Source organism: Oncorhynchus mykiss, chromosome 2 (assembly GCF_057628025.1).
Source record: "Oncorhynchus mykiss isolate SJ-2025 chromosome 2, ASM5762802v1, whole genome shotgun sequence".
Taxonomy (NCBI): domain Eukaryota; kingdom Metazoa; phylum Chordata; class Actinopteri; order Salmoniformes; family Salmonidae; genus Oncorhynchus; species Oncorhynchus mykiss.
In genome coordinates, this window is record NC_143023.1 from 18,820,994 (window position 1) to 18,890,707 (window position 69,714).

At 45.2% G+C, this 69,714-nt stretch overlaps 6 protein-coding genes and 1 long non-coding RNA gene across 11 annotated transcripts in view; 3 read left to right on the forward strand and 4 right to left on the reverse strand.

The window, feature by feature from the left end:
- Positions 1-1,066, forward strand: part of LOC110537142 (serine/threonine-protein kinase SBK2) — a 7,933-nt gene extending 6,867 nt beyond the window's left edge. The window contains exon 4 of the mRNA XM_036941014.2: positions 1-1,066. This exon is cut by the window's left edge and continues 148 nt beyond it. Coding sequence (XP_036796909.1) covers positions 1-653 — 653 coding nt within the window. The 3' untranslated portion in view covers positions 654-1,066.
- Positions 1,067-25,205: 24,139 nt separating this feature from the next.
- Positions 25,206-31,558, forward strand: LOC149984891 (uncharacterized). Its single transcript, XR_016484805.1, has 2 exons — positions 25,206-26,103; positions 28,798-31,558. It is a non-coding gene; the product is annotated as an uncharacterized LOC149984891 (long non-coding RNA).
- Positions 31,559-31,950: 392 nt separating this feature from the next.
- LOC110537226 (microfibrillar-associated protein 5) lies at positions 31,951-39,054 on the forward strand. Of its 4 annotated transcripts, XM_036941018.2 has the most exons (8): positions 31,951-32,098; positions 32,251-32,409; positions 34,669-34,737; positions 34,851-34,883; positions 36,586-36,654; positions 37,874-37,961; positions 38,127-38,200; positions 38,350-39,054. In XM_036941018.2, the coding sequence occupies exons 2-8, from the start codon at positions 32,289-32,291 to the stop codon at positions 38,463-38,465; spliced, it is 570 nt and encodes a 189-aa protein (XP_036796913.2). In that variant the 5' UTR covers positions 31,951-32,098; positions 32,251-32,288; the 3' UTR covers positions 38,466-39,054. The 4 variants fall into 4 exon arrangements, with proteins under 4 accessions (XP_036796913.2, XP_036796922.2, XP_036796923.2 ...); XM_036941027.2 differs by lacking the exons at positions 31,951-32,098; positions 34,851-34,883 and having other exon boundaries at positions 32,254-32,409; XM_036941028.2 differs by lacking the exons at positions 31,951-32,098; positions 34,851-34,883; positions 36,586-36,654 and having other exon boundaries at positions 32,254-32,409.
- Position 39,055: 1 nt separating this feature from the next.
- On the reverse strand, positions 39,056-48,536 carry LOC110537155 (adaptin ear-binding coat-associated protein 1). The gene is made up of 8 exons (XM_021622978.3): positions 48,384-48,536; positions 47,313-47,413; positions 46,638-46,742; positions 45,406-45,487; positions 44,215-44,323; positions 43,773-44,031; positions 41,146-41,251; positions 39,056-41,050 (listed from the first exon to the last, which is right to left on the reverse strand). The coding sequence occupies exons 1-8, from the start codon at positions 48,476-48,478 to the stop codon at positions 40,996-40,998; spliced, it is 912 nt and encodes a 303-aa protein (XP_021478653.1). The 5' UTR covers positions 48,479-48,536; the 3' UTR covers positions 39,056-40,995.
- Positions 48,537-49,010: 474 nt separating this feature from the next.
- Positions 49,011-51,593, reverse strand: LOC118944062 (single-stranded DNA cytosine deaminase-like). The gene is made up of 5 exons (XM_036961711.2): positions 51,574-51,593; positions 50,828-50,993; positions 49,414-49,702; positions 49,226-49,341; positions 49,011-49,061 (listed from the first exon to the last, which is right to left on the reverse strand). Exons 1-5 carry the CDS (start codon positions 51,591-51,593, stop codon positions 49,011-49,013), a joined length of 642 nt encoding a protein of 213 aa, XP_036817606.1.
- A 5,986-nt stretch (positions 51,594-57,579) lies between these two features.
- Positions 57,580-61,764, reverse strand: LOC110537161 (putative N-acetyltransferase 14). The gene is made up of 4 exons (XM_036941035.2): positions 61,580-61,764; positions 60,453-60,609; positions 59,666-59,968; positions 57,580-59,514 (listed from the first exon to the last, which is right to left on the reverse strand). The coding sequence occupies exons 2-4, from the start codon at positions 60,531-60,533 to the stop codon at positions 59,056-59,058; spliced, it is 843 nt and encodes a 280-aa protein (XP_036796930.1). The 5' UTR covers positions 60,534-60,609; positions 61,580-61,764; the 3' UTR covers positions 57,580-59,055.
- Positions 61,765-61,992: 228 nt separating this feature from the next.
- Positions 61,993-69,714, reverse strand: part of LOC110534366 (uncharacterized) — an 8,896-nt gene continuing 1,174 nt past the window's right edge. Inside the window, exons 2-9 of one of the 2 annotated variants that reach the window (XM_021619203.3) lie at positions 69,664-69,714; positions 69,269-69,341; positions 68,234-69,112; positions 67,866-68,045; positions 67,101-67,455; positions 66,778-66,932; positions 66,187-66,429; positions 61,993-64,475 (exon numbers count right to left, since the gene is read on the reverse strand). The exon at positions 69,664-69,714 is cut by the window's right edge and continues 558 nt beyond it. In XM_021619203.3, the coding sequence (XP_021474878.2) occupies positions 62,397-64,475; positions 66,187-66,429; positions 66,778-66,932; positions 67,101-67,455; positions 67,866-68,045; positions 68,234-69,112; positions 69,269-69,341; positions 69,664-69,714 (4,015 nt within the window). In that variant the 3' untranslated portion in view covers positions 61,993-62,396. Of the gene's footprint in view, positions 64,476-66,186; positions 66,430-66,777; positions 66,933-67,100; positions 67,456-67,865; positions 68,046-68,233; positions 69,113-69,268; positions 69,342-69,480; positions 69,574-69,663 lie in introns of those variants that run through there. The other variant, XM_090191501.1, reaches the window with a different exon arrangement.

Genomic DNA, 69,714 nt, shown 5'->3' on the forward strand with positions numbered 1-69,714 from the left:
GTGACTTCGGCCTGGCCCGCCCCACTGGCTGCACCGTCCGCGCCGTCTGGTACGACTCACCCTTCTGCACGCCTGAGGTGGAGCAGGCCAAAGAATCCGAGAAAGTGAGGGAGCAGAGAGAGGAGGATGGAGAGGAGGAGGAGAACATTTGGATCACAGTGGAGACCACTATAGACAGCTGGGCCCTGGGCGTGCTGGTCTACTGCCTGCTGACGGGATGCTTTCCCTGGGAAGAGACAACCCACGATGACCCCGCCTACCGGAGGTACAAGGAGTGGTACGACCGCGAGACGGAGAGGGAGGAAAGGAGCGAGAGGCTGAGAGGGGAAAAGGAAGTAATTTGGTGCGAAGGTGAAAGTGAAAAGGACAATATCCTGAGCCTGGAGAAGAATCAGAAGTTGAACCCTATGGCCCCACAGTTTGAAGGCTTCAGCCCACTGGTGATGTCTCTTTTCAGGGAGCTGCTTAACCCACGGCCCAGTCTTCGAGGAGGCCCTGATGAGATCCTCAGCTACCTGGGTGGGCCCTGGTTGATTGAGACAGAGAGAGAGGAGAAGAGGAAAGCTGAGGAGGTAGAGAAGGAGGCCAGGAAAATAAGAGAGGCAGGAACGGTGGAGGAAGGGAGGGAGAGGGAGGGAAGAGGGGAGAGATAAAGTGTTTCATACTAGACAGGTTCGAGAATTTTTAAGATGTACTGTACATTTTGGAAGACAATATTTGCTTTATAGAGGTTGATATTCTGAATATTTTTCTGAACATTTCTTACTCTGTATTGATAGAATTGAGACAACTGTATTTTGATATTGCTGTATGTTTTACCTTGTAATAGTTCTCTACAGTGTAATGCAACTTAATATTATATGTGTGTGTGAGCGTGCATGTGCCATACCTGCCTGTGTATGTGCGTGCTTGAACATGATCGTGAGTGTGCATGTGGGCTTAGGGGCAGCTAGCCTCTTAAGAGAATACATGAATTAGTTCTCCTTCAACACACAGGCAGTATTATAATGATCACTCTATGACACTTTATGTTGTAAAAATATCTGAATAAACCAGTTTGTATTTATATACATGTCTTGCTTCTCTATGTTTGTCTAATACACTTTTCCTTGTATTCTTTTAAAATAAATTTCCAATATACAACCCTAGGGATTTTGTGAAAAATCAGCAAAACTAGGTTATCCACAAGTGTACCTGGGGGCTCTGTCCCCTCAGTTCAAACTTTAGCCCCCTCAGTTTTAGTTTTATGTCACTATATAAAAATAGCAAAATAATTACAATGACTGAGGGACAGGTTGACGTAAAACAATATATATCTCAGCTGCGTTGTGTCAGCACAATAGACAGAATGCGCCGCGGTGTGTGTATAGCGCTATGTTAAGCTGTTGGGGCGGTTAAATCAAATAAAATCCTATTTTATGTGTCTAATACAACAGGTGTAGACCTTACAGTGAAATGCTTACTTACAAGCCCTTAAGAAAATTAAGTTTAAGTAAAAAAATAGATCATGAAAAAATACAAATAACAAATCATTAAAAATCAGCAGTAAAATAGCATTAGAGAGGCTGTATACAGGAGGTACTGGTACAGCAGGAGGTATCGAGAGAGGCTGTATACAGGAGGTACTGGTACAGCAGGAGGTATCGAGAGAGGCTGTATACAGGAGGTACTGGTACAGCAGGAGGTATCGAGAGAGGCTGTATACAGGAGGTACTGGTACAGCAGGAGGTATCGAGAGAGGCTGTATACAGGAGGTACTGGTACAGCAGGAGGTACTGGTACAGCAGGAGGTATCGAGAGAGGCTGTATACAGGAGGTACTGGTACAGCAGGAGGTACTGGTACAGCAGGAGGTATCGAGAGAGGCTGTATACAGGAGGTACTGGTACAGCAGGAGGTACTGGTACAGCAGGAGGTATCGAGAGAGGCTGTATACAGGAGGTACTGGTACAGCAGGAGGTACTGGTACAGCAGGAGGTATCGAGAGAGGCTGTATACAGGAGGTACTGGTACAGCAGGAGGTACTGGTACAGCAGGAGGTACTCGTACAGCAGGAGGTACTGGTACAGCAGGAGGTATCGAGAGAGGCATGACTCCTTTGAGTTGCCATAAAAAAGCGGGGAAAAAAACGTTTCTCATCTCTGTGGTAACGTGATGTAATATTTGATTTTGATGTATAAGGGCGGGGTCAAGTTGATGGTCTAACGGACCTTTCTGGTTCTCTGCTGTTCCTATGGGTGGCGCTCTGAGGGGTGTCTTCCTTATGATGGTGTGAGGTTTTCATCCCGACATTTCCCAGTTCAAAACAACTGGGAATGACGTCAGTGATCTTTAGGTCGGAGCTCCAAAAAGAGGTTCGAGTTCCCGAGTTGACATTCCGACTTGGATGACCGTTCAAAATGATTTTCCCAGTTTGAGTTCCCCCCCCCCCCCCCCCCCAGAGTTCCCAGTTTGAGTCCGTCCGTCCCCCCAGAGTTCCCAGTTTTGAATGCGGCGCTGATCCCACTGATACTTATGAAAGTAGGGTTCGAGACCCCTCGACCTTCGATCCCGAGGTCCGGCGCGCTATCGACTGTGCCGCAAAAGCATGTACACTCGGCAGTAGGCCTACACGTGAATATTCCAAAATGCATTTAGCTGGAAACACCGTTGTAAAATGTGCACCGCACACGCAAGCGGTTTCATTGACAGATATGGAAATATCCATTAGAAAGAGGGGGGGTTGAAACATGCAACAACAATCATGAGTTGCTATTGTGATTAGGATAATGCCTTTGGCTGCTAGAATAATAATACTTGCCTCCACGTTTCTGTGGTGGGATTTTGGCTATAGGCTAATTTGAAGCAAGATAAGACATGCGTCATAATATGAAATGATGACAGCGATGCTAATGATAGGTCGAACCGTCTTCCGGTAGATTAAATGTTAACTAGTACCAAATTGTCATACTTGAGTAAAAGTAAAGATACCTTATTAATAGAAAATGACTCAAGTAAAAGTGAAAGTCACCCAGTAAAATCCTACTTGAGTAAAAGTCTGAAAGTATTTGGTATCAAAAGTAAATGTATTGCTAAAATATACTTAAGTATCAAAAGTAAAAGTATATAAATAATTTTAAATTCCTTATATTAAGCAAACTAGGCGGCAACTTGTTTTAATTTTGTAACATTTATTTATGGATAGCCAGAGGCTTCAACACTCAGACATCATATACAAACGAAACATTTGTGTTCAGTGAATCCGCCAGATCGGAGACAGTAGGCATGACCAGCGATGCTGTCTTGATAACTGTGTGAATTGGACCATTTTCCTGTCCTGCGAAGCATTCAAAAAGTAACGAGTACTTTTTCTTGTTTCTTAGCCTTCTGCACGGTACAGCTTGGGTTGGCCTGGCTGATTTTAGGTCATTCAGAGTGTATGTCACTGTTTCTCATATAATGTTTCACACACGGCGCCTTTCCTTCGCCTGGCGGCCGTTTAGATTTTTGTGTTTCACTATTAGAGAATACCCACTTCTCCAGGCACACCACTGCTCAGACTGGGAAAAATCTATTTGAACAGTCATCCAACTCGGAATTCCACCTTGGGAACTAGGTCCTCTTTCTAGAGCTACGACTTTCCGACCTGAAGATCACTGACGTCATGATTTGAACTAGTATTTTTCAGAGTTCCCAGTTGTAAGTCTGACACTGAATTGATTATGACCACTGAATTGATTATGACCGAGCTCTCTCCAGAGCCTGGAAGGGAGAGGGTGTGCTCTTTCCAAGGCACGTTCCTGGGTGTGGCATGGAAGTTGTGTCACAGTGTCCACTGTGCATCATTCGGGAGAGAATGCTCCCTTACCTGCTTCAACAAAAGCCCACGCGGGGAAGTTTGTGGCCACCGCATTGCCAAAAGATTAGTGGACGGGTGTTTAGGGGGGAAGTGTTCATCTGCCTCAGGGCAACTGCTATGATGTTCCTTTATTTGCTCCGCCAATCTACATTCACCAAATGTACATATCATGTTAATCAATATGTATCATGTACCCAGTGCTCATTTGGAATGAGCCATTCTGCCTTGCTGTCACATGTCCATTAGTTTGGGTAGTGTGTGCGTTTAAGGGGGATGGTTAGAAATACTCAACCCCAATGATTTCAGTTGAAGGGAACGCCCCTACGTCATTGACAATGTTTATGCGGTTACTGCTTATGTGTGAGGAACGTGTCTGGAGCATCATTTAAAATGTGGAGACCAGAATAAGGGGAGGGGTGTGTGGTGAAGATACGCTGTAGGCACGTCTCTCTCCATTATTGACACTGACTCCCACCAATACTTGCACACTATTTATTTAATTGTGTCAATTTGTCAATGTTTATCAATGCCCCGTGAAATATGTATTCATCAGTGAAGTTACTGTTAATCCCAACATATTCCCCCATTCATTTAGAATGTTTGGTTCCCGAAATGTTTATAATTCATTAAATATAATATTCACTAAGTGTACAAAACATTAAGAACACCTGCTGTTTCCATGACATAGACTGACCAGGTGAATCCAGGTGAAAGATGATCCCTTATTGATGTCGCTTGTTAAATCCACTTTAATCAGTGTATATGAAGGGGAGGAGACAGGTTAAATAAGGATTTTTTAAGCCTTGAGACAATTAAGACATGGATTGTGTATGTGTGCCACTCAGAGGGTGAATGGACAATACAAAATATTTAAGTGCGTTTGAACGGGGTATGGTAGTAGGTGCCAGGCGCACCGGGTTGAGTGTGTCAAGAACTGTAATGCTGCTGGGTTTTCAAGATCAATAGTTTCCTGTGTGAATCAAGAATGGTCTACCACCCAAAGGACATCCTGTCATGTATTGTCATGTTGTGTCTTTCTGTCCTTTCCTTTCACCCTGTCTCCCTCTGCTGGTCGTATTAGGTTACCTTTTCTCCCCCGCTTTCCCCCAGCTGTTCCTTGTCTCCTCTTGACTACCTCGTCACCCCTTCTCCCACCTGTTCCCCTTTTCCCTCTGATTAGTCCCCTATATCTCTCTCTGTTTTTGTTCCTGTCCTTGTCGGATTCTTGTTTGTTGTGTTTCATGCCTGAGCCAGACTATCGTCATGTTTGCTGTAACCTTGTCCTGTCCTGTCGGAATCTGCCGGTCTATCTGAGCCTACCTTTGTTTGGTTATTAAAGAAGCTCTGTTTAAGTTAGTTCGCTTTTGGGTCCTCATTCACTCACCGTAACAGAAGAATCCGACCAAGAATGGACCCAGCGACTTCGGATCCTCTCCACTCAGCCGTCGAGATCCAGGGAGCGATGCTAGGCAGACACGAGCAGGAATTGTCTGCTGCTCGACATGCCGTTGAGACCCTGGCCACCCAAGTCTCCAACCTCACAGAACAGGTTCACCATCTCCGCCTCGATCCACCGGCCACTTCCAGGGCTCTCGAATCTCCGGAGCCCAGAATCAATAACCCGCCGTGTTACTCTGGGGAGCCCACTGAATGCCGCTCGTTCCTCACCCAGTGTGATATTGTGTTTTCTCTCCAGCCCAACACTTACTCCAGGAGCACTGCTCGTGTCGCCTACGTCATATCTCTCCTTATTGGACGGGCTCGTGAGTGGGGCACGGCAATCTGGGAGGCAAGGGCTGAGTGTACTAACCAGTATCAGGACTTTAAGGAGGAGATGATACGGGTTTTTGATCGATCTGTTTTTGGGGAGGAGGCTTCCAGGGCCCTGTCTTCCCTATGTCAAGGTAATCGATCCATAACAGACTACTCTATTGAGTTTCGCACTCTTGCTGCCTCCAGTGGCTGGAACGAGCCGGCTTTGCTCGCTCGTTTTCTGGAGGGTCTCCGCGCAGAGGTAAAGGATGAGATTCTCTCCCGGGAGGTCCCTTCCAGCGTGGATTCCCTGATTGAACTCGCTATTCGCATTGAGCGACGGGTTGATCTTCGTCACCGAGCTCGTGGAAAGGAGCTCGCGTTCTCCGTTGCCCCCCTCTCCGCATCACTACCATCTTCCTCTGCCGGCTCGGGAGCTGAACCTATGCAGCTGGGAGGTATCCGCATCTCGACTAAGGAGAGGGAACGGAGAATCACCAACCGCCTCTGTCTCTATTGCGGTTCTGCTGGTCATTTTGTCACTTCATGTCCAGTAAAAGCCAGAGCTCATCAGTAAGCGGAGGGCTACTGGTGAGCGCTACTCCTCCTGTCTCTCCTTCAAGATCCTGCACTACCTTGTCGGTCCATCTACGCTGGACCGGTTCGTCAGCTTCCTGCAGTGCCTTAATAGACTCTGGGGCGGAGGGCTGTTTTATGGACGAGACCTGGGCTCGGGAACATGACATTCCTCTCAGACAGTTAAGGGAGTCCACGGCCTTGTTCGCCCTGGATGGTAGTCCTCTCCCCAGGATTCAGCGTGAGACGCTACCTTTAACCCTCACTGTTTCTGGTAATCATAGCGAAACCATTTCTTTTTTGATTTTTCGTTCACCTTTTACACCTGTTGTTTTGGGCCATCCCTGGCTAGTTTGTCATAATCCTTCCATTAATTGGTCTAGTAATTCTATCCTCTCCTGGAACGTCTCTTGTCATGTGAAATGTTTAATGTCTGCTATCCCTCCTGTTTCCTCTGTCTCTTCTTCACAGGAGGAGCCTGGTGATTTGACAGGGGTGCCGGAGGAATATCACGATCTGCGCACGGTGTTCAGTCGGTCCAGGGCCACCTCTCTTCCTCCACACCGGTCGTATGATTGTAGTATTGATCTCCTTCCGGGAACCACTCCCCCCCGGGGTAGACTATACTCTCTGTCGGCTCCCGAACGTAAGGCTCTCGAGGATTATTTGTCTGTAGCTCTTGACGCCGGTACCATAGTCCCCTCCTCCTCTCCCGCCGGAGCGGGGGTTTTTTTTGTCAAGAAGAAGGACGGGTCTCTGCGCCCCTGCATAGATTATCGAGGGCTGAATGACATAACAGTTAAGAATCGTTATCCGCTTCCTCTTATGTCTTCAGCCTTCGAGATCCTGCAGGGAGCCAGGTTTTTCACTAAGTTGGACCTTCGTAACGCTTACCATCTCGTGCGCATCAGGGAGGGGGACGAGTGGAAGACGGCGTTTAACACTCCGTTAGGGCACTTTGAATACCGGGTTCTTCCTTTCGGCCTTGCTAACGCTCCAGCTGTCTTTCAGGCATTAGTCAATGATGTCCTGAGAGACATGCTGAACATCTTTGTTTTCGTTTACCTTGACGATATCCTGATTTTTTCACCGTCACTCCAGATTCATCTTCAGCACGTTCGACGTGTCCTCCAGCGCCTTTTAGAGAATTGTCTTTTTGTGAAGGCTGAGAAGTGCACTTTTCATGCCTCCTCCGTCACATTTCTCGGTTCTGTTATTTCCGCTGAAGGCATTAAGATGGATCCCGCTAAGGTCCAAGCTGTCATTGATTGGCCCGCCCCTAAGTCACGCGTCGAGCTGCAGCGCTTTCTCGGCTTCGCGAACTTCTATCGTCGTTTCATCCGTAATTTCGGTCAGGTGGCAGCTCCTCTCACAGCCCTTACTTCTGTCAAGACGTGCTTTAAGTGGTCCGTTTCCGCCCAGGGAGCTTTTGATCTCCTCAAGAATCGTTTTACATCCGCTCCTATCCTTGTTACACCTGACGTCTCTAGACAGTTCGTTGTCGAGGTTGACGCGTCAGAGGTGGGCGTGGGAGCCATTCTTTCTCAGCGCTCCCTCTCTGACGACAAGGTCCACCCATGCGCGTATTTTTCTCATCGCCTGTCGCCGTCGGAACGTAACTATGATGTGGGAAACCGCGAACTGCTCGCCATCCGGTTAGCCCTAGGCGAATGGCGACAGTGGTTGGAGGGGGCGACCGTTCCTTTTGTCGTTTGGACTGACCATAGGAACCTTGAGTACATCCGTTCTGCCAAACGACTTAATGCGCGTCAGGCGCGTTGGGCGCTGTTTTTCGCTCGTTTCGAGTTCGTGATTTCTTATCGTCCGGGCGCTAAGAACACCAAGCCTGATGCTTTATCTCGTCTCTTCAGTTCTTCAGTAGCCTCCACTGACCCCGAGGGGATTCTCCCTGAGGGGCGTGTTGTCGGGTTGACTGTCTGGGGAATTGAGAGGCAGGTAAAGCAAGCGCTCACTCACACTCCGTCGCCGCGCGCTTGTCCTAGGAACCTTCTTTTCGTTCCCGTTCCTACTCGTCTGGCCGTTCTTCAGTGGGCTCACTCTGCCAAGTTAGCCGGCCACCCTGGCGTTCGGGGTACGCTTGCTTCCATTCGCCAGCGTTTTTGGTGGCCCACCCGGGAGCATGACACGCGTCGTTTCGTGGCTGCTTGTTCGGTCTGCGCGCAGACTAAGTCCGGTAACTCCCCTCCTGCCGGCCGTCTCAGGCCGCTTCCCATTCCCTCTCGACCGTGGTCTCACATCGCCTTAGATTTTGTCACCGGACTGCCTTCGTCAGCGGGGAAGACTGTTATTCTTACGGTTGTCGATAGGTTCTCTAAGGCGGCTCATTTCATTCCCCTTGCTAAGCTTCCTTCTGCTAAAGAGACGGCACAAATCATCATCGAGAATGTTTTCAGAATTCATGGCCTTCCGTCAGACGTCGTTTCGGACAGAGGTCCGCAATTCACGTCTCAATTTTGGAGGGAGTTTTGCCGTTTGATTGGGGCTTCCGTCAGTCTCTCTTCCGGCTTTCACCCCCAGTCTAACGGTCAAGCAGAACGGGCCAATCAGACTATTGGTCGCATCTTACGCAGTCTTTCTTTTCGCAACCCTGCGTCTTGGTCAGAACAGCTCCCCTGGGCAGAATACGCCCACAACTCGCTTCCTTCGTCTGCGACCGGGCTATCTCCTTTTCAGAGTAGCCTCGGGTACCAGCCTCCGCTGTTCTCTTCTCAGTTCGCCGAGTCCAGCGTCCCCTCCGCTCAGGCTTTTGTCCAACGTTGCGAGCGCACCTGGAAGAGGGTCAGGTCTGCACTTTGCCGTTATAGGACGCAGACTGTGAGGGCTGCTAATAAGCGTAGAACTAAGAGTCCTAGATATTGTCGCGGTCAGAGAGTTTGGCTCTCTACTCAGAACCTTCCCCTTAAGACGGCTTCTCGCAAGTTGACCCCGCGGTTCATTGGTCCGTTCCGTATTTCTCGGGTCATTAATCCTGTCGCAGTTCGACTTCTTCTTCCGCGTTACCTTCGTCGCGTCCACCCGGTCTTCCATGTCTCCTGTATTAAGCCCGTTCTTCGCGCCCCCGCTCGTCTTCCCCCCCCCCCCCCCCCATCCTTGTCGAGGGCGCACCCATCTACAGGGTCCGCAGGATTTTGGACATGCGTCCTCGGGGCCGTGGTCACCAGTACCTCGTTGATTGGGAGGGGTACGGTCCTGAGGAGAGGAGTTGGGTTCCCTCTCGGGACGTGCTGGACCGTGCGCTGATCGAGGATTTCCTCCGTTGCCGCCAGGTTTCCTCCTCGAGTGCGCCAGGAGGCGCTCGGTGAGTGGGGGGGTACTGTCATGTATTGTCATGTTGTGTCTTTCTGTCCTTTCCTTTCACCCTGTCTCCCTCTGCTGGTCGTATTAGGTTACCTTTTCTCCCCCGCTTTCCCCCAGCTGTTCCTTGTCTCCTCTTGACTACCTCGTCACCCCTTCTCCCACCTGTTCCCCTTTTCCCTCTGATTAGTCCCCTATATCTCTCTCTGTTTTTGTTCCTGTCCTTGTCGGATTCTTGTTTGTTGTGTTTCATGCCTGAGCCAGACTATCGTCATGTTTGCTGTAACCTTGTCCTGTCCTGTCGGAATCTGCCGGTCTATCTGAGCCTACCTTTGTTTGGTTATTAAAGAAGCTCTGTTTAAGTTAGTTCGCTTTTGGGTCCTCATTCACTCACCGTAACACATCCAGCCTACTTGACACAACTGTGGGAAGCATTGGAGTCAACATGGGCCAGCATCTCTATGGAACACTGTCGACACCATATACAGAGCCTTCGGAAAGTATTCAGACTCCTTTACTTTTTCCACATTTTGATACATTACTGCCTTAGTCTAAAATTGATTGAATGAAAAATCACAGCAATCTACACACTGCCCATTAATTACAAAGCAAAATACGATTTGGAAAGGCACAGTTGACAGTGCATGTCAAAGCAAATATCAAGCCATGAGGTTGAAGGATTTGTCCGTAGAGCTCCGAGACAGGATTGTATCGAGGCACAGATCTGGGGAAGGGTACCAAACAATGTCTGCAGCATTAAAGGTCCCCAAGAACACAGTGGCCTTCATAATTATTTGGAAATTTGGAACCACCAAGACTCTTCCTAGAGCTGGCCGCCCGGCCAAACTGAGCAGTCGGAGGAGAAGGGCCTTGGTCAGGGAGGTGACCAAGAACCCGATGGTCACTCTGACAGAGCTCTAGAGTTCTTCTGTGGAGATGGGCGAACCATCCAGAAGGACAACCATCTCTACAGCACTCTACCAATCAGACCTTTATGGTAAAGTGGCCAGACGGAAGCCACTCCTCAGTAAAAGGCACATGACAGACCGCTTTGGAGTTTGCTAAAAGGCACCTGAAGACTCTCAGACCATGAGAAACAAGATTCTCTGGTCTGATGAGAACAAGATTGAACATTTTGGCCTGAATGCCAAGCATCACGTCTGGAGGAAACCTGGCACCGTCCCTACGGTGAAGCATGGTGGTGGCAGCATCATGTTGTGGGGATGTTTTTCAGCGGCAGAGACTGGGAGACTAGTCAGGATCGAAGCATTGTACAGATCCCTGATGAAAACCTGCTCCAGAGCGCTCAGGACCTCAGACTAGGGTGAAGATTCATCTTCCAAAAGGACAGCGACCCTAAGCACACAGCCATGACAATGCAGGAGTGGCTTTGGGACAAGTCTCTGAATGTTCTTGAGTGGCCCAGCCAGAGCCCGGACTTGAACCAGATCGAACATCTCTGGAGAGACCTGAAAATAGCTTTGCAGCAACGCTCCCCATCCAACCTGAGTTTGAGAGGATCTGCAGAGAAGAATGGGAGAAACTCCCCAAATACAGGTGTGCCAAGCTTGTAGTCTCATACCTAAGAAGACTCGAGGCTGTAATCACTGCCAAATGTGCTTCAACAAAGTACTGAGTAAAGGGTCTGAATACTTATGTAGATGTAATATTTCAATTATTTAGAATTTCTTAAAAACGTTTTTTGCTTTGTCAATTTGCGGTATTGTGTGTAGATTGATGAGAAGAAGAAAAAACTATTTAATACATTTTAGATTAAGCCTGTAATGTAACAAAATGTGGAAAAAGTCAAGGAATCTGAATACTTTCAGAATGTTTTAAAAGTGTTGAGTTTTTATGTGAAATGTTTACAATGCTTTTTTTTGTATCTACCTGCCAAGGTTCTCCAGTTAACAACTAGCTAGATGGCTTTATCTGGCACATTTACAAAAATCTTGATTGATGTGCAATCCGAACCTCTCTGCCAATAACAGCTTTTTCAGTGTCGGCTCCCCACCCAGAAATGGCTCTTTGCTAAGAAGCTGTTGTCATGAACATGAGGAGAGACGGACCAAGGCGTAGCGGATGTTGATTATATACATATTTGTTACATATCTATATACACATCAATAAACAACAGTTTCACTATACATATCTATATACACATCAATAAACAACACATCAATAAACAACAGTTTCACTATACATATCTATATACACATCAATAAACAACACATCAATAAACAACAGTTTCACTATACATATCTATATACACATCAATAAACAACACATCAATAAACAACACATCAATAAACAACAGTTTCACTATACATATCTATATACACATCAATAAACAACACATCAATAAACAACAGTTTCACTATACATATCTATATACACATCAATAAACAACAGTTTCACTATACATATCTATATACACATCAATAAACAACACATCAATAAACAACAGTTTCACTATACATATCTATATACACATCAATAAACAACACATCAATAAACAACAGTTTCACTATACATATCTATATACACATCAATAAACAACACATCAATAAACAACAGTTTCACTATACATATCTATATACACATCAATAAACAACAGTTTCACTATACATATCTATATACACATCAATAAACAACAGTTTCACTATACATATCTATATACACATCAATAAACAACAGTTTCACTATACATATCTATATACACATCAATAAACAACAGTTTTACTATACATATCTATATACACATCAATAAACAACACATCAATAAACAACAGTTTCACTATACATATCTATATACACATCAATAAACAACAGTTTCACTATACATATCTATATACACATCAATAAACAACAGTTTCACTATACATATCTATATACACATCAATAAACAACAGTTTCACTATACATATCTATATACACATCAATAAACAACAGTTTCAATATACATATCTATAAACACATCAATAAACAACAGTTTCACTATACATATCTATATACACATCAATAAACAACATATCAATAAACAACAGTTTTACTATACATATCTATATACACATCAATAAACAACAGTTTCACTATACATATCTATATACACATCAATAAACAACAGTTTCACTATACATATCTATATACACATCAATAAACAACAGTTTCACTATACATATCTATATACACATCAATAAACAACACATCAATAAACAACAGTTTCACTATACATATCTATATACACATCAATAAACAACACATCAATAAACAACAGTTTTACTATACATATCTATATACACATCAATAAACAACAGTTTCACTATACATATCTATATACACATCAATAAACAACACATCAATAAACAACAGTTTCACTATACATATCTATATACACATCAATAAACAACACATCAATAAACAACAGTTTCACTATACATATCTATATACACATCAATAAACAACACATCAATAAACAACACATCAATAAACAACACATCAATAAACAACAGTTTCACTATACATATCTATATACACATCAATAAACAACAGTTTCACTATACATATCTATATACACATCAATAAACAACAGTTTCACTATACATATCTATATACACATCAATAAACAACAGTTTCACTATACATATCTATATACACATCAATAAACAACACATCAATAAACAACAGTTTCACTATACATATCTATATACACATCAATAAACAACACATCAATAAACAACACATCAATAAACAACAGTTTCACTATACATATCTATATACACATCAATAAACAACACATCAATAAACAACAGTTTCACTATACATATCTATATACACATCAATAAACAACAGTTTCACTATACATATCTATATACACATCAATAAACAACAGTTTCACTATACATATCTATATACACATCAATAAACAACAGTTTCACTATACATATCTATATACACATCAATAAACAACACATTAATAAACAACAGTTTTACTATACATATCTATATACACATCAATAAACAACACATCAATAAACAACAGTTTCACTATACATATCTATATACACATCAATAAACAACAGTTTCACTATACATATCTATATACACATCAATAAACAACAGTTTCACTATACATATCTATATACACATCAATATACATGAAAAGCAAACAACAAACACATTCTTCAGTAAAAAATGTCCTCTTATATCCGACTGAATTTCATTGGAGGCACCAAATCTGGCAACTTTAAGGACTTTTAGAGATCATTTTCCATGAGAGGACAAAAAATATGTTATCTGTCCCTGAGTCGGGGTCTGGGTCTGAGTCGGGGTCTGGGTCTGAGTCTGGGTCTGAGTCGGAGTCTGGGTCTGAGTCTGGGTCTGAGTCGGGGTCTGGGTCTGGGTCTGGGTCTGGTAACTTATACATCTGAAGGTTGGTAAGGTATGGCAGAAGTTAATGCAAGAGTGCTTTATAGACTGAAAGAGCTCAATAGATGCGGTAAAGGAGTCAATGGAATGCAGACCATATTGTCGCACAATCAAAACATCTGAACTAACAAAGTGGATATTGTTCAAATTTGTCATGACTTATATATTGTAACAGGCCCACAATGTGGTTACTTAAGTCAGATTTGGATATATATGGCTGTTTTTGCTGCATAACATTTAGAAGCTGTCCCTTTTCAGGTTTAGAAGAAGTGACTGCTAAATGCTAACTCCTGTTCGTATAAACTGGTTAGCATAGCTAGCATACAGAAATCAGTGGTGGTAGTCAAAGTCATTTGTAACTGTAATGAAGTTGATTGGTGACGATGACATGAACATGTGTTGGGGTTGGCATCCATATAAGCTTTATACTCTGATTTTGACCCCAACATAGAGTGAGATATCACATACACAATAGCCTAAATGTAGGCAAATTTGGCTGGGGAGCAATGAGGAAATTCGGGATCTTTCTCCCACGGCCCTTTACCCCACACGATTCCATAGTAATTCAATTGTTTTGGTCGATTTTGATTGACCATTTCACCGCATCTATGAGACTTCAAGAATGGCAAGCCTACTTTCTGATACAAAATGCAATGATGTGTACTGAACCTATCGTCGTAATAAAGCGAAATGTGCTATGATAAACTGTGTACAATGGCTTCAATACAGTGGCAGCTGGATTCATTAGATATTGCCACAGTCAATAACCAGATTGAGTGTTGACTGGATTATTTGTTTTCTGCTATTTAACAAAAGACCGGACCTGTTCCTATAGACGAAGCCTAATAATTATTGAAATGATAATTAATTTCTTAACTAACTCATCAACATGCTTTTTGAAAGATAGCTTTTCATCAATCCAGTTACTCAAATAGTCATAAGCAGGGTCACGATCAATGAGGCACCATCCAAAGTACGTATGCATCAGATACATTTTAAAAACATATACTTGTTTTTATTTGCATTAATGACCAATATCAGTTCAACAAAGGCTTTCTACAGGGCCATACAGACAGATTGAAGCTTTGACAGAGGCTGGTCAGCTGTGGGGGCAAAAGCATTCACCACAGTGTCAGCTGCATACAGGTGAAAGTCATTTCTTAATTTTTTTTTACAGAAACTAATATTGTTCATGTAAATAGTGAAAAGAACAGGACCAAGAATCGATCCCTGTGGGACACGCTTTGTTACGCCCAGAAAAGCTGATTTAACACCATCAGTAAATACACTCTGTTCTGTCCTTTAAATAATTTCCAAACTAGCTACACACAGCCTGGTCCAGGCCAATTGATGAAAGCCTCTGAGTAAGTAATTGTGTCGAAGGCTTTAGACATATCAATAAAAAGGGCCGCACAGTGTTTCTTCTTATCCAAACAATTAAGAACATCAGTTTACCAAAGAAATAGCAGAAATGGTGCTATGACCAGGTCTGAAACCTACCTGACTGGTGTTCATTTTAGAATACATTTCAGCGTTAAAGGGGATCTAAATTGAGTATTTACCAAGGATTTGATCATTTGTGCTATGCAAGAGAGTTAGGAAATGGGTGATAATTATTTAGGTCACACAGGTCACCACCTTTGTGAAGGGGGAGTACAGTGCCTTGCGAAAGTATTCGGCCCCCTTGAACTTTGCGACCTTTTGCCACATTTCAGGCTTCAAACATAAAGATATAAAACTGTATTTTTTTTGTGAAGAATCAACAACAAGTGGGACACAATCATGAAGTGGAACGACATTTATTGGATATTTCAAACTTTTTTAACAAATCAAAAACTGAAAAATTGGGCGTGCAAAATTATTCTGCCCCTTTACTTTCAGTGCAGCAAACTCTCTCCAGAAGTTCAGTGAGGATCTCTGAATGATCCAATGTTGACCTAAATGACTAATGATGATAAATACAATCCACCTGTGTGTAATCAAGTCTCCGTATAAATGCACCTGCACTGTGATAGTCTCAGAGGTCCGTCAAAAGCGCAGAGAGCATCATGAAGAACAAGGAACACACCAGGCAGGTCCTAGATACTGTTGTGAAGAAGTTTAAAGCCAGATTTGGATACAAAAAGATTTCCCAAGCTTTAAACATCCCAAGGAGCACTGTGCAAGCGATAATATTGAAATGGAAGGAGTATCAAACCACTGCAGATCTACCAAGACCTGGCCGTCCCTCTAAACTTTCAGCTCATACAAGGAGAAGACTGATCAGAGATGCAGCCAAGAGGCCCATGATCACTCTGGATGAACTGCAGAGATCTACAGCTGAGGTGGGAGACTCTGTCCATAGGACAACAATCAGTCGTATATTGCACAAATCTGGCCTTTATGGAAGAGTGGCAAGAAGAAAGCCATTTCTTAAAGATATCCATAAAAAGTGTTGTTTAAAGTTTGCCACAAGCCACCTGGGAGACACACCAAACATGTGGAAGAAGGTGCTCTGGTCAGATGAAACCAAAATTGAACTTTTTGGCAACAATGCAAAACGTTATGTTTGGCGTAAAAGCAACACAGCTGAACACACCATCCCCACTGTCAAACATGGTGGTGGCAGCATCATGGTTTGGGCCTGCTTTTCTTCAGCAGGGACAGGGAAGATGGTTAAAATTGATGGGAAGATGGATGGAGCCAAATACAGGACCATTCTGGAAGAAAACCTGATGTAGTCTGCAAAAGACCTGAGACTGGGACGGAGATTTGTCTTCCAACAAGACAATGATCCAAAACATAAAGCAAAATCTACAATGCAATGGTTCAAAAATAAACATATCCAGGTGTTAGAATGGCCAAGGTAAAGTCCAGACCTGAATCCAATCGAGAATCTGTGGAAAGAACTGAAAACTGCTGTTCACAAATGCTCTCCATCCAACCTCACTGAGCTCGAGCTGTTTTGCAAGGAGGAATGGGAAAACATTTCAGTCTCTCGATGTGCAAAACTGATAGAGACATACCCCAAGCGACTTACAGCTGTAATCGCAGCAAAAGGTGGCGCTACAAAGTATTAACTTAAGGGGTGCTGAATAATTTTGCACGCCCAATTTTTCAGTTTTTGATTTGTTAAAAAAGTTTGAAATATCCAATAAATGTCGTTCCACTTCATGATTGTGTCCCACTTGTTGTTGATTCTTCACAAAAAAATACAGTTTTATATCTTTATGTTTGAAGCCTGAAATGTGGCAAAAGGTCGCAAAGTTCAAGGGGGCCGAATACTTTCGCAAGGCACTGTATATAGGCCGCTTTTCAATCTTGCTTAATGCATCTAGCACATCAAAAGTAGAAAGTTGTTGAAATGAAAACATAGATTCATTACAAGTTGCCAGAACTTCCATTGAGACAACTAGAGGTGGGGAGAGGGGCAGGCAGTCGACTGGCTGACCAGGGCCAATTAAACCACAATTTATTTACAATAAAAAAGCCTGCAGAGATAAAATGCTGATTAAAAGCATCACATCTCACTTTTCTTAGTAATAATGCCGGAGTCTGACACAATTTGCTTAGGCAGGGAAGGAGTGGGATTTCCACTTTTCAGCGCATTAACTGTTTTCCAACATGTAGACGGATCAGTCTGAGATGGAATTTAGACAGTAGATAGATTTAGCTGGCCTAATTTGCGAAAGTGCATCTATTTTACAATTGCCTGAAAAGCTGCAAATCAGCTACAGAGTAATTTTTTCTATCCTTGGCCCAGGCCTCATAAAAATATCTGATCATAACGAGATGTAGCTGAGGACAAGTCAGAGTAATACATTATGAAGAAAGCTTGTTGGGATTTAAAAAATGTCTCTTCATGATTATACGAGGATCAGTGTTAATCTGTTAGGTATCTCTAATAAATGCAGTAGAGCAGTGATCACTGAGATCATTGAAAACAATCACAGTAAGGTATTGAATTGTTACCCAGAAATGATTTGATATTGACATAAAAACAGCTGCATTGCACCTTTAAGACCTTGGGACAGGAAGAAGCCACACACACACACACACACACACACACACACACACGCACGTGGCTACCATTAGCAGTAAATAATACCTAATACCCTGGCTGTTCCAAGCTCAGTATTCAATCTCATATGGCCCCTATCTGCCCTCTTCACCCACGTTAGGAATTAGAGCTTATCGGGGTGTTTCATTAGAAGCAGGTCAATCAGGCACCATCATTACACTGCTGATGTTAGCAACAACTGACCCCAACACCTAACTACAGGACAGGCTCCTTTAAAGTTATGTCACTGCCTTAGCAAAAACTGACCCTAACACCTAACTACAGGACACGCTCCTTTAAAGTTATGTCACTGCCTTAGCAAAAACTGACCCTAACACCTAACTACAGGACACGCTCCTTTAAAGTTATGTCACTGCCTTAGCAAAAACTGACCCTAACACCTAACTACAGGACACGCTCCTTTAAAGTTATGTCACTGCCTTAGCAAAAACTGACCCTAACACCTAACTACAGGACACGCTCCTTTAAAGTTATGTCACCACCTTAACAACAACTGACAAACATAATAACCTGCTGTGGAGAGATCTGCCTCCTTGACCCTTGACTACACCCTGTATGCTTCAAATCAAATCAAATCCAATTTTATTTGTCACATACACATGGTTAGCAGATGTTAACGCGAGTGTAGCGAAATGCTTGTACTTCTAGTTCTGACAATGCAGCAATATCTAACAAAGTGCAGTAATATCTAACATCTGTCCCTCTGAGTACAATAACTATACCCCTAACTGCTTAACTGTCCCTCTGAGTACAATAACTATACCCTGCAGCAGATACAAAACGGCAGACCACTGCATCCTAGCTGTAGAAGGAACTCGGGACCTGTCCCATTTCTGTCACTGAGAATGATTCCAACAGATGAAAAATGACCTCCCTGAATGTTACCCTAATAGCCCAGACCCAACCATGCCATGCTGTTAGCCTGCCAGTAGCCTATGTAGACCTGACCCCTAATTGAATGCAAAGCCAATGCTACCAGTTACGTAGCAGCATTTATTGGTTGATAGTGGGCAGACTGAATTGTATATCAATTAACACAAATAGGAAAACTACAAATCCTCAGCATGCGTGAGTGCATGCGTTAATTTGTGTGTGTGCATGTATGTGCTTGTGTGTGCATGTATGTGCTTGTGTGTGCATGTATCTGCTTGTGTGTGCATGCGTGCATGTGTGTCAGGAAGGGAGGTCTGTGCTAACCCCAGCTAAGGGCCACTCCAGATGACTTTATAAATAGACCCCAAGCCCCATCTATTTACACAACACATACATCATCACCTCTGGGGGCTATACTGCCACCCTGGCTCCCTCCCTCCCCCCTCTCTACTTCTCTCCCTCTGCCTCCCTCTGTCCCTGCCTCCCTTCCTCCCCTCTTTCTACCTCTCTTCCTCCCTCTGTCACTGCCTCCCTTCCTCCCCCTCTCTCCCTGGCTCCCTCTGTCCCTGCCTCCCTTCCTCCCACCTCTCCCTGGCTCCCTTCTCTCCCTGGCTCCCTCTGTCTCCTTCTCTCCCTGGCTCCCTCTGTCTCCTTCTCTCCCTGGCTTCCTCTATCTCCTTCTCTCCCTGGCTTCCTCTGTCTCCTTCTCTCCCTGGCTTCCTCTGTCTCCTTCTCTCCCTGGCTTCCTCTGTCTCCTTCTCTCCCTGGCTTCCTCTATCTCCTTCTCTCCATTGCTTCCTCTGTCTCCTTCTCTTCCTGGCTCCCTGTGTCTCCTTCTCTCCCTGGCTTCCTCTATCTCCTTCTCTCCCTGGCTTCCTCTCACAATTTCGCCAAACAGTTTGACCTTCTGCTATCGGTTCTCTCACACTCTCTCTCTTCCTCCCTCCCTCAATATGTACCTTCCCTCCCCTCCAAAACTCTCAAGGCAGCCTGACTTAGACAACTTATGGTTGTTCAACAGTTTGTCCCCTCTCTCTATCATGGCACCCCTTCTCTCGCACCCCCCTTTATCTTTATCTTATGTTTTTTTGTTTCCTCAAATGTATTATTACATCTTGTCCCCCTCTCTCTCTCTCTCTCTCTCTCTCTCTCTCTCTCTCTCTCTCTCTCTCTCTCTCTCTCTCTCTCTCTCTCTCTCTCTCTCTCTCTCTCTCTCTCTCTCTCTCTCTCTCTCTCTCTCTCTCTCTCTCTCTCTCTCTCTCTCTCTCTCTCTCTCTCTCTCTCTCTCTCTCTCTCTCTCTCTCTCTCTCTCTCTCTCTCTCTCTCTCTCTCTCTCTCTCTCTCTCTCTCTCTCTCTCTCTCTCTCTCTCTCCCTCCCTCCCTCCCCCTCTCCATTGCCTTCTGTCTCTGCAGGCCACTGCTTACTTGGGCCAGTAACAGCCGGTGTAGTCTAGAGTTCTGTATGCAACATGTGGGCATCCTACAGTGCCTTTGTTACATTAAAACCTTATTCTAAATACATTTTCCTCATCAATCTACACACAATAATGACAACTCAAAATCAGGTTTAGATTTTTTTGCTAATTTAATAAAAGTAAACTGAAATATCATATCTACATAGGTATTCAGACCCTTTACTCAGTACTTTGTTGAAGCACATTTGGCAGCATTGAGTATTCTTGGGTATGACGCTACAAGCTTGGCACACCTGTATTTGGGGAGTTTCTCCCATTGTTCTCTGCAGATCCTCTCAAGCTCTGCCGGGTTGGATGGGGAGCGTTGCTGCACAGCTATTTTCAGGTCTCTCCAGAGATCGGGTTTAAATCCGGGCTCTGGGTGGGCCACTCAAGAACATACAGAAACTTGTCCAGAAGCCACTTCTGCTTAATCTTGGCTGTGTGCCTAGGGTCGTTGTCCTTTTGGAAAGTGAACCTTCGCCCCAGTCTGTGGTCCGGATTACTCTGGAGCAGGCTTTCATCAAGGATCTCTCTGTACTTTGCTCCGTTCGTCTTTGCTTTGAGCCTGACTAGTCTAATATTCCTGACACTGAAAAACATCCCCACAGCATGATGCTGCCACCACCATGCTTCACCGAGGGATGGTGCCAGGTTTTCTCCAGACATGAAGCTTGGCATTCAGGCCAAAGAGTTCAATCTTGGTTTCATCAGACCAGAGAATCTTAATTTCTCATGGTCTGAGAGTCTTCAGGTGCCTTTTGGCAGACTCCAAACATACTGTCATGTGCCTTTTACTGAGGAGGCCTGATTGGTGGAGTGCTGCAGATATGGTTGTCCTTCTGGAAGGTTCTCCCATCTCCACAGAGGAACTCTAGAGCTCTGTCAGAGTGACCATCGGGTTCTTGGTCACTTCCCTGACCAAGGCCCTTCTCCCCCGTTTGGCCGGATGGCCAGTTCTAGGAAGAGTCTTGGTGGTTCCAAACATCTTCCATTTAAGATTGATGGAGGCCACTGACCTTCAATGCTGCAGACATTTTTTGGAACCCTTCCCCAGATCTGTGCATCGACACAATCTTGTCTTTGCGCTCTACGGACAATCCCTTCGACCTCATGGCTTGGTTTATGCTCTGACATGCACTGCCAACTGTGGGACCTTATATAAACAGGTGTGTGCCTTTCCAAATCATGACCAATCAATTGAATTTACCACAGGTGGACTCCAATCAAGTCGTAGAAACATCTCGAGGATGATAAATGGAAACAGGATAGACCTGAGCTCAAATTCGAATCTCATAGCAAAGGGTCTGAATACTTAGGTAAATAAGGTATTTCTGTTTTTCAAGAAAACAGTCGGATTCAAACTAGGGATTTTGTGGCTAATTGAGGTAAGACAGTAATTCTGCTCATAGATTATGTATGTATGAACTACACATTGACACATCCCAAAGAGGGAGGTTTATAAAATACTTTCTTATTCCCCAGAGTACCAGAGCATGTCTTTAACACCCCCCACCCCCTCTCTTTGTAAATGGTTGTGCTGGATCCCCCCCTCAGTTGTTGATGTTTAGGGTGCACTATTTCCAGGAAACAGGGGGACAGGGCTCATGTGACAGGGTTGTGGAGGGAGTTCATACAGGAGCACGGACACTCTGTTTGACAAATGGAAACACATGGTGCAGGGAGACAATGGAGTGCCAACACAAAGATGCTGATCCAGGCGTAGATCTGTGGGAGGCTGTCTGCATGGCAGAGAGAGAGAGAGAGAGAGAGTGACAGAGAGGTGATTAAATAATAGGACATAGCCAGGAGGACAGTTTGATATGAGGGACAGTGAGACAACAGGAGAGAGAGGGGGTGGGGCAAAGCCAGAGGGACAGATAGACAAGAGGACAGGCAGAGTTAAACAGAGAGACAGACAGGCAGGGTCAGCAAGATAGAGTAGATAACCAGACTGAGTGAGACAAGATGGCGAGACAGAGAGACAGGATGACAGAGAGGTAAACAGAGAGACAGACTGGGTAAATAAGATACAGTAGATAACCAGACTGAGCAAGACAAGACGGTGAGAGAGAGAGACAGGTTGAAGACAGACTGACCCAGATGGATGGGAAAAAGAGACCTGGAGATGAACAGAGAGACTTTTAAATGGACAAAGAGAGAGATCAACAGAGAGAGATCCGGCAGACAGAGAGCTACATGTAAATGGATGGAACGAGATCTAGATGGATGGGCAAAATAAATTGACCAAGTAGCAGGGTGTTTGAAATGTCAAGCCTAATGACTAAGTAAACTACACAGTCCAATCTGATCTCTCCCTCTCTCCCTCATTAGATGTGCCCCGCCCCCTTGTTAAGTCAGTAATACTTGAATTGTTGTGCTGGATCAGGGGAATGGCATCAGTAAAGGAGTCTGGATGATTCTCAAATGAACTATCTTACTAGAGGGAGCACTGACTCACACAATGTCACCTGATCTAGGTCATAAAGGCTGTGAGTGATTGAGTGTGAGTGTGTATGCGAAGGAGAATGTGCACTTGTTGTTTGTGTGTGTTTGTGTCCAGGGCTGTAACCAGGGTTAGAGTTTTAGTGAGTGGGTGTCACGCTGGTATAAAGGATTTGGAGACAGGCACAGGAATTCATCTGGGTTTTTAATACACCTCAAACAAACACGTATACGAAACACTGGGATGTACCCAAACAAAAGAGCTCGGGTAAACCTAGTAGAACAACACGGGACCCGTAATACACAAAACACGCAGCACAGGCTGAGACAACGCATAGGTACTCACACGACCGGCACTTTTATACATACACAATCCGTGAGGAATTGGAACCAGGTGTGCGTAATGACACAGTTCAGTGCAGCCTAGAAGGCCAGTGACGTGGACCTCCGGAACTGGGGAAAAGAATGAGCAGCAGTACCGGGGGATCCGTGACTGTGGGAGGCAGAGCTCTGCACAAACAAAAATGGAGCACACAGATGATCATATTATCACATTCACATGAATTATTAGAATATTACTTACAATTCTGTATTAATGTCAGTGATGTAGAGGTCCAAAATAAAAAGGTGGGTAATGGATAAGACAAACAATCACCGATATAAACTAAAACATGACCTTTTTACAGAACTCTATTGTTTGCATGTTGATATCATTGTAATGTAGGCCTGTAGGGAAGATAGAATATAAACACGTCCACATGGCCTAACATAAGTTCTTTTTTAAAGTTCCTAACCTGTTTGATAAGATGAGTGCAGGTGGACCACACATTCCTTGCTTCCTCTCTCTGTCTCTGCTTCCTCCTGCATGCACTGCAGCCTGCCTCAGTCTCACCACTGAGCGCAACATCACTGTCTGTCTTAGTAGCCCACTCTCTGTAAAGCAAAATTATTATGAGAACTTTGTATCTTGTTTTTTTGCTCTTGCTGAGATAGGCGCCATTTAACGTTAACTTCTTACTTCACCCTTCTAGCTGGCTAAGTAATACTAGCCAGAGCCCTTCATGTTACTGCAATAGACGTCTCTCCCGGCAGCTATAGCCACCTGACTGACTGACTGACATACTGTATCTAAAAGTGACTACCATTTGTGCACTCATTCTCCAAGAGTTGTTTTTTGTTTGTTTAGGGGATGTCTGAGACATGGTAGGAGTTGCAGGATTGTTTTAAATTGCCTTTGGCCCGGCATCTCGCAAACCGGATACGAGCTGGGGTAGTTCTTTTCATGTCTCAGGCCCTTGGCCTGTGCCTCGAGAGCACCAACTTTACCATTTGGGGGGTGCTACTGAAAAGGCTAATCTGGGGGATGCAGGCGAACATAATAAACAATCCACTGTTCACAATTCTACTTGTTCGCATAGAGGCATGCCTGATTAGAACTCAGTCAGAACAATAATATATTTAGATATTTGTAATGTTATAAGAAAATAGTGTTTGCTAGATTGATTACCATGCCTGGGCAGGATAACGCATGCGCAGGAGTGCTACTTACTTGAGGCAGTTGAAGTTAGACGAGGTCAGCTCTAAATGATGTACATTCAATACCCCTCATGGCAGATACAGGTTCCTGAGATTACCGTTTGGCATTGCCTCAGCTCCTGAAGTTTATCACAAAACTATACATCTGATCTACAAACTTATTGAAGGCGTGGACACGTCTATGGATGACATTACTATATGGGGGACATCGAAAGCAGAGCACAACACAAGACTGAAAAAAGTGCTAGAATCAGTAAGGAAAGCAAACTTGAAACTGAACAAAGAGAAATGCCAGCTTGGTGTAACGGAGTTGGCTTTCGTTGGAGACATCATCAGCTGTGAAGCGAAAAGGACGTCCAGAGGTTCAATGGGATGGTCAAGTACTTGGGAAAATTCATACCCAACCTCTCAGAGAAGATTGCTCTGCTGAGAAGACTGACAGAAAAGAAAATGGAAGTTGCATTGAACAACTTGAAGAAACAGCTGACACAGGAACCAATCTTGAGATTTTACGACCCAGCGAGACCCATCACGATATCATCAGATGCATCACAGAGTGGACTGTTCTGTTGCAGAAGTACGACAACAACTGGCAACCAGTGGCGTATGCATCTTGTTCAATAAATGACCCTGAGACCCACTTAAATTGAAAAGGAGCTGCTCAGCATAACGTATGCTTGTGAGAGATCCCATCAGTTTGTGTCAGGACAAGTGATCACCATTGAAACGGATCACAAACCACTGATTCTGCTGTTTCAAAAACCGTTGAATGAATGTCCGCTGAGTGAATGTCCACTGAAGGTCCAAAGAATGATGATCAAACTACAACGCTATGCTCTGAATGTAGCATACACTCCAGGAAAGATGATGCACACAGCAGACACTATTTCTAGAGCTGTGGACCCGAAGGCGCCAGCGAGTACCAAAGCAGATGAAGAAGTGAGAGCAGAAGTGGACATGATCACAACAGCATTGCTAGTCGCAGATGGAAGACGGAAACATACGGACTGAGACAGAAAAAGACACTACACTGACAAACATGAAGAAAATAATAATCAATGGCTGGTCTAACATGAAACAAGACTTAACCGATTACTGGAACTGCTGAGCTGAGCTGACAGTAGTTGAAAATATTGTCTATAATGGAAGCAAAATAGTAATTCTGAAAAGTCTGAGGAAGGAAATGTTAATTCTCTAGGATAGGGTGCAGCATTCGGAATTTTGGATGAAAAGCATGCCCAAATTCAACTGCCTGCTACTCATCCCCAGAAGATAAGATATGCATATTATTAGTAGATTTGGATAGAAAACACTCTGAAGTTTCTAAAACTGTTTGTATCATGTCTGTAAGTATAACAGAACTTATTTAGCAGGTGAAACCATTCAGATTTTTTTTCTTGCAGTTCCTACCGCTTCTACTGGATGTCAACAGTCTTTAGAATTTGGTTGAGGTTTTTCCTTTGTGTAATGAAGAAGACCGGCCATCCAGAACGAGGGTAACTTGAAGTGTACTGTTAGATAGAGGCGCGTGACCAGAAAGCTAGCTACTGTTTGTTTTCCTCCTGTATTGAACACAGATCATCCCGTCTTCAATTTGATAGATTATTTACGTAAGAAAAATACCTAAAGTTGTATTACAAAAGTAGTTTGAAATGTTTTGGTTTACAGGTAATCTTTGAGATATTTTGTAGTCACGTTGCGCAAGTTGGAACCAGTGTTTTTCTGGATCAAATAAATGGACATTTTGGATATATATCGACGGAATTAATTTAAAAAAAGGACCATTTGTGATGTTTATGGGACATACTGGAGTGCCAACAAAAGAAGGTAAGGCATTAATTATATTTTTATTTCTGCGTTTTGTGTCGCGCCTGCAGGGTTGAAATATGTTTTTCTCTCTTTGTTTACTGGGGTGCTATCCTCAGATAATAGCATCGTTTGCTTTCGCCGAAAAGCCTTTTTGAAATCTGACATGTTGGCTGGATTCACAACAAGTGTAGCTTTAATTTGTTATCTTGCATGTGTCATGAAACTTTGATTTTTATAGTAATTTATTTTGAATTTGGCGCTCTGCACTTTCACATGACTTCAACGACATCATTAAGTTTGCTGACAACACAACAGTGGTAGGCTTGATCACCGACAACGATGAGACAGCCTATAGGAAGGATGTCAGAGACCTGGCAGTGTGTTGCCAGGACAACAACATCTCCCTCAATGTGAGCAAGAAAAAGGAGGTGATCGTGGACTACAGGAAAAGGAGGGCCGAACAGGCCCCCATTAACATCGATGTGGCTGTAGTGGAGCAGGTTGAGAATTTCAAGTTGCTTGGTGTCCACATCACTAACGAACTATCATGAACCAAACACACCAAGACAGTCGTGAAGAGGGCACGACAACACATTTTCCCCCTCAGGAGACTGAAAAGATTTGGCATTGGTCCTCAGATCCTCAAAAAGTTTTTTTAAAAAATGATCAAATGGCCACTCAGACAATTTACTGTACCCTGGCACATTGACTAGGTTCCAGTACCCCTGTATATAGCCTCATTATTGTTATTTTTATTGTGTTACTTTTAATGTAATTTTTTACTTTAGTTTATTTCGTAAATATTTTCTTAACTCTATTTCTTGAACTGTATTGTTGGTTAAGGGCTTGGAAGTAAGCATTTCACGGTGAGGTCTACACCTGTTGTATTCGGCGCATGTGACAAATAAAATTAGATTTGATTTAATGGAATGGATGACCTTGTTCTTACAGACTACTACTCCCTGTATCCAGAGGTTTGTCGGCTGAACACCACCACCTCAGACACTGAGGTAATGTGTATGAAATCCATATTATCCAGACACAGAGTGGCAAGTGAAGTCACCAGCGACACTAGACCGTAATTCTCTAATGCAAAAGTTCAAACAATTCAGCAAGGACTGGGACTTCGTCCATGCTACGTCAAGTCCACACTTCCCACAATCGAACGGACTCGTGGAGAAATCTGTTCAGACAGTGGAGAGACTGATGTACAATGCAAAAGACGGTAGAACTGAATGGGTGTATTCCCCAGCACACCTCCTCAAAAGATGCAGACTGAGGACCAACTGACCCATCACTGAGAATCTCCTTAAAATGAAAGACCGAGAGAAAGTGAGGAAGTTCAAAGAACAACCGAAAACAAATCAAAAGTTCTACTATGACAGAGGGACAAGAAACCTATCTGAACTCCAACCTGGTGACAACATGAGGTACAAAGACAAAACAAACGCATGGACACAAAAAGGAACAGGTACTGAAGTACAGCCAAGGTCATACAACATACGAACAGAAGATGGTGCTGTTCTATGGAGAAATCGCTGTGATCTTCTAATCTAAGGGGTCATGCAATAGACAGTCGTGACACTGTTGAAGAGGCTGAAAGCACAGTTCTGGCAGGAGCGCAGCGTGATGAACAAATTATCAGAAGATCGACACGGCAAGTCAGTGTCCTCATGTAGTTAAGGCCATGTTTGTGTTGTTTGCAAATAGATATGGAACACTTGTGTGGACCTGTGGGGGTAAGAACAACTAAAGGAGAATAAAAAGAGAGAGGGAGAGAGGGAGAGAAAGGTGCTGCAGGGTTAAAGATGCACTCTCAAACTTTTGTATAATTTCAGCCACTAGTTTTCAAAGTGGTGCTCACGAGCCAAAACCGGTCCCAGTTTTTTTGTGTACTTTGTCATTAAATTGTGTACTATGTCATCCAGTTCGTGTGATATGTTACACATTTTTCCATTTGCGTGATATCATCCTATTTTTTGCAATTCGTGTGATATGTTATGAATCCATTTTTTGCAATATGATACAAATTTGTTGTGCTTAAGATCCCAGAGTGCATCTTTAACAGGGGGTTGTGTGGAGGAATCATGCACCAGACAGGAATGGGCAGTCTTGTAGAGGGGCGGGGAGAAAAGCCTTCAACCAATAAACAAGTCTGGAGGTTTATCAGTGTTTATGACCTGGCATCTCTCCCTCTTCACTACCAAAATGGACGCTTCCTGGGCTCACTCTATCAACCACCCTGCTGCCCTCGCTCTCTCTCTCTCTGCTAAAATATTCACTGTCCCTCTACCTCCCAATATGTCCCTGTACCTCTCCCTCTAAAGCTTTTCCTATACTTACTTACTGTCCCTCTTCCCACACTTTTCTCTCAATGCTGAAGTTCTTCTTCTCTGTATTTTGTCTATACATTCTATCCCCAGTGAGCACCGACATGATGCATGGACGTTGTTTATTGGTAAAAATTGGGTCAGTCCCCCCATGCCTTGAATTTAATGTCTATAGATGTAGATTTTTTTTGCCAATCTGGCCTGGCAGGACCGGCCTTGATTTGGCCCCAAAATATTCTTTTTTTCAACATCCATAAAAGAGGTTGTTTCAACTTTCACTCTGTACCAAATCCGAACATCCTTTGGACATCAGGCAGAGTCATATTTTCTATGTCTTGCTGACTGGGTCTTGCTCACTATGCCCTCCCTCCCTATTTCTCAGGGTGAAAGCAGAGTGTTCAGAATGGCGGGTCGGTGTGTTCCCTGGCCTGATCTCTCCATCACTCAACCTGTCATCAGCCATGCCTGCCTGACCTTGTTAGGCCAGCGCTTCTCTCCCGCTCACCCCCCCCCACCCCCCCCCAGCCTCATCCCCATTGACTTTGTAGCCCTGATATGTCAGGGGGATGATGAGTGTGTGTCCCTCTTGAAGTGACTTTGGGAGAGAGCGCGCCAGCGGAGTTTTGTTGTCTGTGACTCTGGTAGTATGTGTGACAATATTTATATTGGTCAAGTTCATGGAAGCCTACTGCGCTCAGGTTTCCCCCATACAAGCTATTAATGGTCCCCATGGGAACCCTCTTTTCAACACAAGTAGGGGATCAAACAAAGGGTCAGGTGTTTCGGTCGTGATATTCACTCATCTTTGTTGCAATGCCTTTTGATGTAGCAATATAATTGTCTACTCTAGTTTCTTAATCCTGCACGGTCCTTCGGGTCCCACAGCACATTTCTGCTTCAGCCCATCACCTAATTCAACTACCCAACCTAACATAAGCCCTTGATTAGCGTGATAAGGTGTGTGTTAGTGCTGGGCACGATCAAAATATGCCCCCCTGTGGGTTCCCAGGACCAGGATTAAGAACCCCATGAATACAGAAATACAGTGGGGGAAAAAAGTATTTAGTCAGCCACCAATTGTGCAAGTTCTCCCATTTAAAAAGATAAGAGAGGACTGTAATTTTCATCATAGGTACACTTCAACTATGACAGACACAATGAGAAAAAAAATCCAGAAAATCACATTGTAGGATTTTTTAATGAATTTATTTGCAAATTATGGTGGAAAATAAGTATTTGGTCAATAACAAAAGTTTATCTCAATACTTTGTTATATACCCTTTGTTGGCAATGACAGAGGTCAAACATTTTCTGGAAGTCTTCACAGGGTTTTCACACACTGTTGCTGGTATTTTGGCCCATTCCTCCATGCAGATCTCCTCTAGAGCAGTGATGTTTTGGGGCTGTTGCTGGGCAACACAGACTTTCAACTCTCTCCAAAGATTTCCTATGGGGTTGAGATCTGGAGACTGGCTAGGCCACTCCAGGACCTTGAAATGCTCTTACGAAGCCACTCCTTCGTTGCCCGGGTGGTGTGTTTGGGATCATTGTCATGCTGAAAGACCCAGCCACGTTTCATCTTCAATGCCCTTGCTGATGGAAGGAGGTTTTCACTCAAAAATCTCACGATACATGGCCCCATTCATTCTTTCCTTTACACGGATCAGTCGTCCTGGTCCCTTTGCAGAAAAACAGCCCCAAAGCATGATGATTCCACCCCCATGCTTCACAGTAGGTATGGTGTTCTTTTGATGCAACTCAGCATTCTTTGTCCTCCAAACACGACGAGCTGAGTTTTTTCCAAAAAGTTATATTTTGGTTTCATCTGACCATATGACATTCTCCCAATCTTCTTCTGGATCATCCAAATGCTCTCTAGCAAACTTCAGACGGTCCTGGACATGTACTGGCTTAAGCAGGGGGACACGTCTGGCACTGCAGGATTTGAGTCACTGGCGGCGTAGTGTGTTACTGATGGTAGGCTTTGTTACTTTGGTCCCAGCTCTCTGCAGGTCATTCACTAGGTCCCCCCGTGTGGTTCTGGGATTTTTGCTCACCGTTCTTGTGATCATTTTGACCCCACGGGGTGAGATCTTGCGTGGAGCCCCAGATCGAGGGAGATTATCAGTGGTCTTGTATGTCTTCCATTTCCTAATAATTGCTCCCACAGTTGATTTCTTCAAACCAAGCTGCTTACCTATTGCAGATTCAGTCTTCCCAGCCTGGTGCAGGTCTACAATTTTGTTTCTGGTGTCCTTTGACAGCTCTTTGGCCTTGGCCATAGTGGAGTTTGGAGTGTGACTGTTTGAGGTTGTGGACAGGTATCTTTTATACTGATAACAAGTTCAAACAGGTGCCATTAATACAGGTAACAAGTGGAGGACAGAGGAGCCTCTTAAAGAAGAAGTTACAGGTCTGTGAGAGCCGGAATTCTTACTGGTTGGTAGATGATCAAATACTTATGTCATGCAATAAACTGCTTGTTTGTAGGTGACCAAATACTTATTTTCCACCATAATTTGCTAAGAAATTCATTAAAAATCTTACAATGTGATTTTCTGTATTTTTTTTTTCATTTTGTCTGTCATAGTTGAAGTGTACCTATGATGAAAATTACAGGCCTCTCTCATCTTTTTAAGTGGGAGAACTTGCACAATTGGTGGCTGACTAAATACTTTTTTGCCCCACTGTATGTGTGACCTTTAGCTACAAGCAACTCTGGACAGTGATACAGGTCGTGCAAGCTTTTACTCCAGCCCAACACTAGCATGCCTCATTCAATCTAGACCACGATAAATTGGTGTACAGTTAGATCTGGGCTGAAACATAAGCCTGCACACACTGCTGCTCTTCCGAAACCCAAAATTGGCCACTTCTGAGCTGAGACCCCACTCACCAACTACACTGTTGTTGTCTGGTGAATATAGCATATCTAATAAGTTGAAGTATCATACAAACTCATTCATAGAATCTACCCTGTAAAGACCTTTATTATACACAGATTTAAAATAGCTAATTGATAACAAATGTGTACTTTGTGGTTGTGACCCAGAAACTCTTGACCATTTATTTTTTATGTCAGAAGGTTTTGTAGTGAGTTAGAAGATTTTATTTGAAAATAAACAACTATTAATGTTAATCTGAGAGACTCTGATGTTATGTTTTATTTTGATCCAAATGATATGGAACCTGATTTAACTTTCATTGTTCATGTGTTTATTGTTCATGGAAGATTCTTTATCCATAAAATGAAGTGGGCAGAGAACAAATTCTTCTTCACATTATTTAAGATAGAATTGAAATATTATTTTGAAATTATCAGTAAATGTAAAAACAAAAATGCAAAACACACCATAAAACTTTTAGACAAATTAAAAATGTATTTGATATGTAATACCCCAGGTCCCAAGTCTGTTACTCTTGTTCGTATATTTCTGTTTTTGTATTTGTTGTGTTCATAATAAAAATGAAAAATACTCACCAAGTTTACTGCCCCGCCTAGTGGAGAAAGGGGATCACTGCAAGCGCAAGGTCTGCCAGACCTGTACCAGTCAATCCAACATATTCCTTCAGCTGTTCTAAAGCATACTGGGCTAATTGTTATTGTACATATTTATTATACAATATTCTACCTATCATCTTGTGTTGATCATTATTCTTTCAGTTGTTTGTATTTGTAAAGTGTAAGTTCCTAGTTCAATGCACTGATAGATGTGTTTACTATTAGTGATGGTTAGTGTGAAATCAACAGATATATATTTTTGATAATGAGTTTGTGTTGTTTGGGTGTATACGAAACCAACTCTGGACTAGAACAATTCTCCCTAAATCTCAGATTAGAGGAGAGGAAAGTAAGAGAGCAAGAGAATTCTAATGAGAGGGGAGGACAACTGGTGGAGGAGAAGAAGGAGGAGGGGATGGAGAGAGAAGGAGGGGAAAGGAGAGAGGACAAAATATTCAAAACAAAGGACGCTTTTGGACGACAGGAAAAGTTGTGAGTATGAAAACCTTGTGTTTTTTTCTTAATTTTGAAGACTATAAAGACATTGGTAGCATTGCAGTACTGTATATAGAATGTTTACAATAAATAACATGAAGTACATATACAAAAGATGTATAGAGAAACTAAACTACATTTTACTGCAAAAAAACAAACTTTTCATGAAGTCATCCTAATAGAATAGTGTTTGTGAACTTCGGTCATGGATGACAATATGTCATTCAGAACTAATATATTTTAGAAAGCTATGTGCCCTGGCATACAAGAGTGTATAAATGAGTCGAAGCAAGTTAAATCAATTTAACGTATTCAGGGCCTGGGTAAGATGCTGGTAAAGGAGGAACGGGGTGTTAAACATATTGAGTGACAAAACTGTTCGGACACTTTAGAACATTCTTAATAAGGTTTACGAAAAGAGAAGTGTATGAAAAGAGTGTGTATGAGAAAGGAGGAGTAGAGGGGTGCTCAGATAGGGCACAAAAACACATTCCTTTGTGAGAACTCATGTCTTGGACTCCAAACTCACACTGACACATCACAAGAGGAATGATGCAGGGAGAGAGCTGGGGGAGTGTGTGTGTGAGAAAGAGAGAGAGAGTGAGAGAAAGAGAGAGAGGATTAAAACAGCATCCTGATTCCAACTGCTTGATTAATACTGATACTACCAACAGCACATACAGTGGGGAGTACAAGTATTTGATACACTGCCGATTTTGCAGGTTTTCCTACTTACAAAGCATGTAGAGGTCTGTAATTTTTATCATAGGTACACTTCAACTGTGAGAGACGGAATCTAAAACAAAAATCCAGAAAATCACATTTTATTAATTCATTTGCAGTTTATTGCATGACATAAGTATTTGATCATCTACCAACCAGTAAGAATTCCGGCTCTCACAGACCTGTTAGTTTTTCTTTAAGAATCCCTCCTGTTCTCCACTCATTACCTGTATTAACTGCACCTGTTTGAACTCGTTACCTGTATAAAAGACACCTGTCCACAGACTTAATCAAACAGACTCCCACCTCTCCACAATGGCCAAGACCAGAGAGTTGTGTAAGGACATCAGGGATAATATTGTAGACCTGCACAAGGCTGGGATGGGCTACAGGACAATTGGCAAGCAGCTTGGTGAGAAGGAAACAACTGTTGGCGCAATTAGTAGAAAATGGAAGAAGATCATGATGACGGTCAATCACCCTCGGTCTGGGGCTCCATGCAAGATCTCACCTCGTGGGGCATCAATGATCATGAGGAAGGTGAGGGATCAGCCCAGAACTACACGGCAGGACCTGGTCAATGACCTGAAGAGAGCTGGGACCACAGTCTCAAAGAAAACCCTTAGTAACACACTACGCCGTCATGGATTAAAATCCTGCAGCGTACGCAAGGTCCCCCTGCTCAAGCCAGAGCATGTCCAGGCCCGTCTGAAGTTTGCCCATGACCATCTGGATGATCCAGAGGAGGAATGGGAGAAAATCATGTGGTCTGATGAGACAAAAATAGAGCTAAGGAGTGGCTCTGTAAGAATCATCTCAAGGTCCTGGAGTGGTCTAGCCAGTCTCCAGACCTGAACCCAATAGAAAATCTTTGGAGGGAGCTGAAAGTCCATATTGCCCAGCGACAGCCCCAAAACCTGAAGGATCTGGAGAAGGTCTGTATGGAGGAGTGGGCCAAAATCCCTGCTGCAGTGTGTGCAAACCTGGTCAAGAACTACGGGAAACATATGACCTCTGTAAACAAAGGTTTCTGTACCAAATATTAAGTTCTGCTTTTCTGATGTATCAAATACTTATGTCATGCAATAAAATGCTAATTAATTACTTAAAAATCATACAATGTGATTTTCTGAATTTTTGTTTTAGATTCCGTCTCTTACAGTTGAAGTGTACCTATGATAACAATTACAGACCTCTACATGCTTTGTAAGTAGGAAAACCTGCAATTTCGGCAGTGTATCAAATACTTGTTCTCCCCACTGTATACTGATACCACCAGCAGCACATATACTGATACTATCAACAGCACATATACTGTTTCAAGCTCATTTACCTGGATTTCATGAGGTGCACATTTCCTACAACTGCCTTAGAGAAGAGTATACATTGCATTAGAAACAGCAGAGGTAGGGCCAGGGGGAGAGCAGAAGGAAGACGGAGGAAATGTAAAGTCAAGATATTGAAGAGTTCCTCTGTGTGAATTGAAACAAACTATTTTCCTCTTTGGGCTTTTGTGGGTCCTGTTTCCTTCAGCTCGTAAACATCCAGCTCTTACAAGGATGGGCAGTCTTCCAATCGCCCTGCTCCTCTGCGGTTTCCATGGTAACCCCTGACAAACACAACACACAAATCATCACCTTCAATTAGGTTTGAGTCCATCTCTGTTTGTTTTAACTCCATAAAACACTCCCCTCATATGGTTTTCTGTTCCACAGCCCTCACAGCTGTAGCCCAAGCCCCGCAGGCTGGTAATAATGCCATCTATTCAATGGTCACACATTATTTCAACAGACATTAAGTTGCATGATACAGTTGAAGTCGGAAGTTTACATACATCTTAGCCAAATACATTTCAATTCAGTTTTTCACAATTCCTGACAATTAATCCAAGTAAAAATTCCCTGTTTTAGGTCAGTTAGGATCACCACTTTATTTTAAGAATGTGAAATGTCAGAATAATAGTTAATATTTCAGGGGGGGGTGGGGGGGGGGGTGTTCCTATCTAGGTTGTTTAGTTCTATGTGGCCTGGTATGGTTCCCAATCAGAGGCAGCTGTTTATCGTTGTCTCTGATTGGGGATCATATTTAGGCAGCCATTTCCCCACTATGTTTTGTGGGATCTTGTTTTTGTGTTGTTGCCTTTGAGCACTTCATTTACATCATGTTCGGTGTTTCTTTATTTTGTATTGGTCTAAGGTCCACTTCAATAAATATGTGGAACCCAGATCACGCAGGGCTTTGGTACGAGTATGCTTCCAACGACGATCGTGACACATTGTCCATTTGGAAGACCCATTTGCAACCAAGCTTTAACTTCCTGACTGATGTCTTGAGATGTTGCTTTAATATATCAACAATTTTCCTTTCTCATGATGCCATCTATTTTGTGAAGTTTATCAGTCCCTCCTGCAGCAAAGCACCCCCACAACATGACGCTGCCACCCCTGTGCTTCATGGTTGGGATGGTGTTCTTCGGCTTGCAATCCTCCCCCTTTTTCCTCCAAACATAACGATGGTCATTATGGCCAAACAGTCCTATTTTTGTTTCATCAGACCAGAGGAAATTTATCCAAAAAGTATGATATTTGTCCCCGTGTGCAATTGCAAACCATAGTCTGGCTTTTTTATGGTGGTTTTGGAGCAGTGGCTTCTTCCTTGCTGATCGAACTTTCAGTTTATGTCGATATAGGACTCGTTTTACTGTGGATATAGATACTTTTGTACCTGTTTCCTCCAGCATCTTCACAAGGTCCTTTGCTAATGTTCTGGGATTGATGCGCACTGTTCACACCCCAGTACATTCATCTCGAGGAGACAGAACGCATCTCCTTCCTGAGTGGTATGAAGGCTGCGTGGTCCCATGGTGTTTATACTTGCGTACTATTGATTGTACTGATGAAAGTGGTACCTTCAGGCGTTTGGAAATTGCTCCCAAGTATAAACCAGACTTGTGGAGGTCTACAATATTTTTTCTGAAGTCTTGGCTGATTTCTTTTGATTTTCCCATGAGTTTGGAGTTTGAAGTTTGAAGGTAGGCCTTGAAATACATCCACAGGTACACCTCCAATTGACTCAAATTATGTCAGTTAGCCTATCAGAAGCTTCTAAAGCCATGACACCCTTTCTGGAATTTTCTAAGCTGTTTAAAGGCACAGTCAATTTATTGTATGTGAACTTCTGACCCACTGGAATTGTGATACAGTGAAATAATCTGTCTGTAAACAATTGTTGGAAAAATTACTTGTGTCATGCACAAAGTAGATGTCCTAACCGACTGTCCAGAACTATAGTTTGTTAACAAGAAATGTGTGGAGTGGTTGAAAAACGAGTTTTAATGACTCAAACCTAAGTGTATGTAAACTTCCGACTTCAACAATATGTCTCTGTCTGTGAGTCATGCCGTGGGTAGAGGTCGTTCCCATGCCGGTTGTGTTGTTTCCCTGCTGGTAGAGGTGGAACTCCACAGAGGTGACTGGAATGAAGAGGAGGCGTTGGTGTCTGTCTCTACCCTACCGCCTGGTGAGTGAGGTGTATGTCTCTACCCTACCGCCTGGTGAGTGAGGTGTATGTCTCTACCCTGCCGCCTGGTGAGTGAGGTGTCTGTCTCTACCCTATCACCTGGTGAGTGATGTGTCTGTCTCTACCCTACCGCCTGGTGAGTGAGGTGTCTGTCTCTACCCTACCGCCTGGTGAGTGAGGTGTATGTCTCTACCCTACCACCTGGTGAGTGAGGTGTCTGTCTCTACCCTACCACCTGGTGAGTGAGGTGTCTGTCTCTACCCTACCACCTGGTGAGTGAGGTGTCTGTCTCTACCCTACCACCTGGTGAGTGAGGTGTCTGTCACTACCCTACCACCTGGTGAGTGAGGTGTAAGTCTCTACCCTACAGCCTGGTGAGTGAGGTGTCTGTCTCTACCCTATCACCTGGTGAGTGAGGTGTCTGTCTCTACCCTACCGCCTTGTGAGTGAGGGGTCTGTCTCTACCCTATCACCTGGTGAGTGAGGTGTAAGTCTCTACCCTATCACCTGGTGAGTGAGGTGTAAGTCTCTACCCTACCGCCTGGTGAGTGAGGTGTCTGTCTCTACCCTACTGCCTGGTGAGTGAGGTGTCTGTCTCTACCCTACTGCCTGGTGAGTGAGGTGTCTGTCTCTACCCTATCACCTGGTGAGTGAGGTGTCTGTCTCTACCCTACTGCCTGGTGAGTGAGGTGTCTGTCTCTACCCTACTGCCTGGTGAGTGAGGTGTCTGTCTCTACCCTACTGCCTGGTGAGTGAGGTGCCTGTCTCTACCCTACTGCCTGGTGAGTGAGGTGTCTGTCTCTACCCTATCACCTGGTGAGTGAGGTGTCTGTCTCTACCCTACCACCTGGTGAGTGAGGTGTCTGTCTCTACCCTACCACCTGGTGAGTGAGGTGTCTGTCTCTACCCTATCACCTGGTGAGTGAGGTGTCTGTCTCTACCCTACCGCCTGGTGAGTGAGGTGTCTGTCTCTACCCTACCACCTGGTGAGTGAGGTGTCTGTCTCTACCCTATCACCTGGTGAGTGAGGTGTCTGTCTCTACCCTACCACCTGGTGAGTGAGGTGTCTGTCTCTACCCTACCGCCTGGTGACTAAGGTCTTCAATGTGGAACAGAAACATCACTAAACAATGTTAGGCCAGGGATGACCAGGGGTGTCCAGTGTTATCTAAACATTGTGTGTGAGGTATCTGGATGTTGTGTGTATCCTCTGTTCTAGACTGTAGGGAAGAGACGTACCCCTGTACCAGGATGTACTCTGTCCACCGGCCCATCAAGAGATGCATCCACTCCCTCTGCCTTTACAGGTAAACTGCAACTACAGGTTCTCTCTCACAGGAAAACATCCTCCTGGTCATGCGGTCAAAGTTCATTGGTTTCAACCTGAGAGCCCGTACAGAGAGGCATGTTTTAGAGACAGCAGCTGGGCTCTGATTATAGTGTAATGATGTCTGTCTCCTGGTTTGTCTCAGCCTCCCTCGTGTCTATGTGATCAACAAGGAGATATGTGTTAGAACTGTCTGCCAACAGGATGAGTACCTGAAGGGTAAGACAGTCCACCTGATAGCACTTCATTAGACCTGTTGTTAGGATTACAACAACATAACAATCTTAGAGTGCATGAAACACTTACTGACTTTAGGACAGCATGTACATCTGAGCCCACACATCCTCTCTCTCTTCTCTCCATCCCAGCTGAACTCTGCAGGGAGCGGTCCGGCTGGCCCAAACGCTTCCAGAGGTCAACCACCAATAAGAAACGCTGTCACAATCGCCGCAGCAACCCCAAAACCTGGCAAAACAAGGCCTGATGGGCCCAAGATGGAGGAGATGGAAGGAGGGGCGAAGGAGGAAGGAGAGAAAGAGAGAAGGAGGGGCGGAGGAGGAAGGAGAGAAGGAGTAGGAGGGAGGACACCCTTGGAGACAGAACACTGGGTTGTCTCCATAAAAAGACCCCGAAACACCATAAATTCACCGCTCAACACCTGGTGCTAGCCTGTGCCTTAACACACAACCACAACCACGCACACATACACACACACACAATATATATATATAAAACACAGTCCATGTGACTCCAGTTAAGAACAGTCTGAGTCATATTTCTCAGTTATTCTATTAGCCCTGTGTTTTATTAGAACTGTATGTGAATATCAGGGGAGAAATCACTCCCCACAGATTGGACCTGTGTTTTAATTGACACGGATCATGTTCTGTGCCGTTGCGGGCTGTATCATACTGTTCAGATGGAACGCTGTTGAGTTCCTGTAGTTGTGTACTGAAGAGACAGTCTGAGAACAAAGTATCCACTCTGTCATTGCTGACACCTTATTGTAAAGCACTCTATCACAATCCAATACCAAAGCAGTGCAATACTACCCAATAAAATGTCATTCATTGGTTTGTGTGGATCACTTTATTGATGTAGTCCAGTTTTTTTCCTCACGTAGATAAAAAGAAAACAAGTCAACCTTGACTCAACATTAGTTGATATCTTTATGCTTTGATTTTCAATACATCAACATTTACATACAATATGTGTATTTGTAATGTCAAGAATAAACACATAAACCAACATGAGTAGAGTCTACGCAGACTCTCACCAGTTCATACCAGTTCTCCCACTAGCTGTGTTCTCACACAGGAAATCAATCAATTATCACCTCATTAATCAACATCATGTCATCAGTCAATGCAAATGTTTGAGTCCATGTGTGTCCATGAGAGAAAGACACACAATGATAAGTACAAAAGCCACATAACTGGCTTACTGTAATATTATGATGTCCTGTACAGCATTATAACCCTTCCCTCCCTCTATCCCTCCCTCCATCGTTTATCCCTCCCTCCATCCATCCCTTTATCCCTCCCTCTATCCCTCGCTCCATCCTTTATCCCTCCCTCTATCCCTCCATCCTTTATCCCTCCCTCCATCCATCCCTCTATCCCTTTATCCCTCCCTCCATCCATCCCTCTATCCCTTTATCCCTCCCTCCATCCATCCCTCTATCCCTCCCTCCCTCCATCCCTCCCTCTATCCCTCCATCCTTTCTCTCACAATAACAACACAACAGTAAAGTAAAACACTGCATCTCACAAGGACTGGAATAGTCTGACTGCATTGACAGAGTTACGTTAGTTCCAGGGTTCAACGTATAGAATACAGACAGACGGACGGACGGACGGACAGACAGACAGTTGTATGTACACACACAGGGCTACTCATCCAGCAGGGCAAAAGTCCTGACCTAAATTAGTCATCACTACCCAGAAACCCCTAGGGACTGTTGATTACATCACTAGGCCTAAATCAGGCCTGTCTATCACCCCATGGGTTTTAACCCCTTCCTCACCCTCCATCCCTCTTAAGACCCCACCCATCTTTCCCTTCCCTCAATCAGCACACTTTTTTGCCCTCTTTCCCTCCATTTCTGTGTTAATTGACCAACTAACACCAGCCTCCTGTTAAAACAATGCAGCCAAGTGACCCAGACAAGTGCCCATCCCCAGCAGTGATCACGTCCACAGCAGCTGCTGCTGTGCATCTCACCACTCTCCTTGTCAGACTGTGGTTGTAGGACCGCAATAGTCCACTAAGGGGCGCCAAACAGCATGGCGGCTGTGTAAACTTACAGTAGATCAGTGTCCACTCAAAGCAGAAGCTGCTCCAAAGCACAGCTCCAGACTCACCGTGGCCTAACCTTAGCAATTAAGAGGAAAAAGCTAAACTGACCTTGGATCAGATATAAGATAACTTGGTCATATACTAATGCATCCTGTAAATCAGTTATTTCAGGTGATAATTCCAGTTGTGCTGGAGATTATAAAGGAAAATTAGCTACAACACTACCACAACAACAATGGGAATTACAAACTACTGACACTATATGCATTTACAATAATATATTATGTACATCAATTAATTAATGTATTTATTTATCAATACTATATTAGTGTGAGTCACCATCATTCCTTTCTGTACCATCTTTCATTTAAAGAGATTTGCCCTCAGTCTTTTCCCTCAGTAATAAATAAATACTCTGTTGCAATAGATAGAGAGACAGAGGGAGAGGGCAAGAAAAGGGGGACAGAGGGAGAGAGAGTGTAGAGTTGGGGCTGAGAGGGAAAGATGTAGAGGGAGAGGATGGTAAGGAGAGGAAGCCAGGAGAGGGGTGAAGAGAGTAGGGGAGGGGTGAGAGAGAGAAAAATAAAGAGAGGGGGAAGAGAGAGAGAGAGTACACTGAGGTTGAGGTGATAATATACAGTGTTCTGCTGGAATCCTCCTCTAGTCAGGGGTTAAAGGTCAGGTGAAGGTCAAGTGAAAGGGATTGTGGGACGGCCTCAGAACTGCTGCCAGTTGGTGGAACCATCATCATTGGCAAGAGGAGACATTGACCTGCATTATGGGGAAAAAGAGGAGAGCATTAATGGGGGGAACAGAATAATGAAAGAAGAGAGAAAAGGATGAAAGAGAGAGGATTTTCCCCTTACTTTTCTGGGGCAGAGAAGTCTCCCCACATGTCCGAGCCGCCTGCAGGGTTGGGGTTCGGTTGCACCACAGAGTTGGAGTTACTGCTGTCCAGGTCTAACAAACAGCCTGAGAACAGAGAGACCACGATAGAATTAGGAATTAGAAAAATAATGTAATAGGATCTCTATGGAGACAACACACATCAAACCCTTCAATACACACCCTCTACTGCTTTCTCTACATTCATACTCTAACGACAATAGCCTTTTTTCTTGGTTAGCTCATAAAACTAAAATAAAAAACACCCAGGGCCCCATTCAATCCTTAACCTAATTACACAGTGGCATATAAAACATACACTTTTTCCCTTCAGTCAAATGAATTCACAGCATGGTTTGGGGAACTGTAAAAATAGTCTTCAACAATGGTAGCAAAAAGTGCTATACAGAAAAAGCAGTTACTAGGGTAACTGAACAAGATAAACAAACAGATGAATCAGAAGCAGCAATATAAAAACAGGGTTGCATTCAGGAGAACACAACGCTCTGAACGTTGCACATAGAATTGTCTTGTATGGAGCTGACATCTTCCCTAATCTACATGCCAGAGCAAATATAAACGCAATATGCAGCAATTTCAATGATTTTAATGAGTTACAGATCATATATGGAAATCAGTCAATTGAAATAAATAAATTAGGCCCTAATCTAGGGATTTCACATGAGAGGCCAGGGGCACAGCCATAGGTGGGCCTGTGAGGACATAGGCCCACCCACTTGGGAGCCAGGCCCAGTCAATCAGAGTTTTTCCCACAAAAGGGCTTAATTACAGACAGAAATACTGCTCAATATCCTCATCTGTCCAGGTGGCTGGTCTAAGACGACCCCGCAGGTGAAGAAGCCGGATGTGAAGGTTCTGGGCTGGCGTGGTTATGCGTGGTCTGCGGTTGTGAGGCCGGTTAGACGTACTGCCAAATTCTCTAAAACAATGGGGGGCGGCTTATGGTAGAAAAATGAACATTAAATTCTCTGGTAACAGCTCTGGTGGACATTCCTGCAGTCAGCATGCCAATTCCACACTCCCTCAAAACTTGAAACATCTGTGGCATTTTGTGTGACAAAACTGCACCTTTTGGAGTGGCCTTTTATTGTCGCCAGCACAAGGTGCAGCTGTAAAATGATCATGCTTATTAATCAGCTTCTTGATATGCCACACCTGTCAGGTGGTACAATTGCAGTATCTTGGCAAAAGAGAAATGCTCACTAACAGGGATGTAAACAAATTTGTGAACAAAATTTGAGAAAACTAAGCTTTTTGTGCATATGGAACATTTCTGAGATATTTTATTTCAGCTCATGAAACATGGGACCAACACTTTACATGTTGTGTTTATTTTTTTGTTTATTATATACACTATATATACACAATATGTGAATATCCCTTCAAATTAGTGGATTTGGCTACTTCAGCCACACCCGTTGCTGACAGGTGTATAAAATTGAGCACAGTCATGAAATCTCCAAAGATAAACATTGGCAGTAGAATAGCCTTGCTGAAGAGCTCAGTGACTTTCAACGCGACACTGTCATAAGATGACACCTTTCCAACAAGTCAGTTTGTCAAATTTCATCCCTGCTAGAGCTGCCCCAGTCAACTGTAAGTGCTTTTATTGTGAAGTTGAAACGTCTAGGAGGAACAACGGCTCAGCCGCGAAGTGGTAGGCCACACAAGCTCACAGAATGTGATCGGCGAGTGCTGAAGAGCGTAGAGCATAAAAATCATCTGTCCTCTGTTGCAACACTCACTAACGAGTTCCAAACTGCCTATGGAAGCAACGTCAGCATAGGAAGTGTTTGTCGGGAGCTTCATGAAATAGGTTTCCATGGCCGAGCAGCTGCACACAAGCCTAAGATCACCATGCTAAATGCCAAGCGTTATGCTGGAGTGGTGTAAAGCTCGCTGCCATTGGACTCTGGAGCAGTGGAAACGCGTTCTCTAGAGTGACAAATACACTTCACAATCTGGCAGTCCGACGGATGAATGATGCCAGGAGAACGCTACCTGCTCCAATGCATAGTGCCAACTGTCAAGTTTGGTGGAGGAGGAATAAAGGTCTGGGGCTGTTTTTCATGGCTCATGCTAGGCCCCTTCGTTCCAGTGAAGGGAAATCCTAACACTACAGCATACAATGACATTCTAGACAATCCTGTGCTTCCAACTTTGTGGCAACAGTTTGGGGAAGGCCATTTCCTGTTTCAGCATGACAATGCCCCAGTGCACAAAGAGAGGTCCATACCGAAATGGTTTGTTGAACACCATCAAACACCTTTTGGATGAATAGTAACGCCGACCACGAGCCAGGCCTAATCGCCCAACATCAGTGCCTGACCTCACTAATGCTCTTGTGGCTGAATGGAAGTAAGTCCCTGCAGCAATGTTCCAACATCTAGTGGAATGCCTTCCCAGAAAAGTGGAGGCTGTTATAGCAGCAAAGGGGGGGACCAACTCCATGTTAATGACCATGATTTTGGAATGAGGTGTACGACGAGCGGGTGTCCACATACTCTTGGTCATGTAGTGTATATCTGTCTGAACAACCAGTAGCATTACACCTCGCTGAACGTGGCCCAAAATGCCGTTCACCTACCTGTGTTACTTCCCCCTGAGAACATGTCACTTCCTGCTGAGAATGTGTTGTTTCCTCCTGAAAATGTATCACTACCCCCTGAAAACGAGTCACTTCCCGCAGAGAATAAGTCTCCCCCTGAGAATAAACCTTCGTTGTCATTGGAGGAGCTTGACATAGGGGGAGGGGCTATCTTGGCACCACCACCGCCAGGTGGAGGAGGGAGGAGCCCAAAGCCACCAGCGCTCTGGGGGCGGGACTTGTCTCTCTTTCTGCCTTGCTGAGAGAGGAACAGAAAGAGAGAGGGGTGACGGGTGAGAAGGAAGGAGAGAGGAATAGGTGTTTGAGTGATAGCTGGACAAAGCTTATAAACAGAGCATGGTTTTGCAACATTTTTAGTTGTTAAACGCTAACCAGATGGTACCATGGTAGGAGTATTATGGGTATGAGTTGAGGAAGTTACCCCGATATTGAGAGTGATGGTCTGTCCTTCTTTGAAACCCAGGTCCAGTTTAGGAGTGTTGTCTGGAGTCTGAGACTGCTTACTGATCTCAAGCTCCTGTTTCACCCACCTAGAGAGAGAGAGAGAGAGAGGGGGGTAGGTAGAGAGAGAGAGAGAGAGAGAGAGAGAGAGAGAGAGAGAGAGAGAGAGATAGAGAGAGAGAGAGAGACAGATGTAGGTAGAGAGAGACAGAGAGACAGAGGTAGGTAGAGAGAGAGAGAGAGAGAGACAGAGAGACAGAGAGACAGAGGTAGGTAGAGAGAGACAGAGAGACAGAGAGACAGAGAGACAGAGGTAGGTAGAGAGAGACAGAGAGACAGAGGGACAGAGGTAGGTAGAGAGAGAGAGAGAGAGACAGAGAGACAAAGGTAGGTAGAGAGAGACAGAGAGACAGAGGTAGGTAGAGAGAGAGAGAGAGAGACAGAGAGACAGAGAGACAGAGGTAGGTAGAGAGAGAGAGAGAGAGACAGAGAGACAGAGGTAGGTAGATAGAGACAGAGAGACAGAGGTAGGTAGATAGAGACAGAGAGACAGAGGTAGGTAGAGAGAGAGAGAGAGAGAGAGAGACAGAGAGACAGAGGTAGGTAGAGAGAGACAGAGGTAGGTAGAGAGAGACAGAGAGACAGAGGTAGGTAGAGAGAGACAGAGAGACATAGGTAGGTAGAGAGAGAGAGAGATGGCAATGTTAACACGTTTCCCATGCCAATAAAGCCCTTGAATTGAAATTGAATTGAGAGAGAGAGGAGAGAGAGAGAGAGAGAGAGAGAGAGAGAGAGAGAGAGAGAGAGAGAGAGAGAGAGGAAGAGATATATACAGTAAACAGATAGAGAGAAGGAATGAGTGTGCAAAAGGGACAGAGAGATATAGCTAGTTATAACATTTCAAGCGTCTTTATTATTTTGAAAAATGTCATGTGCATAATGTTTGCTGTTAATTTGTGATTGTTTATTTCACTTGCTTTGGTAACATAAACATATGGTTTCCATGTTTTCCAGCCCCTTTGAATTGAATCGAGAGTTATATAGTGAAACAGATGACAGGCTATTACTAATTCATGTCAGTTAGAAGTCAACATTCTAGCTCTGAGCTGCACTTGTTTTGCAAATGTTATGAGTTTTTATCTCTGTTGTGACAGCTGTAAGAGCAACACACTTGAAGTGGTCCTGCAGCGCCACGTTGAAGTCAAACGAGTCTCCTCTGTCCCCGAACCCGATGCCTATGAACGCACTGCGACCTGAGAGACAGGGGCCAAAGAAGAACAACAGACCAATGTAAATTACAAATCAAATCACTTCCTACACACACTGATCCTAAAACAGAGACGTAGCACAGTGAGAAACAACTGATTGAGTACTCCAAATACTGTAGTAGAATACTGTTTCATACTACACACTCAAATGATCCAACACATACCTTGTTATTACTGTGGTATACTACTACTACTACTATTATACTGAACAAAAATATAAACGCAACATGTAACAATTTCAACAATTTTACTGAGTTACAGTTCATGTAAGGAAATCAGTCAATTGAAATAAACTAATTATTCCCTGATCTATGGATTTCACATGATTGGGCAGGGGTCCAGCCATGGATGGGCCTGGGAGGGCATAGGCTCACCCACTTGGGATACAAGCCCACCCACTGCGGTGCCAGTTCCAGCCAATCAGAATAAGTTTTTCCCCACAAAAGGGCTTTAGTACAGACAGAAATACTCCTCAGTTTCATCAGCTGTCCGGGTGGCTGGTCTCAGACTATCCCGCAGGTGAAGGAGCCAGATGTGGAGGTCCTGGGCTGGACTGGTTAAACATGGACTGAGGTTGTGAGGGGGGTTGGATGTACTGCCAAATTCTCGAAAACAAAGTTGGAGACGGCTTATGGTAGAGAAATAAACATTAAATTCTCTGGCAACAGCTCTGATGGACATTCCCGCAGTCAGCATGCCAATTGCACACTCCCTCAAAACTTGAGACATCTGTGGCATTGTGTTGTGTGACAAAACTGACAATTTTAGAGTGGCATTTTATGGTCACCAGCACAAGGTGCACCTGTGTAATGCCGATTCTGTTTAATCAGCTTCTTGATATGCCACACCTGTCAGGTGGATGGATCATCTTGGCAAAGGAGATATGCTCACTAAAAGGGATGTCAACAAATATGTGCCATTTTTCTTTTGATAAATAAGCTTTTTGGGCGTATGGAACATTTCTGGGGTCTTTTATTTCAGCTCATGAAACATGGGAACAAAACTTTACATGTTGCGTTTATATTTTTGTTTAGTATAATAAATACAAATAGAAAATGTGAGAAAGTAGTGTGTGATACTTCTGTCCTTTCTAATTTGGCCAGATGGTGACTAGTGATGACAACCAACAACCCACCACTCTCATCCTGGATCCGAAGCACAAAGTACCGACTGGAGTCACTGACGGTTTCTATGGCGATGCCAGGGTACTCGTCCACTGGTGCCTGTGCAAACAGCTCCCCTGCAGAGACGGAGGGAAATTAGAACTTAGGCCTTATAACTAACGGTTCAAATCAAGAGTCAGAGAGCAAGGTGGAGAAGTTAACATAGCCCTTTCAGATCAACAAGAAGTGCCCAGGGGACGATTTGGAATTGGGCACGACGATCTTCTGACTAGAAGTGCCTTGAGGTAGGCTAGGGGCTAGGGTAGGAGTCCCCGATTACATTCAGCAGTGGGCCAATTTTTCCTTGAGCGGATGCTCGGAACATAGTTATAAATAATTTGTACACTGGAAATTGACTGCATGAAACAGATATAGTATTTGACAAAAACAGAATAATTTCAAAACTTGATTACATTGGGATACTATCACATATGCCTCTCTATTTATACGTGAGAATACTTGGGAACAGATTTCCTACATTAAAATGACTTTGAGCATTTCCTGGTGATTTTACAGTCTTTTGTGTCCAAGAACAAAAATAATTATTTGTAAAAATGTAAAACTTGTGGGGCCAAATAAAATTTGGCCTGTGGGCCGCCTATTGGGTAACCCTGGGCTAGGGGCTAGGGGACGATTTGTCCTCTCACCAGAGATCTTGTCCTCCAGTTTGATGAAAGCCACTTTTCCCCGAGCCGTCACTCTCATGCGGCCTGTCCAATCAGGGGCGTCCAGCTTCCAATCCGCAGCCCTGAGGGAGATACAGACTGCCAATCAGAGATGAGACTGACTGTATATGTGTGTGTGTTAGAAAGAGGGAGACCATGTTGATAGCCAACCACCACACTTTGCTACTGAAATGAGAGTGTCTGGGCTGGTGACTAGGTTGGCAGTTCACCAGACCTGGGGTGGAATACCCCCTCATTATTATTACTCACTACATCACACAACAGACTCAGCTTTGTGCGTGGTCATGGCACGTTACTGGTGGTCAGCCAATCAGCTCCCAGGAGACAGATACAGTATGGAGCGCTGTCCAGTCAGCATGGAGATAGACTGGATCATGTTAAAACACCAGCCAATGAACAAATGGGTAAATGCAATATAGTCACACACACTGCCAAACGTAGACTGTACCCTAACAGGACAGAAGTCACTGTCGACATACCCTCTTCAGAAAGTAATAGGATAGGCTACAACAGAGAAAATGCCCAGATAATCCTCAGAGGGAGTAAAAATCTCACCTAATCCTCTAGACCTTTAAATACCGTAGTACCCGCAAAAACCCTTCACTAAACATTCGCCCCAAAGCAGAGTGCAGTCAAAGCGCATTCTGTAAAAAGGGCACACGACACGGTCACGTTTTCGCACTGAAAACAGGATTCAGTGTCATTGTCTGATACCGACAGGTGGACTACAATAATGACAGGTGTATTCTCAATATCCATCCCACTACACACAACCTTGACATCTGGTGGTAGATTATTCCTCCCCAATAGAAGTCAACCAGTTTGCCTAGTAAACCACCTTAGAAAAAGCTATTGCGCACTGCAAAGGCGACAGAGACGACCTATAATAGCCTTTATATGGGCTATGCATTGCCTTGATGTGGGGACAAGAGCTTTGCCTATGGGAACGTTTATCACCGCATCAAACAATGGATGCTGGAGTCAGACCAGGGCAAGGTCACCGGTTGATGGTGACGGAACCGGGTCTCTTACCTGACTCCCCGGTTCGATGCCCGCGGCGGGATTCGGTAAACGTTGACGTCAGGTTTCACACACAGGATCGACTCGTATTCGCCCTCGGTCGCCATCTTGACTTTAATTCAATCGGTGTGTGGTGATCGTGCACGTTAACGGGTGCGAGAGCGTAATACACTGTGTATTTGCGCACATGAGGCGTTCAAATCCATTTCTAATGTCATTTATCCAGATGAATCAACCATTGTCAGTGATAGATTAGAGATCATTGTAATCAATTAGCCTAAACTTTATTTGTTTGTTTATTGTTGGCTATGTGAGAGATAAAGAGCTGGTCAAATGTAAATAGAGGATAGGATAATGTCAACACAAAACGACTCAATCACAGTTGGAGGGAATGATTTAATGGATGTGTTACAAGACAGTAATAATGCTACAAAGGGTAAAAATGTAAATCCCATGGATTAAATAACAGTATATAAACACATTATTGAGTTGTACAGTTGACCTATTTCAGTTATTATTATTTACTTTACCGTGATAGATTAAAGTGATCTTTACAGTAAAACACTGACAGATAGCACCAGTGGGAGGAGCATAAATAAATAGCTCCATATCAGCATATATGACAGGGATAGAGGTGAATCACAGTCCAAGTAGCTCAAAAGCATCTCCCCAATCTTCTGCCTCACCAGGCTGAAATAAAAATCAGTAAATAATATTAGCCTACTAACTCAAGGGTACAGTGTGTGTGTGTGTGTGTGTGTGTGTGTGTGTGTGTGTGTGTGTGTGTGTGTGTGTGTGTGTGTGTGTGTGTGTGTGTGTGTGTGTGTGTGTGTGTGTGTGTGTGTGTGCCCTACCTGGAGGATGTCGTTAAGTTTCCTGGCCAGTTGAACAGAGTTCTGATGCAGTCCGTCCCAGGCCTTAAACACACGCTGTCTGCAAGCTACAAAGGTCTGCCAACAGTAGAAATAGTCTACAGGGAAGAGACAGAATTATAATGAGAGACGTACTCACACACCCACACACTTACACAAACCCTCTCTACCTTCATAGTTCATGACAGTGATCTGCACCCCGGCTCTCTGCAGCATGCGGAGACCCTCTCTCGCACTGCTGTCCTCCGGGTCACAGAAGTAGAGCCTGGAGACGTAGATCCTGAGGCGGAGGTTGGGGGTCTGGCTGAGGAACTGGGCCAGCCTGTAGGAGCAGTCTGAGCAGGGGGACCAGGAACAGAACCAGGTGACTGAGTAACACAGTCCCACACTGTCTGGAGCTCCATAACCCCACAGGCCTGGACACAGGGCGCCTGCTTCCAGGAGGCGCAGGAACAGCAGCTGGGGGGGGGGGGGGGGGGAATAGAGTGGTGGAGGTGTGTGAGAAAGGGAGAGGGGTGAGGAATGAGGGAGAGATAGTGATGGAGATAGGTGAGGAAGGTAGAGGGGTGAGGAATGAGGGAGAGATAGTGATGGAGATAGGTGAGGAAGGTAGACGGGTGAGGAATGAGGGAGATAGTGATGGAGATAGGTGAGGAAGGTAGAGGGGTGAGGAATGAGGGAGAGATAGGGATGGAGATAGGTGAGGAAGGTAGACGGGTGAGGAATGAGGGAGAGAGTGATGGAGATAGTTGAGGAAGGTAGAGGGGTGAGGAATGAGGGAGAGATAGGGATGGAGATAGGTGAGGAAGGTAGACGGGTGAGGAATGAGGGAGAGAGTGATGGAGATAGGTGAGGAAGGTAGACGGGTGAGGAATGAGGGAGAGCGTGATGGAGATAGGTGAGGAAGGTAGATGGGTGAGGAATGAGGGAGAGAGTGATGGATGTAGAGCGAGAGATGGGAATGTTTGAGGAAAGATTATGTAGATAGAGAGAAAGGAGAGGTAATGCATGTACAGAGAGAGTGTAGAGTAGAATGACGGGAAAGAGAGTCATGAAGACAGGGGAAGGAAAGAAAGAAAATGGAAGAGATAGGAAAATATATGAAGACGGAAAGAAGGAGAGAAACTGGAGCAAATGACAGATGATGAGATTTGTTGCATGTCTTTTACCCCTTTCCTCTGTTTCCTCCTCTCCCTCTCTCCTTTCTCTCCTCTCTCTCCTCTCTCTCCTCTCATCTCCTCTCTCTCCTCTCTCTCCTCTCTCTCCTCTCTCTCCCTCTCTCTCCTCTCTCTCCTCTCTCTCCTCTCTCTCCCTCTCTCTCCTCTCTCTCCTCTCTCTCCTCTCTCTCCACTCTCTCCTCCCTCTCCCCTCTCTCTCCTCTCTCTCCTCTCATCTCCTCTCTCTCCTCTCTCTCTCCTCTCTCTCATCTCTCTCCTCTCTCTCCTCTCTCTCCTCTCTCTCCTCTCATCTCCTCTCTCTCCTCTCTCTCCCCTCTCTCCTCTCTCTCCTCTCTCATCTCCTCTCTTCTACCCTCCCTCCCTCCCTCCCTCCCTCCCTCCCTCCCTCCCTCCCTCCCTCCCTCACCTCAACATGACAGCCGGACCGGTTGCGCAGGTGTCCAAAGTCGAAGGAGAGTGAGTTTGGTCCCACCCGCCTCTTGACCACAAAGCACAGGTAGGTTTCGTGTCGGCCCTTGGCCCAGCGCATGTTCTTATAGTGGTAGATAAACTTCTTCTGGGCCAACAGAACACTGAGACACAGAAAATAGGTTTTCACTCAAATATGTATTAGAGATGCTGGCAAATAAAAATTCATAAGCACACTGAGGCAGGCCTAAGGTGAATGGTTATAGCCACTACTATTGCTTTTCCCTCCTCTGCCCCTGCAGTGTCTTCTCTGGTGTGGAAAAGCCATATATTCTGGTTATGAGGACTGCACTAACTACTCAACACTTTCTTCTTCTTCTTTAACATAACCACAGGTTTGGTTAACCATCTGTCAATGAACTGGTGTCTAACAAACTGGCCCTGGTTCTCTCAGTCTCAGTTTCAATCAGACAACTTTCAGTGAAACTAGCGAAAGCTATTCAATACATTGTTGTCATCATCACCGAAACGTCTGATTGTGCTGCATAAGAGAAAGATGACAGGAGTGGTTTCATAAAGCATCATCAATAATAAATAGGACAGCAATCGCCAATTAGCAGGGATTAGTTTAAAAAATGTACTACACCATTAGTTGATCCCGTCATGTGATATTATATCATATAAATACATTTGCTCAACTCATTAAACAATTAATACAAAAAAACAGATGTTCATTTTACTCACCTGTCAAATTTGTTGATCATTTCAGAAGCCTAATTTGTCTCACACAGTCAATCAGGCGAGAGCGAGTGGTGTGATGAGTGTGGGGGGAGGAGGGAAGGGAAGGAGGGGACAGGGTAGATATATATATATATACCTATACGCTCAGTCAAACAGCTTGTGTAGAGAGGTGGCTCTGGTTGGATGGAGAGGTTTTTCAAAACAAGAATAGGGGAGGGGTGACAGCAGTACCAAAACTAGAACAGGGTCGTATAGATACAGTATACTACAGGACATTGTTATTCAGCAAACAACGATGTAGGCCCACAAACTGTCAAACTAGATAAGAAATACTAGTTAGCCTAGATAGATGCAGTCTGTGTGTTGATTATGACTAATACTAAACTGAACAAAAATATAAACGCAGCATGCAACTACTTCAAAGACTTTACTGAGTTACAGTTCATGTAAAGAAATCAGTCAATTGAAATAAATTCATTAGGCCCTAATCTATGGATTTCACATGACTGGGAATACAAATATGCATCTGTTGGTCAAAGAAACCTTAAAATAAAGGTAGGGGTGTGGATCAATAAACCAGTCAGTATCTGGTGTTACCACCATTTACCTCATGCAGCGCGACACATCTCCTTCACATAGAGTTGATCAGGCTGTTGATTCTAGCCTGTGGAATGTTGTCCCACTCCTCTTCAATGGCTGTGCAAAGTTGCTGGGTATTGGCGGGAACTGGAGCACGCTGTCGTACACGTCGATCCAGAGCATCCCAAACATGCTCAATGGGTGACATGTCTAGTGAGTATGCAGGCCATGGAAGAACTGGGACATTTTCAGCTTCCAGGAATTGTGTACAGATCCTTGCAACATGGGGCCATGCATTATCATGCTGAAACATGAGGTGATGGCAGCGGATGAATGGCATGACAATGGGCCTCAGGATCTCGTCACGGTATCTCTGTACATTCAAATTGCCATAAATAAAATACAATTGTTTTTGTTGTCCGTAACTTATGCCTGCCCATACCATAACCCCACTGCCACCATGGGGCACTCTGTTCACAACGTTGACATCAGCAAACAGCTCAAACACACAACACCACACTATCTGCCATCTGCCCGGTACAGGTGAAACCGGCATTCATCCGTGAAGAGCACACTTCTCCAGCGTACCAGTGGCCATCGAAGGTGAGCATTTGCCCACTGAGTTACGATCCCAAACTGCAGTCAGGTCAAGACCTTGGTGAGGACAACAAGCACGCAGATGAGCTTCCCTGAGATGGTTTCTGACAATTCTTTGTTTTGCAAACCCACTGTTTCATCAGCTGTCCAGGTGGCTGGTCTCAGACGAGCCCACAGATGAGGGTGCCAGATGTGGAGGTCCTGGGCTAGCGTGGGTACGCGTGGTCTGCGGTTGTGAGGCTGGTTGGACGTACTGCCAAATTCTCTAAAACAACGTTGGAGGCAGCTGATGGTAGATTAATGAACATTCAATTCTCTGGCAACAGCTCTGGTGGACATTCCTGCAGTCAGCATGCCATTTGCACACTCCCTCAAAACATGAGACATCTGTGGCATTATGTTGTGTGACAAAACTGAACATTTTAGAGTGGCCTTTTATTGTCACTAGCACAAGGTGCACCTGTGTAATGATCATGTTGTTTAATCAGCGTCTTGATATGCCACACAAATGAAATCAAATCAAATTTTATTTGTCACATACGCATGGTTAGCAGATGTTAATGCGAGTGTAGCGAAATGCTTGTGCTTCTAGTTCCGACAATGCAGTAATAACCAACGACTAATCTAACCTAACAATTCCACAACTACTACCTTATACACACAAGTGTAAAGGGATAAAGAATATGTACATAAAGATATATGAATGAGTGATGGTACAGAACGGCATAGGCAAGATGCAGTAGATGATATCGAATACAGTATATACATATGAGATGAGTAATGTAGGGTATGTAAACAAAGTGGCATAGTTTAAAGTGGCTAGTGATACATGTATTACATAAAGATGCAGTAGATGATATAGAGTACAGTATATACATATACATATGAGATGAGTAATGTAGGGTATGTAAACATTATATTAAGTGGCATTGTTTAAAGTGGTTAGTGATACATTTTTTACATCAATTTCCATTATTAAAGTGACTGGAGTTGAGTCAGTGTGTTGGCAGCAGCCACTCAATGTTAGTGATGGCTGTTTAACAGTCTGATGGCCTTGAGATAGAAGCTGTTTTTCAGTCTCTCGGTCCCTGCTTTGATGCACCTGTACTGACCTCGCCTTCTGGATGATAGCGGGGTGAACAGGCAGTGGCTCGGGTGGTTGTTGCCCTGGATGATCTTTTTGGCCTTCCTGTGACATCAGGTGGTGTAGGTGTCCTGGAGGGCAGGTAGTTTGCCCCCGGTGATGCATTGTGCAGACCTCACTACCCTCTGGAGAGCCTTATGGTTGTGTGCGGAGCAGTTGCCGTACCAGGCGGTGATACAGCCCGACAGGATGCTCTCGATTGTGCATCTGTAGAAGTTTGTGAGTGCTTTTGGTGACAAGCCAAATTTCTTCCGCCTCCTTCACAACGCTGCGCCTTCTTCACAATGCTGTCTGTTCAGTTCGTCCGTGATGTGTACGCCATCTCTACCATCTCTACCAACTACCATCTCCACATGTCAGGTGGATGGATTATCTTGGCAAATGAGAAATGCTCACTAACAGGGACGTAAACAAATTAGTGAACAAAATTTGAGGGAAATAAGCTTTTTGTGCAAGATTTCTGGGATATTTTATTTCAGCTCATGAAACATGGGACCAACACTTTACATGTTGCATTTATGTTTGTTCAGTATAGTTATATGAATCCATGAGTTGATTATGACTAATTAGAAAACCTCAGGAACAAATCCCTTTCACAATGCAGGAAACACAAAGTCATTATAGTGACCACACATGAGTCCAGGAGTGTTTGACTGATTTGTAACCTTTTGATTTTCTCACATACGTCAGTAAACTCTGCCAAATGGGTGGAAATTTCCAAAGGCGCTTCACTCGCTCCCCCAGCCAGTCACCCAGCCAGTCACCCAACCCTCCAGCCAGTCACCCAGCCAGTCACCCAACCCTCCAGCCAGTCACCCAGCCAGTCACCCAGCCAGTCACCCAACCCTCCAGCCAGTCACCCAGCCAGTCACCCAACCCTCCAGCCAGTCACCTAGCCAGTCACCCAACCCTCCAGCCAGTCACCCAGCCAGTCACCCAACCCTCCAGCCAGTCACCCAGCCAGTCACCCAACCCTCCAGCCAGTCACCTAGCCAGTCACCCAACCCTCCAGCCAGTCACCCAGCCAGTCACCCAACCCTCCAGCCAGTCACCCAGCCAGTCACCCAACCCTCCAGCCAGTCACCCAGCCAGTCACCCAACCCTCCAGCCAGTCACCCAGCCAGTCACCCAACCCTCCATTCTGGTTTTCCCAGATCATAAAAAATGAAAACTTCCAGATACCTTCTCGCCTTGATGCAGAAATTATGCACCCTTCCTCGTTCCACTCCACTCCTCCCCCTCGTCACCGTTTCCAGGCCCCAGAGTTGGGGTAGACATGGGCATCCCCCATAACCCAGAGGCCCTGACACCTGTACCTCTGATTTGGGTTTTGTGAGTGCATGTGCTTGCACGTGTTTTCCCAAAGCATGTCAATCATAAAAAACGTAGGAGCTGTGAGTGACCTCTCACCCCAGGCTTCCCTCTCTGCTCCACCACCGCAGTGTGTGGCTCTCTCCCCTTACCCACAGTGTGTATAACTCAGACCAACCAGCCTTTGAACCATGAGATGTTGTCATCCATCCTCCTCCATAGACGAGGGTGTGTTCACTCTCTCTCCGGCTTTGTTCTATGCCGTCGTTCTGTCTGTTTTTGCTCCGGCCTGGTCCCGTTCACTGCAGCTGCACGCATCCTGTGCCTCTGTTTCCCATGACTCCCCACTCCCCTCTCCCTCTCATGCACTCTGTGGTTTGGGGAATTCACCGTTTCCCAGGGTGGGTGTATTTGGAGCTCATCTGTACTGTGTGTGTGTGAGTGTGAGTGTGTGTTTGTTTGGCTTGTGGAGCCCATCTGTGTGAGTGTGTCATAATGATGATCTTTACACATCATCTGGAGCGGATTTATCCACTGCCATTTACGTACCAACCACCGGTGGTGCGGTGCCCCAACATCAAGATTTACACTCCTCTGCCATGTTTGTCTGTGTATGTGTATGTGTGTGAATGTGTGCTGTATGTGTGTGAGAGTGACTCTATGTGTTGACAGCGACTAACAAAAGTAACCTTGTTGCACTATGTTTATTAAAGCACCTAAAATTCACTGTGCAAGTGAATGTGTCTATGGAATGTTACCATTCATAACCTCCAGTCTGTTTTAAATATGATCCTGAAAACGTGTGTGTGTGTGTGTGTGTGTGTGTGTGTGTGTGTGTGTGTGTGTGTGTGTGTGTGTGTGTGTGTGTGTGTGTGTGTGTGTGTGTGTGTGTGTGTGTGTGTGTGTGTGTGTGTGTGTGTGTGTGGTTTTAAGTAAGACATATGGATTATACATCACCATCTTCCATGGTTTGACCACAGTTTACCGAGGTCGCCTTTCGGTCACATATCAACTCACATGCACTGGCCCTACTCTCGTGCACAGCCCTCCTGTAACAGACAGTGTGTGTGTCAGAGTACAGTAGGTTATGGTAGACATGGCTGTGCATTTAACCCATAGTCAGGGGGGAACCAACCGGCAGCAGGATGTGCGAAGTCATACTTTCCGAAACCCTTCCACCCACCCACCCACCCACACACAAACACACAAACACACACACACACACACACACACACACACACACACACACACACACACACACACACACACACACACACACACACACACACACACACACACAGTGCAGAACCATATGACCACAGTCACAAACAGGCTTACTTTCCAGTAGCGTGAACTCACATCTGTTTCCTGACAACAATAATGGTTTCAGATGTGTTAGACTATATAAGGCCAGCTAACAGGTGTCTGCAGCAGGGCAGGGCAGCCATGGAGAGAGAGAACCATGAATCTCAATAATAAAATGACCTCATGCTCAACGGGAAGAATGAGGAAGACTGTTTCAAGGATAACAATTACTCCCACACTCACCATTACATCTGTCTGCACATTTCCTTCACTAATGTGCATGGCCACTGGTAGTGCTAAATGTGTGAGTGGGAGGGATATTTAATGGAGTTTACTGTAATCCCAGCACTACAAAGAGTTGTGGCATTGTAATGTATTTATTCTGAAGACTGTCTTTTGCACTGCAGAGAAATCACTTTATGTTACACAGAATCCTAGAGGCGTAGAGCTAAGGTTTTGTTTTGGTTAAACAGTTGAAGCAATCTTTGGTGGTTCTGTTTTCTTAAACTTTGTATTAGGGGAGATACTCCTCCCCCAAGACCACACACACACACCTCTAGTTGTTTAATTTACAACCCACCAACACTGCATGTCTGTAAGAAACAGGTTAATGTAGTTATGATACGGTCTGAGGTTAGCACGGTGAGCGCACGTTTAGCTAACCACACTCTAATTCTGGTTAGGCCGAGACAGGGCTGAAGAGCAGTGTCACTCATACCCTTCCGCCCACACACAAACTGACATTCACCTGCTAACAGCACACTTCACTACTGCTATAATTTACTACGAATGCCATGGGGTGTAATCTGTACCAGGGATAATATAGCTGACACTTGTGTCCTGCCATGTGACAGGTGTGCAGTGTGAGGAAGGATATTATGTGTCATTAAAGGGGGGGATGAGGATAGAGAGAGAGATGAACGAAGGAGAGCATGTGTTTTGCAGACTCATACAAAGCCACACACAGGTGCAGGTGAGGAGTGAGAGAGAAGAGGGGGGAGAAAGAGAGAAAGGCGAACAGAGAAGTTCTGCAGACTCACATAAACCACATACTTCCTCACACACAGTAAATGTATACTCAAGTGTGCACAAAGCCCCGCGTACACACACATTTATTTGCAAAATCACTTATTAATAAAAACAAGTTTTTACAAATAAAGAGCCAGCCAGACATATAAACAGATATATTTTACATTGAATAAGAACTCAATGACAATTGTAAAAGCAATACATAAATAAATACATACTACAAATCAGGAGGAAAAAACATCATTTAAATTAGGTTCTGTTCACTAAATTGTCCATTGTCTTCCAACATTTTAGTTAGACTCTACCCTCATTATTGCCTTGATAAGAGAGGTAGTCCCCCTCTTCTCACTGTATCTCTCCTCCTCCTCTCTCTATTTCCCTATAGTATCTCTCCTCCTCCTCTCTCTATTTCCCTATAGTATCTCTCCTCCTCCTCTCTCTATTTCCCTATAGTATCTCTCCTCCTCATCTCTCTATTTCCCCATAGTATCTCTCCTCCTCATCTCTCTATTTCCCTATAGTATCTCTCCTCCTCCTCTCTCTATTTCCCTATAGTATCTCTCCTCCTCTCTCTATTTCCCTATCATATCTCTCCTCCTCCTCTCTATTTCCCTATAGTATCTCTCCTCCTCATCTCTCTATTTCCCTATAGTATCTCTCCTCCTCCTCTCTCTATTTCCCTATAGTAGCTCTCCTCCTCCTCTCTCTATTTCCCTATAGTATCTCTCCTCCTCCTCTCTCTATTTCCCTATAGTATCTCTCCTCCTCTCTCTTTCCCTTTAGTATCTCTCCTCCTCTATTTCCCTTTAGTATCTCTCCTCCTCTCTCTATTTCCCTATAGTATCTCTCCTCCTCCTCTCTCTATTTCCCTATAGTATCTCTCCTCCTCTATTTCCCTTTAGTATCTCTCCTCCTCCTCTCTCTATTTCCCTATAGTATCTCTCCCCCTCCTCTCTCTATTTCCCTATAGTATCTCTCCCCCTCCTCTCTCTATTTCCCTATAGTATCTCTCCTCCTCCTCTCTCTATTTCCCTATAGTATCTCTCCTCCTCCTCTCTCTATTTCCCTATAGTATCTCTCCTCCTCCTCTCTCTATTTCCCTATAGTATCTCTCCTCCTCTCTATATTTCCCTTTAGTATCTCTCCTCCTCTATTTCCCTTTAGTATCTCTCTCCTCCTCTCTCTATTTACCTATAGTATCTCTCCTCCTCCTCTCTCTATTTCCCTATAGTATCTCTCCTCCTCCTCCTCTCTATATTTCCCTATAGTATCTCTCCTCCTCCTCCTCTCTATATTTCCCTATAGTATCTCTCCTCCTCCTCTCTATATTTCCCTATAGTATCTCTCCTCCTCCTCTCTCTATTTCCCTTTAATATCTCTCCTCCTCCTCTCTCTATTTCCCCATAGTATCTCTCCTCCTCTCTCTATTTCCCTATAGTATCTCTCCTCCTCCTCTCTCTATTTCCCTTTAGTATATCATCTTTGTCTTATTTTCCACATTCCCTTCGTTGTCTCCTACATCACTTAAGGTCTTTGACAAACACCTTAGTGACATGGAAGCCCAGAAATGTCCTCTCTGGCTGCTCTTCGTCCTCTTCTTCTTCCTCCCCATCGTAGCCCACCTCCCCCTGCAGCCTGTAGCCCAGCTTCCTGAAGAAGGCCTCTCCTACTGCAGAGGGGTAGGGGACGTGGGCGTAGACCCTCCTGGCCCCTGTCTGCCTCTCCCTCTGCTCCAGACTCTGGACCAGCAGTCTGCCGAGGCCCTCTCGGCGGTACCAGCAGCCCACCACCACCCTGCAGAACCTCCTCATCCCCAGACGACAGTCACCCTCCCTGGACACACAGCCCACGATCTCCCCCTCACAGTCCGCCACCCACACCTGCCCTGCTGCCTTCTCCCTCTCCACGTCTACGATCTCAGGAGACGAGTCTTTGTCCTTGTCCTCTGCCTTGGGTTTGGTCCTCCGTCTGGCCTTTCCCTTTAATGACAGATAATAATCAACTTTATTTGTGCAGCAACTCAGCCCAAAGCACGAAAAGTCCAAATCACTAACACACTGTAGTAAAACTGAGCAATGCATGTAACATCCACAACATACAGTACCTAAAGTCAAAGAAAAGGAAACCTACTTTAGCCGGTGGGGGTTTCCCACTGATCCTGCTATAGGGGTTGGGAAGGGTCTCGTCCTGCGCCCCTCGGTAACTGCTCCCCACATAGTCCCAGTAGGGCCGGCTGGTGCCCAGCACTCCGGTGGAGCGTGGCATGGTGAACTTGAGGTAGATGATGAGCAGGAAGACAGGGATGATGAGGGCCAGGATGAAGGAGTGAAGGAAGCAGCGGAGGACAGAAGAGACGGTGGCCAGGAGTAGGAGGCAGACAGGACGAGTCAGGATGTGGAGGATCAGACGGTTTTCTGTTCCCTGACAACCCTCCTACAGAGAGAAAGAGAGGGAGGGAGGGACAAAGAGAGAGAGGGGTGGGGGAGGAGAAAGAGAGAGAGAGGGGTGGGGGAGGAGAAAGAGAGAGAGAGGGGTGGGGGAGGAGAAAGAGAGGGGTGGGGGAGGAGAAAGAGAGAGAGAGGGGTGGGGGAGGAGAAAGAGAGAGAGAGGGGTGGGGGAGGAGAAAGAGAGAGAGAGGGGTGGGGGAGGAGAAAGTGAGAGAGAGGGGTGGGGGAGGAGAAAGAGAGAGAGAGAGATAGGGGGGACAGAGAGAGAAAGGTGAGTGAGTGATAACCTGAGAATGTACTCTTACAAAAAAAATGGTTCTTCAAACAGTTCTCCTATGGAGACAGCCGAAGAACCCTATTAAGTTCCAGAGAGCACCTTTAATTCTAAGAGTGTAGAGACAGAGCATAACTCAGGCTTGAAGTGTGTGTGTGTGTGTGTGTGTGCATAACTTTAAGGATAAAACACACACCTTGACGATAGCTTTGACAGTCTCGATGTCATCTTCCCTCATCCTCCTCATTACCACCTGATCTAGCTCCAGCTTTACCATGTCTGGACTTCACACACACAGCAACACACACACACACCCTCACTCACGCACACCTCATACAGCAACACACACCGGTCTGCAAATATAGAAAATCTCATGGTCACATAATACATTGCTTTGTACAGATACACCATTTGGTTGAATTTTGCATATTTGATTAAATACAACACTACAATGACAATATACAGCGGAGTATTTACATTCTGGTTACCATAGTAGCTAAATGGTATAAAATCGTATTCAAGATGATGGGAATGTGGTGGGTTATATTTGATCCAGGCTATTTGGGGTTTGAGGCCATGACTCACGAGGGAAAGCAATCCATCCCTGTAACACTGTATATGTAGCCTGCATAGATACCTGGGCTGGTCTCAATTTGAATTGAAGTCAGCCAATTCAGGAAATTGAAAAACTTTTGAAATAAATTGCTTCTACTTTTCAGTTTATTGAGAAGTCATTGAAAATAAAAGCCCTTTTTTCCATTACTGGATTGTAATTTTTGTTAAGTTCCTGAATTGACAGATACACAATGAAAACACATGACATATAGTAAGCTCCCTGTGATATCCCTCTATAGGTGGCTGCTTTGTGCAACAAAGTAACAGCACAACGTTTGTTACTACAATGTAACAACCGATGCGTCACACTGGCACAGGTTGATACAATGTGTCAGTTGTGAGTGCAGTGGCGTTTCCTCCCAAAATCAAGCTAAATAACGGGGGATTATTTGAGGGGGTCGGGAAAGGATTTGTCTATTGCATGGCCACACTGCTTCTACAAGGCGTATCAACAACAAACAACGGGCCAAGACACTCCTTTAGACCACTGTTGGTCTTCTATGCACAATAAAATGGAGTTCGCAAATCAGTAATATGACAATTAAAAAGCAAACCAAAACACACGGTTTTCATACATTTTGAGCCTGTTTTAAACCCGTTGACATGTTTTAAATCCTTATATGGTGAGTGGAGAAGGGTTATTCATGCGCAATGTCTAAATAAACGTCGAATATTTTCGTTCAACCCAGCCGAACCCACGTAGCCTACCTTGCAAACTTGCAGCGTTGGACCACCGCCAAATGCAGGGAAACGGATTTATATATTCGCTGTGTATTTATTCCTCAAAACGATTTTTCTTATGTTTGATTGAATGACTCGCAATACTTGCGTGGCCACCATGGCCACCTATTGCAAATATTGTGTTACGTAGTTTTACGTTAACATTTACTGTCATGAATGCGGTCTCTACGCCATTTGCATAGCGAGTACCGGCGCTGCAGAAAATTGACTAACCTGCTACGTGAATGTGGTCAGTCGCACTTTACGCAGTGGAGAACCTATTTCCCATAATAAACTGGGATTGTCCGTTATTCTGAGCTGATCCTGTTCATCTTTAGATAAAGGGACATATTTATATTTACGAAATAAGAAAGGTGAATTAATCAACATTCATAAACAAATATTATTAACAAATTTATTAATAATGACTATTTCCTAGTATGAATATTTATAGTGAAACCGAGCCAACATAGCCATCTATTCATCCACAAAAAAAAAACTCTTAGGTGTTTTATATCAACACTGTCAACATGACAGTTTAATTGAAACTCATAAGTCATTTGTTGAGGTCCCTCTTCATTAACAGTCAGTGAATGTAACTCCTCATGTTTCTGGCACCTTGGTATTGTTTCCTACAGTACTTTCTATAGTGTCTTTCTGAACAACCATACTCTTCTTTAGGTCAGTAGCTGGAAAAGGCCTCCACATCAAAAACACACTCACACACGCATATGTACATTCATGTGTGCACACACATGCACACGCCTTCACACACATTTCCTGACAGTGGTTGTTTGGTTTAGGTTTAAGAGAACTGAGAGTTAGGTGTAGGGCCATTCGTAGCTGTGTTTTCTCCTTCATTCGCTCCAGTCACTATTTCAATGCATTCCGCTGAGTTCCTGTCTTTTTCAGGCCTCTCAGTTATTCCACTCCCTCCTTTTGCTTCACTCCTGTCTACAGTTACTCCTCCTTCCCCTCTGTCCATCCCCCCTTCTCTTAGACTGCTGGTGCTAACCTCAATTATGACGATCCCCTCTCCTCCCTCCAGCTGAAAGATGCCCTCCATTGGCACCCTTCCCTCCCCTTCTGCCCCACTGTAACTGTCCCCTTCTCCCTCCCCACCCCCTTCACCTTGGATCAGGGCTATCATCTGCACACTCTCTCCAGACCCCTGACCCACCATCTTGTTCTCATCCCCCAGCTCAAACACCACCTCCCGCCCATTCAGAGGCATTAAGGCCTGGGGAGGCGAGCAGGAAAGTTCCAGGCTGTTGCTGGGGCCTTCTGGATAGCCACGGTCAGAAGTGGTCCGTTCTTCGCTCTGCGGCTCTGTTTGGAAATGAAGCACAAAAGACTCTCCCTCGCCACCATCCTCCACTACTCGTCTTTCTCCTTCCCTCACTCCTCCCCATTCCTGCAGCAGGTTCAGTGACACCAGGCCTCCTTTCTCCTTCCCTCCCTCTCTCTGTCCTTCTCTCTGTCCTTCTCTCTCTCCCTCAGTCTGAAAGTGCAGTACGTATGACTCCCCATCCCCCTCTCTGCCCATTCCTCCTTGCCCCCCCTCCCCGGACCCCTCCCCTTCAAACTGCAACACGTAGGACCCTCCTCCCTCTCCTCCTATCTTTACTTCTTCCTTCTTCCCTCCTTCTTTCTGGAAGCAGAGGACATACTGTTCCCCTCTCATGTCCTGCTCAGTGGACTTGCCCAACTCTGGGGCGGTTTGGCGTTCCCCAACCCAGGCCACAGGGTCAGACGGCAGGGAGGACGGGGTAACTGTGGTAACTGAGTTAACTGTGGCAACCTTTAGGGGTCCTGAGGTAACAGTGACAGAGGAAGAGGAGGAGGGGGTAGAAACAGAGACAGAGGCTGTTGGTGGTGAGAAAGGACTTTGTGACTTGGCGGGTAAAGACGATGGCAATGATGATGTCATAGTGTTGGCAGCAGTAACAGTAGCTGGAGCGACACTAGTTACATTACAGCTAGACACAGCTATTACATCCCCCGGCTGACTGATGGGGGCTGTTGTCATGGTGACAGAGGTGGTTGTCGTAGCAACTGAGGTGGCAGTATTCCGACCTACAGCGGCTTTGGGTTTCCGTCCTCTCCTGGACCTGGCTGTCCGGGTACTTTTCCCTAAAATGGGCTTGTTCAGCATAGAGTTCAGGGAGGGAGTTGTTGTCTTAGCAACAGGAGGGTTGTTTACATTGTTGTTGGTGGTGGTGATGATAAACCTGGGCTGCTGTTGTTGCTGGGATATTGTCTGGAAATGTTGCATCTGGGTTTGGGCAGGGTTTAGAACTGTCTGGACCAATGGGTGGCCCTGGGGCTCCAGGGTGGGCTGGGGATTGGTCGCTGTGGTGGGGACGAGAATCAGGCTGGGCTGGGTCCCATTGGTGGAGGGGCACTGTAGGAGGATGTACTGTGTCTGGGGGGGAGGCGGAGGGGGAGGTCGGGGGGCGGGGGCAGACAGGGGGATGAGCTGAAGCCCATTTGCTGTCTGGATCATGAAGTAGTTCTGGGAGGTGTTGGGGGGAATGTCCAGCGCAGGCTGAGACACGATCAGAGACCCAGAGTTCCCTGTGGTCTCTAGGGTGATGGGGTTTAGTAAGGTGGTGGTGGTTGTCACCCCTCCACCCCCTTTACCTGCCCTGCCTCCCTCCTTCCCCCCCACCCCAGCGTCCCCGGCCTCAGCCCCGTTCCCATGGGTCCTCATGTGCCTCTGCAAGTAGGACTGCATGACAAACTCCTTCCCACAGAAGGGACACTTGTAGTCCTTCCTGGAGGAGTGGGTTCTCAGGTGGAGCTGGAGATTGGAGGAGTGGGTGAAGCTCTTGTGACACTGGGCACACTGGAAGGGCCGCTCGCCCGAGTGGGTGCGTTCGTGCTGATGGAGAGAGAGGAGGGTAGGGAGGATGAGAGAAAGATAAAGGGAGAGGAGAAAGTGTTTGTGACAGAGCGATACAGTACATTCGGAAGGTATTCAGACCCCTTGACTTTTTCCATATTTTGTTCTAAAATGGATTCAATTGTTTTTCCCCCTTATCAATCTCCACACAATACCCCACAATGACAAAGCACAAACAGGTTTTTAGAAATGCGTGCAAATTTATAACTGAAATATCACCTTTACATAAGTATTCAGACCTTTACTCAGTACTTTGTAGATGCACCTTTGGCAGCGATTCTTCTTGGATAGAACGCTACAATCTTGACACGCCTGTATTTGGGGAGTTTCTCCCATTCTTCTCTGCAGATCCTCTCAAGCTCTGTCAGGTTGGATGGGGAGCGTTGCTGCACAGCTATTTTCAGGTCTCTCCATAGATGTTAGATCGGGTTCAAGTCCGGGCTCCTGCTGGGCCACTCAAGGACATTCAGAGACTTGTCCCGAAGCCAGTCCTGCCTTGCCTTGGCTGTGTGCTTAGGGTCATTGTCCTGTTGGAAGGTGAACCAGCACCCCAGTCTGAGGTCCTGAGCGCTTTGGAGCAGGTTTTCATCAAGGATCTCTCTGTACTTTGCTCCGTTCATCTTTCCCTCGATCCTTAATAGTCTCCCAGTACCTGCTGCTGAAAAACATCCCCACAGCATGATGCTGCCACCACCATGCTTCATCATAGGGATGGTGCCTGGTTTCCTCCAGACGTGACACTTGGCATCCAATCTTGGTTTTATCAGACCAGAGAATCTTGTTTCTCATGGTCTGAGAGTATTTAGGTGCCTTTTGGCAAACTCGAAGAGGTCTGTCATGTGCCTTTTACTGAGGAGTGGCTTCCGTCTGGCCACTCTACCATAAAGGCCTGACTGGTGGAGTGCTGAAGAGATGGTTGTCCTTCTGGAAGGTTCTCCCATCTCCACAGAGGAATTCTGGACCTCTGTCAGAGTGATGATCAGGTTCCTGGTCACCTCCCTGACAATGGCCCTTCTCCCCCATTGCTCAGTTTGGCCGGGCGGCCAGCTCTAGGAAGAGTCTTGTTGGTTCCAAACTTCTTCCATTTAAGAATGATGGAGGCCACTGTGTTCTTGGGGGACCTTCAATGCGGCAGACATTTTTTGGTACCCTTCCCCAGATATGTGCCTCGACACAATCCTGTCTCAGACCTCTACGGGCAATTCTTTCGACCTCATGGCTTGGTTTTTGCTCTGACATGCACTGTCAACTGTGGGACCTTATATAGACAGTTGTGTGTCTTTCCAAATCATGTCCAATCAATTGAATTTACCACAGGTGGACTCCAATCAAGTTGTTGAAACATCTCAAGGATGATCAATGGAAACAGGATGCACCTGAGCTCAATTTCAAGTCTCAAAGCAAAGGGTCTGAATGTAAATGTCATATTTCAGATATATATTTTTAAAATAAATGAGCAAAAATGTCTAAAAACCTGTTTTTGCTTTGTCATTATAGGGTATTGTGTGTAGATTGATGAGGGAAAAATGTAATGTAATGCATTTTAGAATAAGCATGTAACGTAACAAAATGTGGAAAAAGTCAAGAGGTCTGAATACTTTCTGAATGCACTGTGTATATATAGAGAGATGGAGCGAAGGAGCCACAGAAGAATCCTAGCATCGGCCATAGCAGAGCTATCTGTGCTGACCTGTTTGAGGTTGGAGGTCTGTGAGAAGGACTTGGAGCAGATGGGACAGATGTGAGGGCGCAGGCCAGAGTGGAGCTGACTGTGTCTCCTCAGACAGCTGCTGTTTTTGAAGGACTTGCCACACTCCTGACACACGTAGGGCCGCTCGCCCGTGTGCTGGCGCAGGTGGTACTGGTAGTGGGAGCTCCACTTGAAGGTGAGCGGGCAGTAGGGGCACTGGAACGCTCGCACACCTGTATGCACCTGGAGAGGAGGGAGGGGGGGGGGGGGGATCAGTCAGAAAACAACTGAATACGGCCTGGATTCTTCTGAAAGTACAGGTACATTGAAGAGGTTGAACAAGAAAAGCAGGTCATAAAGTGCTATAATGCAGCAGTGCCACTGTTCTGCACATTGTGACAAATGCCATAAGCTGCGTTCAGACAGGCTCCCAATTCTCATCTTTTTTTCTCATTAATTGGTCTTTTGACCAATCACATCAGATCTTTTCACATCAGATATTTTTCAAGGCTGATCTGATTGATCAGAGGACCAATTAGTGAAAAAAAGAACGCAGCCTTAGTGAGATAGAAATGGACGGATGCGTCTTACCCTCTGGTGTATGGAGAGCAGTGAGGACCTCTTGAAGCTCTTGCCACACTCTGTGCAGCGGTAGGGTCTCTCTCCTGTGTGGTCCCTCATGTGGTACCTCAGACCTGACGAGCCCTTGAAGGCCTTCCCACACTCAGAGCAACGGTACGGCCTCTCTGTACCGTACCCACAGGGACGAGGAGAGGGAGAATGTTACATAGACTTATTTTATTTTCTTCCTGGTAATTTCATGAGCAGCAGTTAGTTTGGCTCTGTTACTGTCAAGGTATCTCACTTTTAAAGGTATTTTCTATCAAAATGCCAAAAGAAAAAGACTAACTCACCATTGTTCCCCCCAGCGGTCTTACTAGCTGCTCCTCTCCTCTGGCCCTTGACCACTGCTCTGCTGGATGCCTTCACCACCTCCCTGTCCCCCTCCTCGGTCACAGCCATCAGGCGGACGTGGATGTCCCCCTGGGTGTCCTGGTGCTGGTCCCCCTGGCTGGGGGAGGAGGGCAGGGGCAGGGAAAGGGACAGGGACGCGGGGCAGACGATCTCCGCCTCAGCCTCGGCCAGGAGGCGCTGCTCAGGGGTGTGGGAGTGCTGGTGGGTGAGCAGGGAAGAGAGGAGGGTGAAGGAGCGGTCGCATGCAGAGCAGCTGAACTGGGAGCGAGACTGGGAGGGGGAGAGGGAGTGGACCTGGAGAGGGAGCAGAGGCAGAGAAGAAGATTTGGGAAGAGAGAGGGTCATCAAAACAGACTATTTATAGATCAGATAACGTCAGCTTTACAGACACCAAGGAGTAGATCAGTTCAGACTAATCAAAGTGTAGATTACATCACACATTCCAGAGATCCAACTTGTAATACAGCTGGAGGGGCTTTCTACTAATGCATCCAATGGAACTGTCTGCGAAAGGCATACCGGAGCTGCATGTGAATTTGACAGCTCTCAAACAAAAGCAATGATATGCTATGCTATTGTCGGTTATCGCAGGTTAATGCTTAACTGATTGAATCTAGGCCCAAGTTAGACAAAGTAGAAACAGACCAGGACAGAGACCTTATGACATAGTAGTGAGGATGTGCAGCCCACCAGCTGATTGGTACCTGTGCCAGGTGTCTGTTGAGCCCTCCGCTGGTCTTGAAGCTCTTCCCGCAGTAGGCACACTCTGTGCCCGTCCCTGTACCGGTGGTGTTACCCGCTGTCTCCACGCTGTCTGTGGGGATCTGAGTCCCCACTGTGAAGCTCTGCAGCAGGTCAAACTGGGCCTGGGTAGTCCCCATATTCTGACATGGGACACAAGACTATTAGTCATTGCACTACAACATCACAGCAGTCATATTAGCTGATATATTGACCTAGGGTGTAGAGTAAGAAACCAAATATTGATCATGAATGGATGAATCTGGTGTGACCCTAAAACAGAGCCTTAGGGGTAACCTCCCCAGGCTGAGCCAAGAGTCCTACTACTCACCCCTCCGTCCACTCCCCCAGTCAGTCCCAGTAATTCAGCAGTAGTGTGTCCGTTCTCTGCTGCTGCCGTCGTCTCCACCACCTCCTCAAAGTCAGCCAGCAGATGCCCCACCCCTCCCTCTCCCCCCTCCCCCACCTCGCTGCCCCCCTCCTCCCCGGGGCCCAGGTGCATGTCCTGGTGGTCCTCTAGCTCTGTCCGTGTGCTGAATGTCTGACTACAGCTGCCACAGCTGTACAGCAGCACACTGGCGCCCGACTCCGTGCTCATGTGCACTTCTGTCCCGATGGCCCTGGATGTGCACACGCCCCCCTGGGTGGGGGTGAGGGTGAGATGGGGCAGGAGATTCTGGTGACCTGACGATAGGAACACCTCCCCGACCCCCACCCCCACCGTGGCCTCCTGGCTCACAAAGCCCATGTCCGTCAACATTTGTGATGTCATGTCCTCCCCCACTATCACTTCCTGTATCTCTTCCCCCATGTTGTCTCCCCCTGTCTCCCCCCCCTTTCCTTCACCAGTGTGACTTTGAGAATTCCGGTGCAGGGCCAGATTGGACGAGTGTGTGAAACTGCGTCCACACTCTCCACAGATGTAGGGCCTCTCTCCTGTGTGGATTCTCATGTGTTGTCTGAGGTTGGTGGACTGGGTGAAGGCCTTGGTACACACGGTGCACACGTAGGGTTTCAGACCCAGGTGAACGTTCTTGTGTCGGCGCAGGCTGCTGGAGTTCTTGAAGGCCTTGGGGCAGCTGTCGCAGGGGTAGGGGCACTCGCCAGTGTGCTGGCGCAGGTGGTACTGGTAGTGGGAGCTCCACTTGAAGGTGAGCGGGCAGTAGGGGCACTGGAAGGTCCGCAGGCCTGTGTGGACGCTACGATGGACCTGGAGACATGCACAAGAGAGAGGAGTACGTCCGTGACTGGACCCTTAACCCAAAAAAGAGCCTTTTAATACTGTAACATTCAACTTTTGAAAGTTAAAAAGTTAACACATTTTTACCACAAAATGGGGGAACCACGACTGGCCATTGTTTCTCACCTGGAGCAGAGAGGAACGTTTGAAGGCTTTGTCACAGTCGTCACACTTATAGGGCTTCTCCCCTGAATGAGACCTGCACAGAAAAAACAATCATGAAAACAGACAATCTACTGACCCTTCAACGGATCTACAGGACATCGTACCGGCTACAGAAAGAATTCCTGCTTGTATTGATTATTCCACTAGTTTCTAACGGCCCTAAATAGACTCACATTATATTGTTCACGGCACCTTTCCCTCATTTGGATTATTGTGACAGAACTAAACAGATGAAAACAGATGGACACAAGGAGAAGAATACTCTTCATAAAGTGAGATGTGTGTTATAAGCTGCAATCATTTCTATAGCTAACTTTCACTGTGCCAGTCCCCCTCTGTCTCCCTCCCGGCAGTACCTCTGGTGGTACAGGAGTGCGGAGGAGCCCTTGAAGGCCTTGGGGCAGAGG

Bases quoted from the DNA above. Each gene is read 5' to 3' on its own strand.
- LOC110537161 (XM_036941035.2), bottom strand. From the start codon at position 60,533: ATGGTAAAGCTGGAGCTAGATCAGGTGGTAATGAGGAGGATGAGGGAA. The intron at 59,969-60,452 runs GTGTGTGTTTTA...TTCTCTCTGTAG, and splicing joins CTGTCAAAGCTATCGTCAAG to GAGGGTTGTCAGGGAACAGA. The intron at 59,515-59,665 runs GTAGGTTTCCTT...CTGTCATTAAAG, and splicing joins GGAAACCCCCACCGGCTAAA to GGAAAGGCCAGACGGAGGAC.
- LOC110537226 (XM_036941018.2), top strand. From the start codon at position 32,289: ATGAGAGGGGAGGACAACTGGTGGAGGAGAAGAAGGAGGAGGGGATGG. The intron at 34,738-34,850 runs GTAACCCCTGAC...TCTGTTCCACAG, and splicing joins GCTCCTCTGCGGTTTCCATG to CCCTCACAGCTGTAGCCCAA. The intron at 37,962-38,126 runs GTAAACTGCAAC...GGTTTGTCTCAG, and splicing joins CACTCCCTCTGCCTTTACAG to CCTCCCTCGTGTCTATGTGA.
- LOC110537155 (XM_021622978.3), bottom strand. From the start codon at position 48,478: ATGGCGACCGAGGGCGAATACGAGTCGATCCTGTGTGTGAAACCTGAC. The intron at 47,414-48,383 runs GTAAGAGACCCG...TATCTCCCTCAG, and splicing joins GCATCGAACCGGGGAGTCAG to GGCTGCGGATTGGAAGCTGG. The intron at 44,324-45,405 runs GTGTGTTGCTCT...CTCTCTCTCTAG, and splicing joins GCGCTGCAGGACCACTTCAA to GTGGGTGAAACAGGAGCTTG.
- LOC118944062 (XM_036961711.2), bottom strand. From the start codon at position 51,593: ATGATCAACAAATTTGACAG. The intron at 50,994-51,573 runs GTGAGTAAAATG...TCTGTGTCTCAG, and splicing joins ATGATCAACAAATTTGACAG to TGTTCTGTTGGCCCAGAAGA. The intron at 49,342-49,413 runs GTAGAGAGGGTT...TCTTCCCTGTAG, and splicing joins CACTGTCATGAACTATGAAG to ACTATTTCTACTGTTGGCAG.